Raw genomic sequence first — 72,089 nt, forward strand, 5'->3', positions numbered from 1 at the left:
CTCCGGCCCGCCGATACCCCCTAAAACATTCCTGAACCCTCCTCCATGTCTGCACCAGTCTCTTGAGCAGGTCTCTATTCATCCAATTATTAATTGAATCCCCCTCACATATGCAGACAGACATCCGTAGCTGAATCCCCATTCCCATAGACTTCTAACAGAAGTTTGCAACTTATTTCCTGACACAGCTCGGCCTGTACCAGTACGTGCAAATCAGAAGCTCTTTGATCACTTCAGGCCTACAACATTTCTCGCAGAGGTTTATTCTCTTCAAATCCCTTCATGAATCAAAATATCATATTAATACTCTACTTTATGATTATATAAACACATCTATAAAATATAAGCCTATTGAAAACAGAATTACTAAATAACATTAGTGCAATCCATGTCGTGCAAATGAATACCTTTCCCCACCCTTTCAACTCTAGCCCTGGGGCCTACTCTGTTCTGTGCTTTGCAGCACGACATTTTTACATTAGCAGCTACATGACATGGATCAGGATTTAATCACGTCTAATAAGGTTATACATGTTCACACATTTCTGCATTAGTTCCACTTCTATATGAAATCTCTAAATTAACTACACATTTCCAAAGTATAGGTGAATATATTTTCAGCACTCATAGCATTTCTCTTATGATTTGTGCGTACTACTTGCAACTTTGGTACACTCATACATTTCGTTCAGTTTGCGCTCTCTCACCTGTCTTAAGGAAAAAAAAACGTACTTTTCTGGTCCCTCAACTAGGAAAATTGACATTTTGGTTAGCTCGTGGGTATTTTGGCAACAAGGAGGATGTGATATGACTTAGCCATGCCGTAGTAACCTTCACTCTTGCTTCACCAACCGGCTCAGCTTTCGTATCAATGGCAATGGGAGCACAGACGTGCTACTTTTGTAAGTGCAAAGATACCAGCTGCAGCCTCACCGCACCAAGGGCTGGCCTGATGAAAGGAAGTGAGACAAGGAAGTCACTGTCCTGCATACTCCTTACTTTGAAAGAGATCTGTGCCCCCAAAAATATCCAGTCGCTATCCCCAGCCTGCCTCCAACCGCGACAGGTCCTAATCCAGCAGACATCACAAATGTTGCAACAGTACCGAATTATGAAACCGGATAGCGTCTTTAAGAGTAATAGGAAGCGAAACAAGCCCGCCCCCTGCACCGCTGTTCCCGCCAAGCATGTGTTTACTGAGATTTGGGCCAGTTCCAAACACTCAATGCCCTGTAAATTGAGTCCCTGGCCAGCTGCAGCCCTGGCCATGCTGCACGGTAGAATCAGAAACCAGCTGATGTCAAGGGAACAAGGGCACTTGTTGTTCCAGCCCGGGCGGGCTGGTCACGCCCCTCCCCAGCAGCTCAAAGAAGTTGGCTACACAAAGCTGGAAGTGTAGGTGTTATGTGACATGCTGGGATGCATCAGCTTTTTTAGAAAGGCTCAGAAATAGATCTATCACTTTTTTGTTATGAATGGTATGCTCCCTATTTGGCTCCGGCTCAAATGAACCTTCAGATGCTCCGCCAATTGTCTCAGAAGCCGATGTTCACAGGTTAGTAGGAAAGTGGTGCTGCAACACCTCCAGCTCTTATTCATGGGCTTACAAAGGCAGACAGTTGTCAATAGAGAAGCATTCTGGGTCAGAGGAGTTTAACATGAAGCTGTCTGTCATCTGGGAAGAGTGTTTCTCATCTGCTTCTTGCTTTCAGCTAACAGAGTGCAATCGGCCATAGGCTTCGCCTAATCTAAGCAGAGACGTTTTAAGGGCAAAGTGGGCTCTGGCCCAGGGCTTCTAGTCTTTCAGGGGTCCCCCTGATAGAGCCAGCTGTATTCTGCAAAGTCTTGCCCTCATGAGCTTGAATCATTCCTAAATAGATTGCTTTAAATACATTTTCTTTAATATATTTATAATGTGAGTGATGTGTGAGAGTCTATTACAGACATTTTGCAGAGAAATGTTGTGTTTATGTTTCATGCAACATCCATAAAAAAAGTTCCTCTTAGATCAAAGCAGGAACTCACATATGAGAAATGGGAGGGGGCGAGGGGGGGGGGGTCACAGAGATTATTTGCAGTAATATTAGTGAGCTGCTGCTGTATTACAATATTGAAACACACATCAATATACCTGAATATTAGATGTAAAAACATTTAGAATGTGAATGAGTGTGCCTGTGCGCTCAGTGACCTGGCCAAAGAGGGCATGACAGAGATACAATTGGATCATAAATGCAAAATTGTTCCCAACAAGGTCCCCCAAAATGCGTTTTGCCTAGGGAATCCAAAATCCTTAAAATGCCCGGATTCTAAGGGCAAAATGCAGTAATGTAGGTACTCTTTGAACTTAAATTTAAAACAACGAGCTAGCCACAAAGCATTCTGAACCATGTACGGTCCATTCATAGGGTAACGTAACAGTAGTTCTTTGTTAACAGCAGTACTAGAGTGTTTGTTTTCTTTTACAGTTACTGTCCTTTTTTTTGTCTCTACAGTTCAAAGGCATTTAGGCAATCTTTGCGGCAAGTGTTGGCCCTATTCTTGGAAGCACTAGAACAAGGTACGACTGTGATTTGACTAAAATGTCAGTAACTCATGTTTATACTTCGAATTTCTAGAGGAAGTGTACTTGGACACTCAAGGCAGTGGCTTATTGGTAAAAAACGTGCCGTGGCTCTCGTCAGGTGTCGGCTAGCATCAGCCCATTTCTCCTGTTAGCATCACCTAAAACAGTACCAACGAGTGGGGAGAGGATGTTGTGTAATGGCCAGAGCAGCCGATTTGGGAGAGGATGTTGTGTAATGGCCAGAGCTGCTGACTTCGGGGGTGGGGGGCCAGGTTCGAGTCTCAGTGTTGGGTTAACATCCTGTGATTCTGAGCAAATCACTTAATCTCCCTGTGCCTACCATGAATGAATGTGTCCTTAACTGGTACTCATGAGCAGTGTTGCTGATTAAGTGCTGGTGCTGAGCACTGGAAACCATAGCTCAAATTAAGCACTGTATGGTCTACTCTTGGAAGGGGGTTTGGGTTAGAACATATAATTTAACAGGATATGTATCACACACAATAAATATAATGTCCAAGCAATATTATTGTTTTAAAAAGCTAGATATGGCTTCACTATTAAGTTTATAAGCTCAGAAATTTAAAAAAGTGTTATCTCACAAATATTACTCTCAATGTGTATCTTCGGTAAACAATTGAACAATTCCATATACACTTGTGTCATTAGACCAAAGAGTTTAGAATGGGTTGGTTTCACCTACTCGTTACAATATCTGAAGCACTCTCTGTTGGTGTGTTACATGCATGTTTCTTGGCATGCAGGTCAGGACTGCACTATTTGGCAGCAGTCACACAGTTTAAAATGTGCTGGTCATGGGAGAAGTGGGCAATGCAGTTCAGGACCATGTAGGAAAATGAACACTGGTGGGGCTGGTACACAGACCCACGCATATGGCTTCTCGATGAAAGGGACGAAAATGTATTAAGGGCAAGTATGGGGTAAAGCTCAACTAGGCATTAATCGTAGAAGAAAACAGGGTGCAACAATGGTGCTTTGTCAAGCACCCGGGGTCACACGGCTATCAATAGGGCAGATTGAAATTTGCCTAATTTGCATATGCACAATTATTTGACATTTTGGGAAATTACATCAAATTGCATGTAATTACACAAAATACGAAACTAGCATTTTGCTCTTTATTTTAGCTCTAAATACATCCTCAATCCATTTTGTAAGCCAGGACGCCTTTTGATCAAAAAAATAAGCAAAAAGAGAAGCACCGCAAAGACCAGCTTTTCATAGTCATTCGCATTGTTCGTGTACTCTCATGCTAAATTTCGCTATAAATGGTGCTTAAAATGTGTATTTCGAAGTTACTTTAACTATAAAAGATAACACAAGTGTAGTGAAAATGTTGCCAGGGGCTAGTTACCAATCGCAGATGAACACTGGGTGCAACAGTAAGGCGGTGTCAGGTACAGTTGTCTTACACCTTGACTGATCAAAGACCAATGGTGTAGGCCAGCGGTCTTCAAACTTTTTGATGCCGGGACCCCCTTGTAAAACATTTTTAGGGGTAAGGACCCCCTTCCGACAAAAGTTTCTAGAAACTGGTACTCCTCATCATCTTTTGACAACCATAAATGCGCCTGTTAGACCTCATCACATCCATCCACCATTCATCCACCCACACTTTCACACATCCATCCATCCATCCATCCATCCATCCTTTCATCCTTCCATCCATCCATCCATCATCCATCATCCATCCACCCTTTCATCTTTCCATCCATCCTTTACCCATCCACCCTTCTATCCATCCACCCATCATTCATCCACCCACCTTTTCACACATCCATCCATCATTCACCCATGCAACCTTTTATCCATCCATACATCCATCCACCCTTTCATCCATCCATCCATCCTTTCACCCATCCATCCATCCATCCATCATTCATCCCCCACCTTTTCACACATCCATCCATCCATGCATCATTCATCCATGCAACCTTTTATCCATCCATCCATCCATCCTTCATCCGTCCCCCTTTTCATCCTTCCATCCATCCACCCTTTCATTCATCCATCCTTCATCCATCCTTTCATCTTTCCATCCATCCATCCTTTACCCATCCACCCTTCCATCCATCCACCCATCATTCATCCCCCACCTTTTCACACATCCATCCATGCATCATTCATCCATGCAACCTTTTATCCATCCATCCATACATCCTTCATCCGTCCACCTTTTCATCCTTCCATCCATCCACCCTTTCATCCATCCACCCTTTCATCCATCCATCCTTCATCCGTCCACCCTTTCATTCTTACATCCATACATCTATCCTTCATCCATCTATCCTTCATCCATCTATCCTTCACCCATCCACCCTTTCATCCTTACATCCATACATCTATCCATCATCCACCCACCCTTTCATCCATCCACCCACCCTTTCATCCATCCATCCACCCATCATTCATCCACCCACCTTTTCACACATCCATCCATCCTTCATCCTTACATCCATCCATCCACCCATCATTCATCCACCCACCTTTTCTGTGCCTCTCTCAGGGAGGGTGGTGGGGGGGGGGGGGTCAGTATCTCTCTCCGTCTTCCTTCTTTCCCGATCATGGGAGGGCATCTCTGTGCCTCCCTGATGGGGGTGAGGGACGTGTCAGGGGACCCACAGCTCCAGGCGCGCAATATCCATTGACCTCAAAGGGCTACACTACAGCCTGCTCCCCCAGACCCCCTCCGCCCCCCCCCCCACTTCCCCATCTCCCCCAGCTCAAAACGGCTTCAGGGACACACGCACACACAGCCACACCCGAGTACATGACAGGTCTTTAAAAGACCTTTTACTTGTTAATGAGGCTTTGATGTTTTTCACACCTCGGTGTGAATTAGGCCTCCACCGTGAGCATCCTCGATCAGCCCAAGCCAGGAACTACTCTGACAGAATCTGTGACCCCCTTCCAAGGACTTCACGACCCCCCTGGGGGTCGCGCCCCACAGATTGAAGACCTCTGGTGTAGGCGCATGCTGCTTATTTATTAATCCTGAAGCCGCTCATGGCATTGATGTAAGTCGTGCTGGGTACTAATTGCTAACTCCCAGTCAAATCACTCTGTAGCCTTATAGCCCACCATAGCGGGCTATGTTGGCCATTAAAGGCCTGCTCCTGTGTTAAAGGCCTGAGCCGAAGGCCAGGGCCATTAACAAGGGAGCGGGACATTAATGCTGGTATAGCCCAGCTACGGCGGGCTATAAGGCTATTAGAACGATCCGCCACTAGAGGTGCAGAATGTTCTAACAAATAAAACAAATGCCTACCTGAGCCCGAGGGGATTGAAATCCCCTCGGGCTCCATAAGGCCTTTGTTCACAGTGAACAACAACATTCAAATGTTGGAGCTACGTGCTTCTACCGGCCATTAGAAGCCCGGAGCACCCCATTGCTTTCAATGGAGCCCCGAACATTCTAATGTTCTAATTATGCTTCTTTGACCTTCTCCAGCAAAGGTCCCAAACGCCGACCTCCTGCTCCCACTGGCAAGGGAACCTTGTCTACATAGCAGCATGCCGCCTTGTCTCTTTCAAAAGCAACAACAGATTTTTATTCTCAACACTGGAGTCACAGCCCATTCCCATACACTGGAGGCAGCCAAGGATTCTGTTTCTGTTCTTCTCGTTCATCTGCACACTACTGTGCTTCTTTAAAGAACCAGCATTGGAAAAACCTATGGATCTCGCCTTTGGGACCTATTCCTTTCCCTGATGGTGTGCAGCATGGCTCAATGAGCAAAATCAAGGCCTATTGTGCCATTCTGTAGCCATACAAAATGACGTTGCCACCATTTTGTTTTCTTTTTATTTGCCAATCCAGCTCCGATCAGCACATAAAAAGAAAAAATGTGTGAAAGCATTTTTTTGGAAGGCGATAAACAACACAGGCAAAGGGAGCAACACAGGTTGGAAGTGAGTGGGGGGAGGGACACAGAGGTGTTGTGGTGGCTGAGCAAATACCTGGGGGCCCCAAAGTAACATGGAGGGTGTAGGTGTCAGGGAAGCAACACAGGGTAACCGGTGGGGAGCAAACAGGAGAGCAACGTGGAGCATGGAGTGTGGGGGAGAAATGCAAATGTGACAGAGAGAGAGAGAGAGAGAGAGAGTAACATAGAACTGGGATGGCAGTAAAGCCCATGGGTGAGAGAGCAACAGGGTGGGGGGAGCACATGAGGGCCAACGCATCACAGAAAGAGTGCTTGAGAACCAGACAGGAGAGTGAGAGTAGTGTGGAGAGGAGAAGGGAAGGGAAGCACACCAGGGGGGCAGTTCAAAGCACATGTACTCTCATGCAGTGCTTAAAAGAAAAATAAATAGCACCTGAAAACAGAAGCATGGTAATAACACAGTAATGCATCCATGCTCCAGAGGTGGGATGGACACCAGAAGAGGAAGCAAGGCCCACACATGCCAATGAATAGGAAGCAAGCAAATGAGAAAGACACTGAAGCCAACCGATGGCGAGCAATGGGCGGTCTGTAAGCCCACTATAAATTAAACAACATATCTTGCAACGGAAAGCTCGTGCTCTGTCTAGCTGGTGAGCCCTAACAAGTGAATATTGGATATGCTGCAGAGGTCAGATTTTGTTGAGTGTTCTGGAATGTGGGCCCCTGCAAAATCAAAACCAAATTTGAAATGATCCGCAAACTTTAGGAGAAGTCGATCCTGACAAAATGCAGGAGTGCGACTGCTACAAGGCAATGTGTCCCAGGGGGAATTACATTGTCAGTTTTTATGTTGTCCCCGACATCTCTTGTGACACAAAAAGCACATACTGTGAAAGTTTGGCAGATAGCCTATCTTCTTTGTACAATGTGTGCAGCTTGGCCCTGCTTTTGTGACAGTTCTTTGATCAGGTATTGCTCATGTCAGGCCAAATGCTGATCTGCTGGAACTAGCCTCGTATAGGCAGAGCGAGCAACAACAGTTCCTTCCTCTTCAAATTCAATGTATTGGTATCCAAACCAATAGACAAATGCACAAAGAATTACATAAGAAGGGGGGAATCAGAGGCGCAGTGCACGGGCGGAGAGTAATGAAGACAGCGGAATTGACAATTGCAACTCACTGTGAAGTACAAAACAATATTAGGGGCTACACAGATCTGGGGTGAGCCCAGCTCTGCAATTTCTCACCTTTCATGAATCTACACACTTTCATGTAAGCAACAGGCAATCAGGGGAAGAAGGAGGACAAGACACAACATCCAACGTGGATTTACCATGGCGAGCCAATAGGCACTCTTCCCACTGGGGCTCAAATAAACAGGCCCAAGCCCCTTAGTATAATCAGCTGTCACCAACCATTAGTAGTGTCAGGAACTGGTCAGGAGAGAGGGCAGCCATCCGTGCCAACAGGAGTACCATCTCGGTTCACCACTGTTGCCCAATAGAGTCTAGGACTCTGTCAATGAGCACCAGAGTAGAGTCATGCCAGGAGAATTGTGACTTAACAGCGCCTTGAGACCCTCACGGGTGAGTAGCGCGCTTTATAAACCCCCTGATTGATTGATTGATTGACTTATCAGGTCTAACTAAATGATAGATGAAGTGTAGGTGTTACATGAGCACATCCGAAGGGATTACTGATCCAGCATCCTTCCTGATGCATCAAATGGAGTGGTTGATCATTTATTAGAAGCATAGGTTCACACTTTCTTCAGAATCACGTGGCATAGGGGAAAGCCCAACTTACAGGCTGAGTGTCGATTGCAATGTCAGCTACGTAGGCCTCTGTCAAGGCTGGGTGGTGTACGGTCTGGGACTAGTGTCAGGGACAGGGTGTTCTTGCCTTTTCTATGTTCCTGATTAATTGAGAGTCATGATCACAAAAAGAAGGGTTACACGTTGGCTTGAACCTTTGCTATATCTGTGCTTAAAACATAAACCAATCCTTCTGTACAATCGCTTTACGTGAGGTGGGTGGATAAATCAAAGGGTGCAATGGGATGATGTAAATCACTTACAAATGGTAGCAGTGAGATGCAACCTGCATGCACTGTCGTACAACAGTGCTTCTGAGCGTACCTGAGGGTCTTCAGGTGTACTCTACTTGATTTTGTTTTTTAATCTTTTTATTCAGAGTTCACATGAATACATTATATCTCAGATAAAACAGTTAGCAAAATTCATTTCAGTAGCCTGATTACATATGACACTGCCTCAATTAACCCACTTCAGCACCCCCCTGTTCCTGGTTCAAGTGTCCCTGATTACAAGCATTCACAGAACATCGCATTTCACAATCCTGCCCATAGCTTCCTGAATTTTTTGTAAGATTCAAATCTTAAAGCATAGCACGTACTAAGCCCTTGATCTTTTCCATTTTCGCTCGTTCAAATGTTGGGGGAACCTCAGCCTTCCAATTTTGAAGGATTAGGGATCTGGCGATCAGTATGACCTGAAACAGCTTCTTTTCATCCGCCATCCGCATTCTGGGATTTGCACAAACCCCCAGTGTGATGGCAGGAGTATCATGGGCTAAATCAATGTTGAGCATGTGGATATAGTCTTCGTTAATGGAATGCCAGTATCCTGCTTTTTTTGGACAGTCGCATATAATATGCTACCAGTTTTCTTCGTTCACCATCAAACATCTAAAATATTTATCTTATATCTGGGAGTTAATTTTATGTAGAAGTTCAGATGTTCTGTATAGAAACCACTTTGTGAAGTATTGCATCTGGTGGAGGTTTGCACCTCTTATCACTGAGAAATTAAATATATTTGTCGTATTCTAAACCTCGGCTGAGATTGATAATACCCCAGAAATGACCATTTTTGTTTGAATTTATTAAATAGATCTTCTGGGCAATAATCATCCTGCAGGGCAGCCATCCAGTACTAAACAGGCCTAAAGTTATCTAATTCAAGCAAATCTGCAACAAGTGCAGAACTTCCTTTAATAATGGTCAGATCTAGTGCTTGGAGAAAGTGTCTAATATGAAAAAGGACCAGCGAAGGGGTATCCTCCCATGCCGAATGGTGGATCTTGTCCATCTGGTGAGCAGGGCCTCTATTTTCTTAATTTGAGGCAGATGATTATGCCCAAAAATCTTGTCCACCTTCTCCATGGTAGAGATGTTATGTTATGTTATATGACTTTAATATAGTGCAAATCACCTTCAGGTCTCTAAGCCCAGATGCCCGGATACATCTTCATCCACAATTAGATAAAAGGATCTCGGTTTTAAGCCTGTTGATGTTGTGTCCACCTACTGTGCAAAATTGCTGAAATATTTCGAACACTCTCTGTGGGTAGCCACATCTGGTTTTAAAAACAGAGCAACATCATCTGCGTATAGCTTACTTTTGCCGTCTTACCCATGGGAGGTTCTACACAGTTTGCATTTCTAATGGCAATCGTCAGAGGCGCAATAAAAAGCACAAATAAGATGGGCGACAGTGGGACCCCTGTCTTGTTCCCGGCTGTATTTTACAAATACTTATTTCCTCAGAATGAATGACTAACCGTGCAATAGCACCCTCGTAGATTCTCAAAATCACCTGGATAAAAGCAACGAAAACCCAAGCTTCTCGAGGATAAAGGTGACTGATAGGCAATATGAATTAAATGTTTCCAGGATTTTTGTCTTTTTTTTTAAAAGCTCACCACCATAGCCGTATTGAAGGAATGGGTGGATGTTCCCTACCCTCTAATATAAGGTTAGCGAGTTGTGTTATTTTAGATGCTAACAAAAGGAGACTTTTTTTTATAAAATTCGGCCAGTAGACCATCTTCCCCACAGGCCTGCACGTTGGGTAGGGACTTGATGACACCCACCTCCTCCTCTATAGTGAATACTGCCATCAACCCCGTGCTAAGGTTGATCTAAGCCTAGGGTTAAAGAGGTTTCCCAGGAAACATCTAAGATGTTCTACATCAATCTCATGTGTAATGCTATAAATCCATTTATAGTGTTCCACAAACTCAACCGGGATCGGTCCTGTGTCAATGATCTGGGTCTTAGACACCTCCATATAGAGCGATGTTATTGAATTCTGAGCCCTTTTCTCATGAGACTGCTAGGTCATAAATCTCCCCGGATAAGCACTCTTTTCATTGGTAGGCATTATTAGCAGTGTGGTCACTCTCATAGAAATACTCCTAAAGCAACAACTTTGTTTGCCGAAACTCCCGCTGTTTACCAATGTTATTTTGATGTCACGCCTTTGCACTGGCATTCCTTAGGCCCTGCTCCAACGTGATCCTCTTCCTTTCCAAGCTCTGCCTTTACACTACACTTTTTAAGGTTATCTGAGATCATATGGTCGCTTTAAAGGCATCGCATACCATTTCAAGACTGGCTGTATGCTGATTGACCTCAAAATAGTAGTGGATCTTGGTCTCAATCTCCTTAATCCAGCCCTCCTCCTCAAGCTTGACCCTGCTAAAAGTTCACTTGGCGGTAGATTTATCTGGCTGCATCCCTGAAACTGATATGATTAAAGAGTGATCTGAGGACCCACTTGGTGTATGTATATAATCCCTCACAAACCTGCCAGAGACTGCAAGAAACAAATCTAGCCTGTTTGGAAACACATGTAAATTTGCGCCTGGCTGGATATTTATCCCTCCAACAGTCAACCAGCTGCAGGGTGTTCATATAATCAAATAGAAGTTTGATGGACCATGGCTTATTCTGCTTTTGAGTGCTTGAGGATGAATTTAATAAGAGAGTGGCAAATGAGCAGCAAATTGAAATCACTGCCAACTATTAATTTACCCGGGATCACTAACAAAGCTTGGAAGAAATCAGATGTTGGAGCTGGGTCATCCGGAATTGGGGCATAGATAGTGGCGACTGTGACTCAAGCCCTATTCAAGGTACCACTTATCAGAGCCCACCTGCCCTCTCTGTCTGAGAGAAGTTTATAAGATAGTTCAGAAAATTATTAACGTATATGGCAACCCCGCTGTGTGCCGCTTTAGCATTATGGAAAACAACAAAGGAGTGGATAATATTGATTTAACAAACACAGAGAAATTCGTGTTTGTGCCATGAAAATGAATATAAAATACTCACAAAGAAGTGGGGTGTGTACCAAAGTGAAAAAAAACAAATAGTTTTTTAAGAAAACTCTCACTCACCCACCTAGTGGGTGACATGCTTCATCATCGGGTTCCACCGGGCGGGCCGAATGCCAACCCAGTGTGCTGCGACACCTGCGATTGCAGTGGAGCTGGTTTGGTGATGTGTCAAGGGAGTGAATTTAGTGACAAAAAGTGCTGATTAAAAAAGGGTGAACTTAAGCCAAAAAAGTTTAATCAAGGCCAAGTAAGCTCTTATTAAAACCAGTGGTGGACAATCAAATATGGCTTTTAATTTGAGCCAAAGATATCCAATTAGTAATCATAGGGTCGACATGTTTCTGCTCGTTAATTGCCAACTCGGCTGAGCCTTCTTCAGGACCAATAGAGTGAAAGGGACGGCACTCGGCGGTGTATACGCGCTAAGGTATACCCAAACCACAGTGCACTTGTGTGAAATATTGTAAAGAAACTCACAATTTTTTGTTCCGGACTCCCCTGGTATTTCCAGGTGTCCTTACCTGTAAGGAAAAAAGACATACAGACACAAATAACATTTAGATGTGTACATGTCCTTAGACAAACAGACAGTACTGCACTTTCGCCTATTGTTTATCCCATTAGCATTGTAGGTAATTACTTGCACCACATCCTTTTGTGTCGACATTTCACAGAATTCTTACATGGCGGAGGATCTTGCATTCCTTGAATGCCATAACTAGCAATCACCAAAGCATCTAAGCCTACCCGAAGAACCAACATCTTTATATAGCAGGATGAACAGTGCAAAGTGCAATGTGTCTTGTGAAAATGTACACCTGCATTTAAAAAGCTTAAAAACCATTCATTCCACCACATGGAGCCTTTCACATCAGAAACTAAAGTGCTCTTCGAGAAAAAGAGGAATTTGCTAAGTGCAATACGACAAAGTGCCCGAGATGGGTACTACCTAAAAATAAACATAGCCCCAAGATTAAAAAATAATGAAGTCCAACTACTCATGTTCTCTATATGCATCACCCCACCGTACAACCTCCATCTTATATTATGAGGATGAAACACCTCCCACCCCTCCCGAATGGACAAAGTGCAATATGCCTAAGTGCAAGTGTATTATAGAAACTAAACTGCTGATAAATCTGTGCCTAGAAAGCACCTTACATGCCTGAACCTATTTGACTAGTTCTACCCTAAATCTCTCCATGTGCTTAGTTTCCTCGTCATTTGAACTTTTATGGATCCTTGCCCCCTTCCACGTGCTCCCCACCACCCCCTACCTCCACCATGTGCTTAGCTTCTCGTCATTTGAACTTTTTTATTGATCCTTGCCCCCTTTCCTCGTGCTCCCCACCAACCTCTCCTTCCCCCCTCATAGTACCAATTAATATCCTCGTATACTTTGAAGCCTCCCCTGCATTTTCCCCAGAGCCCTGTGTGGCCCCATCCTACCTACCTTCCCTGCCCCACCTTACACCCCGGGGAAAGAATTTAGAAAAACATTTATTTATAAAGTTTTATTTAGCGCGAACATGATCCCGAAGGATATCAGAGCGCTTTACAATTGGAGGGAAGGGGAGGTAACAATTGCAGTACAGGTATCAGATAGGAATACTGAAACAGAACACTTATCAAATAGGATTACCAAACCAAAAGGTTACAGACAAAATGGGTCAGCAAAGAATAAGATAATAAACTGGTACATAGCGAGCTAGGATGGGAGCAGAAGATTCGTAAAAACAAGAATAGCAAATCTGTCAGTATTGACGCCATCAGGGTTGCTGCCATTATAAACACTCTGTAAGTTCTTTCAGGAGCTTTCATGCTTCTTCCAACATGGCACAAAGAATGAATCGGACTTTATGCAGAATTTTAATCATAGAAGGATGGATAAGGGTAGCCAGCACCCCTACTGTCCAAAAAGCTGAGAGAAGAACTTTTAATTCTTTTCACCTATGAGCTGATTCCACTGTCATATCAGAGAACATTTGCATTGTAAATTCATTGTTCATATCAGTGCCAGGGAATTCTGGGTTTGGATTTGCAGTGCTTGCGCAGGTGCTCTATGCGCCCTCGCAATTGTTCAATCCTGCAGAGATTCAGGAAGAACGAATTTCTTACTCAAATTAGTTGCATAAGTAATCACCCCTTCTGCATCCTCTTTATGTTCTGGAATGCCCACGAGCCTAAGGTTCGTCCAACGGGAGTGATTCTCCAATACTTCCTGTTTTATCTTTAGCAGCAACAGCTGCATCTCCATCTGCTGCGTAGTCTCTAACACCTGCGACAGCTTATCTTCGTAATCAGAGAGGCGTTGCTCCATTTGCTCAATTTTATCCAGAGCTTAGGTGATTTTCCCGTCAAGGCTGGCTAGTTGATTTTCCACCTGCTTGGCGATTATTTGTTGTGTGACCTTCATGAATTTTATTTCCTCTAGGGTCTCCGCCAGAATCCCTTTCAAGGGACCTGGAATCTCAGGCAAATTGGATGTTTCTACTAGGGTCAACTACTTCCTGATATTTGGAGAGGCTGGCCCTCAGCAGTCAGCATGCACTTACTACCCTGTAGGGGTTGTCGGGCAGATTCGGTTTGTCCAAGGGGCTTATCTGTGTTGGTAGGAAGTGAACAATTTCGGGCCCTGGGCAGAGGTACTGCCTGGGGTATTCATTTTGTTGTGCCAGAGCGAGAAGACCTCCATAGGCTTAATGACTGAAAATGGCTTTGCGCCCCAAGCAACAATGGTACACTCAAACCTTCACAGCAAGGTGCTTAATCACATGGGGTATTCTAATTTTAACTGCTGCCGCCAAGGGATAGCCCAGTCTCTGTACTTGTGCATTCCAATTCCACCCCATTACCCGCTCTTCCGACAGACTGCTGCATCTCCGTCGTCAATAGCGTCCTATATGCCGAGGCAAAGGGTCATCTGGTTTATCTTTTGCCTTGGCCTCCTGGGAGAGGGGGACTTGTCCCCTACCCCTGGGTCAAGGATACCATCTTGAGTCCTGGTCGGTCTACCAATGATCTTTCAGCCCTTTTTTCTGACATGTTTGCCTTGGTATTGGTTAACCTGAAGTTACTGGCATCTCTCAGGCACTACCAATCAATGTAGTGTGCTTCCCGCTAGGGCCCCCTGCTAGTCTTGGTGCCACCTCTTAGGGGTTTTCGCGGCATAGTGCCAGTCTCTGTCACCATCGCAGTAGTACCCCCCAGATGGCCCTGGGTGCTCTCTCCCCAACCAGTGCTGCATGTCTACCCCTGTGCGTGCTATTACAGCTTACTTTCTCTCTTTTCACTGTCTATATCCATGGGCAAGTAACAAATAGTATCAAAGGAGAGTATCTTACTTCCTTTGGTCACCGTCTACCATCTCTGATATCCACCCGGCTTCCACCCAGACATGCACCGACAAGTGTAGAATGTCCCACGGTGCTTGTGGGTTCTCGCGGACTGCTCTCTGCTAATTTAGATAATCAATGCGGCTTTTGAGAGACTGGAAATAATGCTCTGCGGTCTTGCTGTCAGAGAACCGCTTGTTATAATTCTCCAGTGGCTTCGGCGTGGAGGGTCGGGATAGAGAAATGTTGCGCGGTGTTACAAGGGCTGTCAGAGCGTCATCCTCGACCAGGTGTACGCTACTTGATTTTCGAATGCTATTATCTTAGAAATAGGCTAAGCCTTTAAATGTAGTCTAGCAATTAAGGAGAGGCACACAAAATGACAAATATGTAATGGCATGACGTCTAAACCTGTTTACTGCCCAATGTGTTCAGGATAGACACAAACAACTCCAAATATGCTACCTCAACATGACTACAAAGAAACCTATTCTCAGACTTAGTTGATAAAACTGCTATCTAAATGTGGGAAAGAAACACTGTGGACAGGACTGTGATCCTGCTGTTCTATCTGGGCACTAATGGTGTGTGGATCTTCTGTCTGGCTTTCCCCGAAGTCCATTGTATTAATAATATACTAGTTACCCTTACCTAATGATGCTTACTTAAAGCTACTGAGCCCCTTGCCATTTGTGGCCTTTACATTCAATCTCAAAGCAGGTCACTGGAGTAAAATTCATGCAGACGTTTTAGTGATTCAGTTACTAAGTCCAGTGGGCAAATTTACAATGGGCCAGTTGTTTCCACTTATTTGTGAAACACGACAGCTGTAGAATAGGTACCCCATTTCAAGGCCTTTAGGGAAATGTAGGAGAGGCAGAAAGAGCCATGTACGACATGGCAATCCTCCCTATCATAGAAAACAAGACAATACATTGTACTTGTTGGTGATAGCGCCAGAAATTTAATTATTCCCAAAAGTCGCAAACAATTGCCTATCTTTTCCCAAGCTTTCCTCAAAGCTTCGGTCCTCAATAAGCAAACGCCTAACAGGTGCTCTATACATATATAAAGGCTGTAATTGACCCAGGAAATAAAACTGACAGAGTAGCTGGGTTACTTAGAGTTTGGTAGAGGTGGACTTTAATGATAGTTTCCATTTAATGTTGTTCTTTGATTTAGTGACTGATTTACATTTGCTTTTTTTGGAGATAATGGGAATAGTGTATTGATTGTACGGCAACTTGGAGGATGTGCTGTCGCCAGTATCACATGTGTATTGATGCCACCGACACTCTAAGAGTGGATGGGACACCTGTCCCTTTTTGGTGCATGTCTCGATTTGCCAAACACTAAATAATGACCAATATAACTTATTCCAGTGCTTAATTTGAACTGGTGGTTACCGATACTTGGCACTGGCACTCAATTGTCAACACTGGCACTTATGAAAGCTGCCGCATGATGGCGCTGTTTGTATAATTTAGAGATGAGCAGGACAGCAATTGTTTAATCATTCAGTATACACTATAAACAACGAATACCAGTGGCCCAAGCCATATTTATAGCTTTGGGGGCCTGGAATAGTCTGAATTGTCACACTTTTAGCAGTGTGCTGGTTAGTAGTTGTGTAGGTACTGTCATCAGCAATGCTGGCAGTGGCAATGGGTGGTGCAAGCTGCAGAGGCCTTCTGTTGAGGGCCCTGGCACTTACTTTTTTACAAATTAAGCACTGATCAGATGAAGACTCAGCAGGGGAATGAATTTCAAATTATATCAGTGATAGTGCGCTTTTACAGTGTTGTAGAAAACAGATGCTGTCACTTAACATACTGAAACTCATGTTATTGACCTTGGAAGATGACATCCAATGAAACCTATTCAGACCAGTGATCTGCAGGTTAAACCTAAACTGTTGTTCTAGGCACTGCGCTACTGCCTGCTTTGGCTGGACCCCTCAGCCTGCAAGGTTGAGAAAAGAAAGGAAGCATTTGAGAAGCTGGAGCATAATGAATGGCAGCTTTCAGAGGCCATGGCACTAGGCTGCAGGCCCTTGTGTCTTCAGCACAGGTGTTACTTCAGATAGTTTCAGTTTGTATCTAATGCCAAGACAAAGAGCCTCGCTCCTCGCCTACCAGCTGAGTGGTCGCTCCCAGTGTCTCTCGCAGGCACCTGGTTTGCACGCGCTGCATTGAAGCTTTGTATTTAAATAAGCGCCTCTTCATTTGCCTGCATATCGCCTGCTGCATTAATTATTTATTTACTAGCGCTGCCTGTCTGAACTGCTTTGTGTCACTCCGCCTGCATTATTCACGATTCCGTAGCGCTGACTTGCCTGAGCTGCTCTTGCTGTGTAGTTTAATTTATCTGCTGGAGAATATTGCCGCTTTGACTAATTAGCGCTTCATTGTTCATTTCCACGGTGTTTTCATTCGTGTTGTTGCGCTAGACTGTAGCGCTGCGCTGTGCCCCCCCCTCCGCCTCCATTTTGTTTGTTGTTGTCCTCGTGTGCCCGCCCCGCCTCCCAGCTGTGACGCCCTCCCACAGTGTAGAAAGTGCGCTCCACTCCCTGCGTGCTTCGGGACTCGCTCCTCGCCTACCAGCTGAGTGGTCGCTCCCAGTGTCTCTCGCAGGCACCTGGTTTGCACGCGCTGCATTGAAGCTTTGTATTTAAATAAGCGCCTCTTCATTTGCCTGCATATCGCCTGCTGCATTAATTATTTATTTACTAGCGCTGCCTGTCTGAACTGCTTTGTGTCACTCCGCCTGCATTATTCACGATTCCGTAGCGCTGACTTGCCTGAGCTGCTCTTGCTGTGTAGTTTAATTTATCTGCTGGAGAATATTGCCGCTTTGACTAATTAGCGCTTCATTGTTCATTTCCACGGTGTTTTCATTCGTGTTGTTGCGCTAGACTGTAGCGCTGCGCTGTGCCCCCCCCTCCGCCTCCATTTTGTTTGTTGTTGTCCTCGTGTGCCCGCCCCGCCTCCCAGCTGTGACGCCCTCGCCCCTCCCCCTCCACTATCCATATATGACAGGAGTTCCCGCGCGCAGCGTTCACGCGCAGCGACCGCGCCCCATTCGCGCCGAAGGTGCGCCAAAGGTAAGCCCGTCTACGCCCGTCCGCGCCTGGACCGCGCCCAGTGCCAGACCCCCTGCCCCTCGCGCTCCCCAGCCCCCCCGCATTACCTACGATGCCGCCACCCTCCTAGCCCTTAACCCCGGTCGCGCCCCCAACTGCGTCCAAACCGCTCCTGGACGCACCCATGGACCGTTCTCCTGCTACTCCTGCAAATTCATCGGCACCGACAACATCTCCGCTACGACCACACCACAGATTCCCGACCCCAACCACCTAGAATGCATCCTTCTCAACACCCGCTCGGTCCACAGGCACGCCATTGACCTCTGGAACCTACTTGACACCATCTCTCCTGACGTCGCCTTCCTAACGGAAACATGGATGAACGCTTCCTCCGCCCCTGACATCGCCATCGCTATCCCTGAAGACTATAAGATCACACGCAAGGACCGCACCGACCACACAGGAGGTGGAATCGCTATCGTCCATAAGAAATCCATCCGCATCTCAACCAGCTCCGACACCAACCTCGCTAACTCCGAACACCTTCACTTCCAGATCCACATCGACCCCAAGACCACACTCAGAGGCACCCTCCTCTACAGACCACCAGGACCCCGCGCAAAATTCAGTGAAGACATCACGGACTTCGTCACTCCACACGCACTCCCCTCCAAAGACTACATGCTTCTGGGAGACCTCAACTTCCACCTTGAAAAGATCAACGACCGCAACACCGCCACCCTCTTAGACAACCTCGCCAACCTCGGACTTAAACAACTGGTCACTTCCCCCACCCACATCGCAGGTCACACTCTCGACCCCATCTTCACCTCCAGCAATCATGTCTCCTTCAGCCACACTACGGATCTCCTCTGGACTGACCACAGCTGCGTTCACTTCACCTACAACAAGCCGAAACCCATCATCCTCCTCCAACCAACTCTACAAAGAAACTGGAACAAAATCACCACAGAGCAGATCTCCACATCACTCCTTCAATCCTCCCCAGCCCTCTCTTCTAACGCCAACGAAGCCGCCTCCAACCTCACCCTTTGGTTATCCAACACTGCCGACACGTTAGCACCTCTGAAAAAACGTCAACACAAACTTGGCATCAAAAAGGCCTCATGGTTCAACGACGACCTCAAGAAATCCAAGAAACTGTGCCGCTCCCTTGAAAAGGCCTGGAAAAAAGACCCATCCACCAGCAACAAGGTCGCCTTCAAAAGCGCCATCCGTACTCACCACCAACTGATCCGAAAAGCCAAGAAAACAGCATTCAAAGATCGACTTGACAACAACGCCCACAACAGCAAGGAACTTTTCAACATCGTCAAGGAATTTTCCAACCCCTCAGCCAACTCCAACGACATCACCCCCTCTCAAACCCTCTGCGATTCCCTAGCCTCTTTTTTCCACAACAAGATTGCTGACATCCACAACAGCTTCGACAACCAACCCGGAAGCCAACCCACCCTACCATCAGCTGACCACCTTCCCCCTGTTAACACCCTTAACGCCTGGAACCCTATCTCCACTGAGGACACCATCCGCCTGATGAATTCCATCCACTCAGGATCCCCCACAGACCCATGTCCTCACCACATCTTCAACAAAGCAGACTCCGTCATAGCACCGCACCTCCGAGACGTCATCAACTGCTCCTTCAACTCCGCTACCTTCCCAGAAGATTGGAAACACGCTGAACTCACCGCCCTTCTGAAAAAACCAACAGCAGACCCCACCGAACTCAAAAACTACCGCCCCATCTCGCTTCTTCCATTCCCGGCCAAAGTCATCGAGAAAGCTGTCAACAACCAGCTCGCCGCCTTCCTCGAAGCCAACAAATCACTCGACCCTTCACAATCTGGCTTCCGAGCCAAACACAGCACTGAGACCGCCCTCATCGCAGCAACAGACGACATTCGAACTCTACTGGACAATGGAGACACAGTCGCCCTCATCCTCCTCGACCTCTCTGCAGCCTTCGACACAGTCTGCCACAGCACCCTTTTACAACGCCTCAGAAACATCGGAATCCAAGGAAAGGCACTGGAATGGATCACCTCGTTCCTCACCGGAAGAACCCAAAGAGTCCGCCTCCCACCATTCAAGTCCGAGGCCTCTGAAATCATCTGCGGCGTACCACAAGGATCATCACTCAGTCCCACCCTCTTCAACGTATACATGAGCCCCCTCGCGGCCATCGCCCGCCAACACAACCTCAACATCATCTCCTACGCGGATGACACTCAACTGATCCTTTCTCTCACCAATGACCCCAGTACCGCTAAAACTAACCTACACGAAGGAATGAAAGATGTCGCCGATTGGATGAAACAAAGCCGTCTGAAACTGAACTCAGACAAGACGGAAGTCCTCATCTTGGGTAAATCCCCCTCTGCCTGGGACGACTCCTGGTGGCCGGAAGCCCTCGGAAATGCACCCATCCCGACAGACCACGCACGGAACCTTGGCGTCATCCTGGACTCTTCACTCTCAATGAACAGACAAGTCAGCGCCGTATCCTCTTCCTGCTTTAACATTCTTCGCATGCTCAGAAAAACTTTTCGCTGGATCCCCTCCGAAACAAGGAAAACAGTCACCCACGCTCTAGTCACGAGCCGACTGGACTACGGAAACACCCTCTACGCTGGTACCACCGCTAAACTCCAGAAGAAACTCCAACGAATCCAAAACGCCTCAGCCAGGCTCATATTAGACATCCCACGCAACGAACACATCTCTGGTCACCTTAAAGACCTCCACTGGCTACCCGTCAATAAGAGGATCACTTTCCGACTCCTCACCCACGCACACAAATCACTCTACGACATCGGACCAGATTGCCTCAACTCTCGACTATCCTTCTACACCCCCTCCCGCCAACTTCGCTCTTCCAGCCAAGCCTTCGCCACTGTACCTCGCATCAACAAAACCACCATGGGAGGCAGATCCTTCTCATACCTGGCTGCCAAAACATGGAACTCACTTCCCGCCTACCTTCGCCTCACCCAGAATCACCTAGCGTTCAGAAAGCAGCTTAAAACGTGGATATTTGACAAATAATCCACCCCCCTTCCTAAGCGCCTTGAAACCCTCTGGGTATGTAGTGCGCTATATAAATGTTATGACTTGACTTGACTTGACTTGTGCTGAAGCAGACAAACAAAGTGAATGCCTACAGACCAGCCAGGGCAAACAAGTACTTGATACCATGCGAAGTGATCTAGCTGGCATGAAAAACCTTCAGTGAATTATTACATAAGAGGAAAATCTATGTAGCAGACACTCCCCCAGAGGGGTCCCTTTGCGTCATTTTAAAGATAAAATATGTGTATTGTAACCCTGCTCAATGGTTCTCATTTTATCAACCTCTGAAGGCTGAATAGAGCAGAGGACAAATGGATATCCAGAACTAGGGAACATTAGTTCATGAAGCGACCCGATCCAGTAGAGAAAACACCTTCACCGGAATGAGATCCTCATTGTTGTAGAGCATCTGCTGATCAGTTGAGGTCTATGGTTGGTTCAGACATTCCTATTCAACCTCCATCTTGTCCAAGTGGGCTTCAGCTGAGTTTGATCTGAGCGGTGCGGTGGCTGAATTTCACTTGACTTGGAATAGCACCCATAGTGTTAATTTTGGGTAGTCCCATGTGCAGCGGCTCCTAAATACTTTCCTGAAGTAAGAAAAAAAAGCCTGTTCAGCCTTTGAGCCAAAGTTCCTGGAACATAAATAACACTGATGGGCCCACCAGCTACCCAACTTACTCCTGTTACCAATAGGGTACTTTGCCTGATGCGCTAATTTACTTTCCTGTTGTTCAAGAACGTGGAGACCTGTGCGACTTGGACACTGTGGTCTTGAGCAGATCTGAAGTCAGCGACTGTATAAAAAAATCCTGTGACACTTACGAACTGAGTATGCCCTCATTCCTATGACTGGCTGCATTCAGGAGAGACTGATTGCCCTAAAAGATTCCTACCTATCTTGAGGGAACAATACCCAACTGCTATTTTCCTTGATGGGTATGCTGGACTGCTGAGTTGCTAAACTTAACCGCTAAAGAATTTGTAAAATGTATGACTTTCATAATAAGACTGGGGTGAAGTGCCTGCTATGATCCATAGCAGATGCAACCTTGTAAGTCTCTTCTTGCACTCTCCTACATCCTGAGCTTAGTCAGCAGTCACATCGCCCTCTACAGCGCGGCGTCTCCTCCATTGAGGACAAGGAGCGTCATCCCCCCAATACCGAGTGCAGCAGGTAGACACAAAATGAAACATAACTTTGACTGAGGGATGGAGGTGTGTTTATATACCTGGTCACATGTTTATTTCAATGGGTTAATGTAATTGCAATACTGTATTTTATTGTAATGCATTATTTATATAGTGCTAACTATCCCTGCTTGGGATGCTGAAGCACTTGCCTACATGGGTAGTACACTACACCATGTAGGGTGTTTGGTTGGAAGTGTGTTGTTTTTGTTTTGATCCGGTGTGGAAGTGTTTCCATGTTGTGTGCCAGGGCCATTGAGGTGAAGGTATTGTGTTATGGGATGCAGCATTTAGCAGTGGATGGATGAAGAAGTGTGAGGGATAGCAGAGTTCATGGTTTTAGGTAAGATGGCGACTTTGAGCAGCTCTGCAGGTCCCTTTATGGTATTTTTTATGTTCGTAGTCTACTTAGATGGCTACTTTCTCCATTCGGGGACATTTTGTTCAAAGTAATGTATAACTATATATATATAACTATATATATATATATATATATATATATATATATATATATATATATATATATATATATATATATATATATATATATATATATATATATATATATATTATAAAATATATATATATTTATATATTATATATATATATATTACTACTGGCGGTCGCCAGTAGGTATATATAGTTAGGATTTTTTCCCTATGGCATTTCTGAAAATTCTATGTCTAATAACTTTGGCGTTTGTGGACGGAATCGGCTAAAATTTTCAGGAAAATGGCACATTTTGTTTCTGAGCAGCTCCTGGAAATTTGGGGGGGGGTCGTCAAGGGGGGGCCGAGAAAAAAGGGGGGTCCCAAAACGCGTTTTTCCCATGTTAATTTCCATAGGGCGGTTGGACTCACTTTTAGCCCGAACGGCTGAATGGATTTTCACGAAACTTGGCAAAATTGTAGGGACTGTTAGCCCGATGTGCCTTTGCTAGGTCTCAATATATGTGCTTCAGTGGATTTTGAGAAATTAACGTTTAAATCAAGATATATATCTGTAACAGCGCTCCGGGCAGCGATCCGGTTAGCGAACTTTTCGCGTATCGGAACTTTGCGATGCGAAGCTGATTGGCCCTCCGGTGTCTGTCAACATTCTAAACAGTCTGGAGCGGCCGCCATCTTATCTCTCGGTAGGATCGAGAGAGAAGAAGAGGTGAAAAACGAAGGGGGAATTTAATGAAAGGGGGCAAGGTATACCCCTCTTGACCCCCTAGGATTGTTGTTGGGGTTATTAAAGGGTCCCGTGGGGAAAATAAAAAAAAAATGATTTTTCACGGTAGAAGCGCTTCACGGGCCGCGAACTGGGCCGCAAACTGGGAGCGAAACGGGAATTCGCCATTTTGTGCTTCGTTTTAATTGTTTAGAGACAAAAATTATCGCCGCACATTGGCCACAATGCATGAATATCGCTGAAAAGTCAGCGATATTCATGCATTATCCAGCAAATGCTCTTAGCCATGTTATCCACCTTCCATTGGATAACATGGCTAAAAACTGCTCTGTGCGTGAGCTTTTTTTTTTTTTTTTTGCTGCGTGACGTTTGTTAACGTTCGATTCGATGGAAATCAGGAAGTGTTGACCACCATTTTGTTACTGCGAGTAAATATTTTGTTATAAATGAATCCTTATTGATAAACATTGTCTGCGCCATCTTGCGTTTTTGTCCAATGCCACAATTTTGTCGTGCACGGCAGCCATTTTAGATGCCTTGACCAGGGCCACTCTCTGCACGCCGCCGATCCTCAGCATGGCTCCCCACCCTCGCAAGCATCTCCCCCACGCACTGGTCACCCCCGCTCTTTCTCTCATGCATGGGCCATATACTTCCCCCCATCTGCGCTGCTCTTCTCTGAGAATCACACCCTGTGCCCGCCCGACACCTCCCTTTCACCCTATTCACTACCGCACCCTCTGACACTCCTCTTCCTCTGTGTCCGATTGTCCAGGCCGGACCTAGGCTATCACCTAGCCCTGCGGATGTAGTTTATGGCCCCAGATGTAGAGTATCCAGACATGCCAACCTTCTCGATTCAGGCGTGAGACTACTGATTTCAGTGCTAGTCTCCCGCCTCCCGATTCCTGCAAGCAAAAACCCGGGGGCATATTACCAACAACTAGCGATAATTTTTGTCTCTAACTTGTTTAGAGACAAAAATTATCGCCGCACATCGGCGAATTTTATCACAAATAAACCTTGCTATTAGCAAGGTTTATCGCAAATGCGATAAAAAACGGCCGCAATGCATGAATATCGTTGAAAAGTCAGCGATATTCATGCATTATCCAGCAAATGCTCTTAGCCATGTTATCCACTTTCCATTGGATAACATGGCTAAAACTGATTTTTCACGGTAGAAGCGCTTCACGGGCCGCAAAACGGGAATTCGCCATTTTGTGCTTCGTTAATTAAATTACTAGGTATAAGGGGGTGCGGGAGACGTATCCTAATCCTCTATGTTTCCTGAGGGTGGCTGAGGAGGCTGATATATGTTGATACATGTCTTCCAGCGGCTGCGCCATCTTGCCTTTTTTCCAATGCCACAATTTTGTCGTGCACGGCAGCCATTTTAGATGCCAGGCTGGTCCCAGGCTATCACCTACCCCTGCGGATGTAGTTTATGGCCCCAGCTGTAGAGAATTCAGACATGCCAACCCTCCCGATTCAGGCGTGAGACTACTGATTTCAGTGCTAGTCTCCCGCCTCCCGATTTCTGCAAGCAAAAACCCGGGGGCATATTACGAACAACTAGCGATAATTTTTGTCTCTAACTTGTTTAGAGACAAAAATTATCGCCGCACATCGGCGATTTTTATCGCAGATAAACCTTGCTATTATCGCAGAAAAGTCAGCGATATTCATGTATTATCGAGAAAATGCTCTTAGCCCTGTTATCCACCTCCCATTGGATAACATGGCTAAGAACTGCTCAGGGCAGGTGTTAGATTTTGGAGATATTCGCGCTTAGCGCGAATATCTCCAAAAGTTGGTAATAGGAGATAGCGATGTTAGGGACTGTTTCCAGTCGCTAACATCTTGGCACGCCACTTTGCATGTCATTAGTGATAAGTATCACTGACATGCAAAGCGGGGCCCAAGATGGTCGCTATCTCCTTTTAGCTGTCACTAACTGGTGTTAGCGACAGCTTGGTAATAGGGAGATAATTTTATCTCCGCTTTCATGGCTTTTAAAGCCAAAAAAGCGGAGATAAACCCCCTTGATAATATGCCCCGCGATTCCTTGGGGGTTTCAGCTGACAGGGCTTGGTATTGTGTTACATGGTAATTTTTCCAGGAAACGTCAGAGGGTCGATGCAGGGGTTCTAGAAGAGGTGATAAACCATTTAAGCCTCATGAACAAGCGCATGGTCTTTTAAAGATTTGTGAAGTACTCGGGGCGGCGGTGTGTGTGTGCTCTCTTTCAGGAGCGGGCGGGGGGGCACTGCCAGCAACTTGCCAGGTCAGGTAGTGTTCAACACGTGCATCACCCTTTCTCTGCCTGCTATTGCGCTCCATGCTTCGGAAAGGTAAGAAAAAGAACGTGCATTTGAGTTTGAAATCTCCGATCCTGCAGCAGCACACTTCCAAAGCCCACACATGACAATAACCCGATTCAAGGCCCCATTCACCCGTTTTTAAAAAAATAGATAACACTCCAACAAAGTAAGATTATAAAACTTTATTAACTTTTAACTATAATGAACGGAACAAAAACTAAAAACATTTAAACATTTTTCAACCCAAAAAGCAACAATGGTTAGAAGCTGTCTTTTGTGCGAATAGTCTCAAGGCAGCACAACGTGCAGAGTTCTGGACGGCACCCAGGTGATGTCGCCTGGGTGCCGCACTGGTTTTGGGATCCTATAATGCAGCACAGAAAAACAGCGTGGGGCGTCCCGGGTGGTGCGGGGGGAGGCCTCGTCAGTAGCGGTCTGTTGTGCGAATAGTCCCAAGGCAGCAGAACGCGTTGAGATGTTGATGGCACTGTGTCCAGTGTCCCATGGCTGACACAACATGTACGACAGGCACCCAGGTGATGTCCAGTAAACTGCCGCACTGGTTTTGGTATCCTACAATGCTGCTCCGAAAATTGGCGTGCGGCGGCCCGGGGGGGGGGGGGGGGGAGGGGGTGTGGGGGAGGCGGCGTGAACGGGCCTCCCCAGGTGGCGGCCATCCAGCTGAGTTGCGCCCGCTCTTGCTGCTACAGCGTCTCGCTCACCATGTTGTTCAGTTGCTCCCACTCTTGCAGTGCAGCGATAGGCGGCTGCCACATGACTCTTAAAATGGCGGACGGCTCCTCGGTTTTGGGCCTGGTCCACTGAAATGGCCCTGGGACACCTTGGAACTCGGACGCTTGCCTGCTAGGGCTTGGGCTCCATTCTCGAAAAGCGTCCCCTCAGCCGTGAAGATTCTACAAAAGTCTTGGGGGCCCCCGACTCCCGCAGGCTTCCGGTGGGGAGCGGCTGCCATGATTGCTCGCGGAATGACCACGACGGAGCCACGAGATGGTGGTGCTCTCATGCTGACGCCAGCTTCAGTCTGAATGATCCAGAAACAAGGTGGGGCTTTCATCGTTTGGGAAAAAAAAATGTTCTAAACCAATGAAAAGTGTTATTTTTAGGTCATATGACCAAGCCTTCCATCTTTAGGAAACCAAAAGTAAAATGAACCAATGAAAAGTTTTATAAACAAGTCACATGACCTGTTATGCGGCATAGGGCTACAAAAAGCGTAGAAAATCCGTTGGCACGTGAGGCGGCGTCAGTAGCGGAACGATGTGCGAATAGGCCGAAGGCAGCACAACGCGCTGAGATCCGGATGGCACCGAGGTGGTGTCAAGCAAATTGCCGCACTGGTGTGGCCATCCTACAATGCTGCGCCGAAAGACGGCGTGTCCAGCTGAGTTCCGGTCACTCTTGCGGTACAGTGAGTCGAACGTGCCGAGATCCGGATGGCACCGAGGTGGTGTCCAGCAAATTGCCGCACTGGTGTGGCCATCCTACAATGCTGCGCCGAAAGACGGCGTGTTCAGCTGAGTTCCGGTCACTCTTCCGGCACAGTGACTCGAACGCGCCGAGATCCGGATGGCACCGAGGTGGTGTCCAGCAAGTTGCCGCACTGGTGTGGCCATCCTACAATGCTGCGCCGAAAGTCGGCGTGGGGTGCCCCGTTGGCTTATGAGGTGATGTCAGTAGTGGACCGATGTGTGAATAGGTCGGAACCAGCACAAGGCGCCAAGATCCGAATGGCAAGTCCTGGATGTTGAGTGCCTCAGTTGAGAGTTCTGAGCAGTGCTTGTAAGATTGTCTGAAGCTTATTTGCACCTGCTGCAGCTTCACTATTGCCCTGGTGTGGCCAAAGGTCGCACATGACATAGGCGGTCGGCTCCCGAGGTCCGGCGGAACTTTTTTCCTTTTCCTTTCTGCTTCTTTTCCTACAATCCGTTTCATCTGAAGACACGACCAGGTCCCTGAATGTGTGCAGGGGGACGCTATTGATTGAATGAAAATGGCGGCTTGACACAAAGCTGACTCAAGCGTTACTGTTGATGCTATACAGACAAAAATTGGTTTTCAGTTTGTACATTCTTCAGGTTTTTTTTTCCATCCAAGTCTGATTGAGAGTTTGTAGAAAAATGGCTTCAGATTTTCCACATACTACTCTTCAACATTCTTCCTAAATGTAACAATGTGAAACTCACTAGGAGAACGGCTGTTTCTGTTTCCTTTCAAAATGCTGCCAACAATATTTTCTGAATGGAAGACACCATCTTGTAGCATAAAGGGCCGAAAGGGGTTCTGGTCTGGCTGATGGTTGGTGGAGACATTTTGACTATATATTGTACCTGCCCGGTCTCGCCCAAAATGGCGCCGGTATAAATGGGACTCGTAACTCCTTGCCCGCAAATGTATATCTAGAAAATGTTATTGTAAGTGGCCCTGTTTTATTTTAATTACAAAATGTACGTCCACCGATTCCGCAACTGTTAGACACCTTTGTTCTTGCAACCTAATGGCCCGCTCGTTACGTTCTTCTACAGTGTAAATGTCTCCTCATCATATACGATTTCAGTTTGCTCCGTGGCCGGCCCACGTGGTTATAGGCCCGTATTTGTATACTGACATTTTCACAATAAAGGTTTTTAAAACAAAACACGGTAGTAGTATTTATATTGGTAAAGTTTTTACTTTTAGTCACTGTTTTCGAATCAGTAAAAGGCAAGTGAAATAAAGCAGTCCAATTACATGACGGATAAAAGGTATAATATGTAGGAACGCAGTAAAGATAAATGGTCAAGGGCAGTTGTGTTTTTCATGTCTGCAACATAAAGTGATCGATAAGAATCTGATAATCAGGCGTATCGGCGACTAAGACAGCAGGCGGAATCTCTTTTACTCAACGGCTCCGTCATGGAAGGAAGAAACGCCCTTTTTCTCGAAAAAGGAATATATTTTACTTGCAAGACAGTTGTAAATTTTCCGGGAAAGTACATTAGCCTGGAATATTATAACATATGTTTGAAAAAAAAATATTGTTCGAAAACAATAAAAAGCGTAATTTTTAGGTCATATGACCTAGCTTTTCATCATTAAATTAACAAAAGTAAAATGAACCAATGAAAAGTTTTATTAACAAGTCACATGACCTGTTATGCTTACGTTACGCGCTGCACGCCGCGCCTCGGATCACTTCCGGGTGCGCTAACGCGGCGTGTCATATAACGCATTACGCGACAACGTAGGTCAAGAATATAGTTAAAATGTCTCCACCAACCAGCGTTCGGAACACAACCCCTTTCAGCAGTCCAAAAAGTTCTGTTAAATGACAATAGAGGGGACAGGCAACAAGAACCATCAGTCAAAGAGGGGAGGGCAAGTTCTTCTCTTCCGGGTCATGTTGGGGCGCTACTGGAACTGATCGAATTGGTAGTCTACAGTGTTTCTGGATGTTTCAGACTAAAGCTGGCGTCAGCATGAGACCACTACCATCTCGTAGCTCCGTCGTGGCCATTCCACGAGCAATCGTGGCAGCCGCTCCCCACCAGAAGCCTGCAGGAGTCGGAGGCCCCCAAGACTTTTGTAGAATCTTCACGGCTGAGGGGACGCTTTTCGAGAATGGGACCCAAGCCCTATCAGGGAAGCGTCCGAGTTCAAAGGTGTCCCAGGGCCATTTTAGTGGACCAGGCCCAAAACCGAAGAGCCGGCCGCCATTTTGAGAGTCCTGTGGCAGCCGCCTATCGCTGCACCGCAAGAGCGGGAGCAACTCAACTACATGATGAGCGAGACGCTGTAGTCGCAAGAGCGGGCGGTAAACAGCTGAATGGCGGAAGAGGCACAGTGTAGCAAAAGCAGGCTGAATGGCAACTGAAACGGTAAAGGGGCGCCCCACTACAGCGTGTCTTCAGGTCAAACGGATTGTGGGACAAGGTTCAGAATTGAAGAGTCATCAAAAGGCAAAAAGTTCCGCCGGACCCCGGGAGCCGGTCGCCTATGTCGGGGGCGATCTCAGGCTACACCAGTGCTATAAGACTTGGGGAGGGTGTCGGAGCCAAGCGTCTTCTCCGAGTCCATGGCCATCACACCGCCCCTCAGGGGCCTCCGTCAAGCTGTTTAGGAAGGTAACATATCACATTGTTTTCTAATGCAGTCAGGTCCACAAACGACACTCACTTACTTTGAGAATAGTGAAGCTGCAGTAGGTGGAAATAAGCTTCAGACAGTGTTACAAGCACTGCTCAGAACTCTTAACTATGGCACCCAACATCCAGAACTTATGCCACTTGAGAATGGCAGTGACATCGAAGCAACTCAGGGACCAAAACCATTAACGTACTTTCACGTATGAAAATCTTACTTGGGGAGGGGGCAGGAGCGAAGCGCCCCCTCCCAGTCACGGCCACCACACCGTATGTTGAAAATTTGAAGCCATCGTTCTACAAAGTCAACCAAACTTGGATTGAAAAATCTAGAAAAATGTACAAACTGAAAACCAGTTTTGGTCTGCATAGCATCAGTAGCAACGCTTGAGTCAGCTTTGTGTCAAGCCGCCATTTTGATTCAACAAAGCACAGGCATTGAAAAAGGCTCAAACTCAGAACTCTGAACTATGGCACCCAACATCCAGGAGCTTGCCATCCGGATCTTGGAGCCTTGTGCTGCTTTCGACCTATTCACACATCGGTCCACTACTGACATCATCTTATAAACCAACGTTATATAAATAGTTTTTTAATAAAATGTTTTACCCTGTTTCTTTGCTGGTGTGTTGTCTATATTTTTAATATTTGCATAGGGTTTGTCGTTATTTTGTGCGGGATGGGTGATGGAGCCGAGCTGTCTTGCAGCCCTCATGGTGTGGAGCTCAGTTCATCTCACTATTTTCGTATTTCTCATGAAGGGTTGTTCCTAATATTTCTATTTTAGCGAGGTCAAAAAGAGATCCAATTAGTGGCCTACTGATTTCGCTCGATTACTTTTATTTTTTTACACGATTTTTCACTATCTGCAAAGACTAAACAGAGTATTGCGACTTTATGCTTGTTTGTAAATAGAGAATGATCCAAAGAGAACCAATTCTAAAACAGTAAATGCTTGGACAACAATCAATCAAATGGAGAGACAAGCAGGCACGACGGATTACAACGGGGGCAAAGGCTTGCGTTAACTACCGTTCACTATCTGCAAAGAGAGAGTACTACTAAGACAAAAGAGGGGAGGGGGGGGGGTGCAGCGTTCAAAGCACATCAGCGTGCATAAATACGAAAATGTTTTTATCTATCACGTACTTGACATTTTAAAGCTTTTCATATTTGCTATTAAAAAACCAATGAAATTCACAGAAAAAAACCATAGGTTATAGTGGATATATAGTTAGGAATTTGCATTTACAAAACCTAGAAAATTCAATGAAAAAACCATTGGTTTTAGGCCATATATAGTTAGGGATTTGCATTTACAAAACCTTATTTTACTCGCATAAAACCATTGAAATTCCATATATAGTTATAAGCGCTAACTATATATCGCGCACCCGCAATCCACTGCTGATGATGTCACATATTACATCATTCATGACATGGTTAGTGACATCACTGATGACATCACTGATGACATCTCAAATGACATCACTGATGACATCTCAAATGACATCACTGATGACAACATCCAGTGACTGTATGTTTCTGTAAAGTTAAAATATGTCTTACATATTGAAGAATGAGTGGATGTATAAGTGTCTGGATGAAGGATTTAGTAGGTGCATGACTGACTGTATGAGTGAGTGATTAAATGTGTCTCACTGAGTGCATGGGTTAGTGACTAAACTGTCTTAATTTGTGCATCATTATGTCTGTTGTTCTGTAAACTGTTGCATGTGTTGATAAGTAGCTATATGAGTAACCATATGGGTTATTGATTGGTTGCCCAAGTATTTGTATGGGAGACTGAGTGTGTGTGTGGGTGGCTGGGAGGTGTATGACTCTGTGCATAGATGTGTGAGCAGTTGATTCACTAGATGTATGGTTTCAAAAGTGCATGTGGAAACAGCTGTATGGGCGGTTGACTGTGTGCATGAGTGTATTGGTGAGTGAATGGATATCTCAGTGCTACATGTCAAAGTAAGTACATATGTAAAACACAGTACATGTGAGAGTTGACGTATATAAATAACTGTGCATAAGAGCCAGTGAATGTGTGAGTGGCTGTATGGATCATTGTGAACTTGTATCAGGGATTGTATAAGAGAGTAAATATGTGTTAGTATATGTTTGAATAAGTAAAGTTTGTATAACTGTATAGTTGAGGAAATGGAGGTGTGATTGATTCTTTGCATGACTGACTAGGTGTGTGAGTAACTCCATGGATGAGTGACAGTCTGTGAGTGTCTGTTTACACTGATTGTATCTAAGGTTATATTAGAGTCTGAAGAGGTTCATCGTATTATCACATGAATGATATCATCAGTGATGTGATCAGTAATGTCAAATGAGATGTCATCAGTGATGTCATCAGTGATGTCATTTGAGATGTCATCAGTGATGTCATCAGTGATGTCACTAACCATGTCATGAATGATGTAATATGTGACATCATCAGCAGTGGATTGCGGGTGCGCGATATATAGTTAGCGCTTATAACTATATATGGAATTTCAATGGTTTTATGCGAGTAAAATAAGGTTTTGTAAATGCAAATCCCTAACTATATATGGCCTAAAACCAATGGTTTTTTCATTGAATTTTCTAGGTTTTGTAAATGCAAATTCCTAACTATATATCCACTATAACCTATGGTTTTTTTCTGTGAATATATATATATATATATATATATATATATATATATATATATATATATATATATATATATATATATATATATATATATATATATATATATTCACTTAAAAAACCATAGGTTTCAGGCCTTATTATAGTTAGGAATTAGCATTTAAAAAACCTTGCAAATTCACTTAAAAAACCATAGGTTTCAGGCCTTATATAGTTAGGAATTAGCATTTTAAAAACCTTGCAAATTCACTTAAAAAACCATAGGTTTCAGGCCTTATATAGTTAGGAATTAGCATTTTAAAAACCTTGCAAATTCACTTTAAAAACCATAGGTTTCAGGCCTTATATAGTTAGGAATTAGCATTTAAAAAACCATTGAAATTGCTCCTATATAGTTAGTTGTACTAACTATATTTTGCGCACCGGCAATCCACTGCTGATGATGTCACATATTACATCATTCATGACATGGTCAGTGACATCACTGATGACATCACTGATGACATCTCAAATGACATCACTGGACATCACTGAATCACGGGGTACGCGCACGGTACGCGTACCGTACGCGTACGGTGCGCGTACCCCGCAATTTTTTTTTTTGCCCTTTCTTCGAAGGGCTAGAGGGTTGGGGAGTCTCTACCCTGCCCCCTTTTCGTGTTTTCCACTCTTGTTTTGGGCTCTCTTGTGCCTCAGTTCTCCTGAAAAACAAGATGGTGGCCAACACTTCCTGGTTTGGACAGTTTGGAATGTTGACAGTCGACTGCCAGCCAATCAGAAACTCGCTTGCGCACGTAAGGGTACGCGCACGTACGTGTACGGTATGCGTACGGTGCTCGTACGGTGAGCGCATATAGATATATAATTTGCTCAAATTCAAATTTCTCAACAACTACTGGAGGGATTTTCACCAAATATAGAAAAGGCACTACTGCATACCTGTCCCTACCATTTTGCCAAGTTTGGTGTAATTCCGTTCAGCCGTTCGGGCTGTAGCCGTGTCTAAAGGTCCCATAGAAAATGCCATTTGAAAAATTTCAAATTCAATTTTCTCAAGAACTACTGGAGGGATTTTCACCAAACATAGCAAAGGCACATCTGCATATCAGGCCCTACCATTTTGCCAAGTTTGGTGTAATTCCATTCAGCCGTTCAGCTGTAGCCGTGTCTAAAGGTCCCTATGGAAATTAACATGGGGAAAACACGTTTTGGGACCCCCTTTTTTCTCGGCCAAGTCCTTTGATCAACCCCTGCTGCACACTGCATGTTGTCTACCTGCTGGAAATTGGAAGCAGGACCTGACTGCAACACAAGCCAAGTGTCTAACCTCATCCCACGCACAAGCATAGGCCATGCATGGTATGAGGTTTGCTGTCGGTAGGGAGTTAGATGTAGACCTGGTGGCCAACCCCATACTGTGTGCGATTAAAGGCTGTGCACAGTATGAGGTTGTTTGCCTGCAGGGTTATGACCCCACTCCCATTATTGTTTTAAAAAAAAAAAAAAAAAACAGGACGTACCCGGGGGATGTGGTCCCGAGGGCCGAAATTGAGCCTGGGATGGGGGCCACTTGGGCCAAATCCCTCTAAGTTTTTAAAACATATTTTTTAAAAGACTGGGCCCAGGGGATCAGGTTCGGGGGGCCGTAATTGGCCGGGGAGGGGCCATGCAGCCCCCTTTCCCCATTCAAATAGGCCTGACCCCCAGGGGATGTGGACCTTCGGGCCAAAAGTGGCCCAGGGAAGGGGGGTCACGCGGCTCCCCTCCCTGAATATATAAAACTGCAAAATACATTAAAAAAAGATGGCAAGTTGATAGAGTCCCTGCCCCCTTTCTTCAGCACTCTGTGAATGAACCTCCTGATGCACTGTTGGTTGGAGGTGAATTCCCCTTCGATGGTCAGGGTCTTTGGGGGCAAACATGCCTCCCTGTTACCTCCAGTAAGTCCCAAACAACCTGAATGCTAAGAGGACTTCATAGACCACGCCCCCTTTCTCCATCACTCTGCAAACGTGCCTCCTGGCGCACTGTTGGTTCGGGAATAAAGTTCCCTTGGCTTGAAATGATCCTTGGGGGCCAACAAGACCTCTTGTTACCTCCAGTAACTCCCACAATGCAGGACTGCTGAGAGGTCTTCAGAGGCCACGCCCCTTTTCTTCACCACTCTGCAAACCCAGAGGGCGATTGCTGAGAGGGCTTTGGAGACCACGCCCCCTTTTTCCACCCCTCTGCAAACACACCTCCTGGTGTACTGCTGGTTAGGGGATGACGTCCCCTTGGCTCAAGAGTGCCCTTGGGGGCCAACAAGCCCTCCTCATACCTTCAGTAAGTCCCATACAGCGGATTTGCGGAGAGGTGTTCAGAGGCCACGCCCCCTATACCCATCACTCTGCCAACACGCCTCCTGACACACTGCTGGTTGGGGGATGCAGTCCTCTTGGATGCTGACTGTCCTAGGGGGCTCAGAAGCCCTCCTGTTACCTTCAGCAAGTCCAACACAGCAGAATTTCTGAGAGCTGCTCAGAGGCCCCACCCCTTTTCTCCACCACTCTGCAAACGTGACTACTCGTATAAAAAACATAGAAATTCACTTAAAAAAACAAAGGTTAGAAGGGGATTGTAGTTAGGAAATAGATTTTTTTTTTAGTTTACAGGGGTGGTATAGTTAGGCTCAGATTGCACTGATGAGATCATCCACAGAAATAATCACACCAATATACAATCCCTCAAACACACACCATACACTCACACATACACACCCCATTGCACACCCATATAAGTACTCATACAATCACTCACTGATTCATAGAGCCACTCACACACTCACTCACTCATATAGATACTCACACAACCACTCACTCGCCATACAGTTTCTTCTACTCCCACTCATTCATCTTTACTCACTCTATTGAACCCACTCATTCATCCATAAAGTTGTTGATACATCCAATGATAGACCCATACAATTAGTCACACTTGCACTCAGCCACCCATACAGATATTCACACGCACAGTCACATAAGCACACAGCCACTAACTAACCCAATCACTCATACATATAGGCACTTACACAATCATGCACAATGAAACCAGCTAGTCATACACCCAGTCACTCACTCATAAGAATAGCGAGAAACCACTGGGGCGACCCATAGTTTCGTCCATAGGGAGCTTGTATGAAATTACTTCTAAATACATTGACTACTTTCTAAGACCCTATGTCAAATCCCTACCCTCTTATGTGCGTGATACAGGGCATTTTTTGAGACTTATTGATAATATTGTGTGGGAAGATGTAATGCTGTTGATAACATTGGATGTAAAAGTTTGTACACGTGCATACCCCATTCATTAGGCATTGAGGCCAGTCGACATTTCTACAAATGAGAAAGTTGTCCTACTTTAAACACACGGCCATGTTGCTGGACATGATGAAGGCATGTTTAAGCAGCAACTTTTTCCTATTCAATCATGTGATCTATCGCCAAACCCAGGGGATGGCAATGGGAACCGGCTTCGTCCCAAGTTACGCAGGTTTATACCTGGGCTGGTGGGAGGAGCAGGTGGCGAGTAAGATCAACGCCTTTCCCCAAAATGTCGTCTTCTGGGCCAGATACATCGATGATGTTTTCTGTATTTGGCGAGGTTCTGAACTACAAGCATTGGAATTCATTCAAACTCTGAACAATAATGAGTTGAACCTGAAGTTCACGAGTACTATTGATAAAAAAAGAATTGAATTACTAGATGTAGAGCTAGCAGTGAAAGATGAGAAATTGGAAAGTAGGTAGTTTAGAAAGAAGACATCAGGTAACAGCCTACTTCACTCTGATAGCTGTCACCCAAGAAACCTGGTCAACAGCATCCCTTATGGGGAGCTGTTACGTGCAAAACGGAACTGTAGCACTGAAATGGGTTTTTGGGGGGAAATGAAAACTATGGGGCATATTATCAAGGGGGTTTATCTCCGCTTTTTTGGCTTTAAAAGCCAAGAAAGCGGAGATAAAATTATCTCCCTATTACCAAGCTGTCGCTAACACCAGTTAGCGACAGCTAGTAGGAGATAGCGACCATCTTGGGCCCCACTTTGCATGTCAGTGATATTTATCACTAATGAGATGCAAAGTGGGCGTGCCAAGATGTTAGAGACTGAAAACAGTCGCTAACATCGCTATCTCCTATTACCAACTTTTGGAGATATTCGCGCTAAGCGGGAATATCTCCAAAAGCTAACACCTGCCCTGAGCAGTTCTTAGCCATGTTATCCAATGGGAGGTGGATAACATGGCTAAGAGCATTTGCTCGATAATGCATGAATATCGCTGACTTTTCAGCGATATTCATGCATTTCGGCCGTTTTTTATCGCATTTGCGATAAACCTTGTTAATAGCAAGGTTTATCTGCGATAAAAATCGCCGATGTGCGGCGATAATTTTTGTCTCTAAACAAGTTAGAGACAAAAATTATCGCTAGTTGTTGGTAATATGCCCCTTTGTCTTTGCGCTTTAAAAGCAGAGGGTATTCTGAAAAGATCATAAAACAGGCATGTGACAAAATCCAACTAATAGATAGAAAGCATCTGTTAGTAAATCAAGATGATGACATTAAATCCAGTATTCCAGCATGCATGTTTTATTACAACGTTTAATATCCAGGCGTGGGAAGTACGATGTTGTTTAAAGAAGTTTTGGAATGTCTTAAGAACCGACAGTACCCTGAAAAAGTATGTAGGTGAGAATCCGAAAACCACTTATAGTAAATGCACAGCTCTAGGAGATATGCTATGTAGCAGTGAGCTGGGGGACACAAGTGAGAAACAATTGGTAAAGGGATTCTTAACCTGTAGGGATTGTAAAGCTGGTAAAAATAGCAATAACATGAAACAAATTGATTTATGTGTATATCAGAAACCATTCATAATTGATACAAGATTGGGGGCCACGGGCTCTGTAGTTCACAGAGCCACTATGTGGGACATCTGCTTGGGATATTGAATGGCACCCACATGCGGAGGCCCATTTGTGGGCTCGGAACTTTTTGGCAACAGCAATATTTACGTGTACCCATTAGGGTAGAGTTCGCTGATCCAGACTACAACACCCACAAGTCAATACGCTCAACAGAGCAGCCCATCGAAGGGTGACATTTTTCCTTGTGTGTGTATGGGTCAGAACAGCACGAAAGACTGTCGAAGCCTCTGATGAAGTGCGGCAGCACAGAAACGCGTCAGGCATGCATAACTCGACACGAAAGCTGTTATTTGCATCGGCATGCCGGTTCCGTTCTTACCCTTTAAAAGCCTGGTGCTAGCAGATGTCTGAGTGTGTCTTTGTTCCGGTGGGGAACTTATATATATATATACATACATACATATGTATATATATATCAAATTCAATTAACTCAGCAGCCGCCGAGCTCTGCTCTGCTTAAGCCTCTAGACGAAGGCGGTTCGCGTGTAGGTTGCGAGCCTATAAATCAATTAGAATCTTGACCTTTCATTCCGAGTCAAGGAACACACGAACACTTCTTGCTGGAAAAATAGCCTTTAATGCAGTATAAAGGCAACCAAAACTCTACTCGTTTCAGGAGCTCACCTCCCTTGCTCACAAGTCGTGTGTTCGTGTGACCTTGAAAGGTCAAGATTCGAATTGATGTATATATATATATATATATATATATATATATATATATATATATATATATATATATATATATATATATATATATATATATATATATATGAGAGAGAGATAAAATAGTTGATTTAGTTAAAAGCTCATTGCTGACAGCTGTTGTGATCTGCAGGTCACAGGTTTAAATTGAAGACCTCTCAATACAGGCTTATATCCTTCTGAATATCAGTATTAAACGTGGCAATCATTACATCTCGTATTTACAGCGCTTAGAAAAGCCAGCAGTGAGTTGTGAAGTGCTCTATAAAACAAGTCAATATTCTATGGCACATTTTTCCAAACATATTGACAAAACAATGGAGTAACAGAATAAATATTTCAATACTGTAAAATATGCTTTTTTCCCTTGGAGCATTATTCGCAGCAAATTATTTAAGCGCCTAGAATAAAATAGAGTTCCGCACCCTTTGCACTGGATTAGTGGCTGGGTGAGATGAGGAACCTTCCGCGCAAGGAGCCCTGAATGACGCACACTGCTCTCCAGCATCAGTGGTTTTATCCATGCGCCTGGTCCATCAGCCCCGACTGCTTCAAGATCTTTCGTGGCTTGCGTCATCATTAATGATTCCTGGGGAATCCCAAAAAATGTTTTCCCATCTGGAAAAGTGTCGAGTGGACGAGGTTATTCCCTGTGGGTTGCATACACGGTACAGACGGATGGCTCCCTCCCTGCTCCGAGAAGGTGATCCGAGGCCTCCCTCAGAGGCCTTCCCTCTCTCCTTTCCCATTCAATATTTGCCACAGCTCGCTGGCATCCATCACACGGGTCCGTGACCCGTCCTCGTGCCTAGGCTGATGACAACCAGCTGTGGCGCATGCCCCTTCAGGATGCTCATATGTCTTGGCTGACCCTGTCTGTGGTGTGTTGACGGGTGTGCGCGACTCTGCACATGATGGATACCCTGCTTCCGCCGAACAGAAACAAAGGGAACGAGCTTGAATTATTTAAACCATTACTTTAATAAATAGATGAACCAGAGGTCTGAAAGCACCACATGCTGCTTCGGCATGTGTGATGGAGCAATGGTACCTCCAGAAGGCACAAATATGCTTTCAAGGATGCTTAACGTATCCTGCTAAAAATATTGACACACTGGAACCTCTCCAACCGCAGACTTTACCACAGGGGTCACCTGTACATTGTGAGACATCTGTGGTTCGTTTTAGCATTTCACTTTTCTTTTTTTCATTTTAGTATTTTGGGCATCATTCTATTAAATTAAAATATGTAGTAAACGATCTTATTCTTAACAGTACTTTTTCGACCATGGAAGAGGGGTTTGTTCAATAATTAAAGGGTGCAGCAAAATGTTTAGTTTGCAATTTCTTTGAAAAGGACATGGGGCCATAGTATACGTGTTTGTGAGCTGCAGGGTAAGAGCGCCAACTAGGTCTAGTTTTCACAGACCATTTTTGGGATCAAAGATAGACCTTCGAATTGCTTCCAAAGGCTGAGCACCATGCTTTCCCTTCACAAAGGCACAAGTGTGATGAAACGCCAGATGTGATGATTATTTTGGGACAGTGGTGGATAGAGTAGTAGAGGGAAACGTTTTTGATAGAAGCCAACCATTGGCCCTAAAGAAGGGAGTTGCACACCCTATCGCATTTCTTGGCCTCCGCGAACGACCACACTGCAGCGTACACTGGTGTAAGAATGGCTTGCTGACCACATGTATGCAAGCCTACTCTTCACCAGGAGAAACTCAAGGCAGTGTTCCAAGAGTCGCTTGTTTTATGCAAATGTAATTCCCCAGCTCTAGTTCCTGTTCCATCTTATTGACCAACAAATGTTTCTGATGGCTGTTTTGCTCACTCCACTGCAAGGCCAAAATGCTACCACAGCACAGCTGCTTGCATCATTTCTTGCACTTCCTACTCCCATTGCCATTTGATAGAAAAGCGTCGAAGACTTGCTGTATTGTTTGCTGGCTACTGGTTATTTCTCAAAATAAGACTGGTGTGAACATTGCTTCTTTGGGTGTATTAGAGAAAGCGATGTGGTATCTTTCTGAAGAATGTCTAGTTCTTTTTACCATTAGCCTGACTACCTTTTCAAGATGGCCTCCAATTAGGCAACGTTCTTCTCTTTGTTTTGTTCTAAAGCCCTCTCCTCTTTCCCTTAAATATGCTGTTGTCCTCAACCAAGATGGCGTTTCCACCTTTCCAGCCCAATGAGGTTTGCCCACAGTCATGCCTGGGGCTCTGGCCCGTTTCTCATTCTACTCTTCTTACTTTGACCTGTGTGGCACTCTCTGTGTTGAAAACGATATAGATGTTTTACTTCTCTTTCTTCAACCCTTTAAACCAACACAAGGCTGGATAACAACACTAGGAGTTCTCTTCTACTCCATACTAAGCCAGCTTACCCCACATCGTCTTTGCTCCACCATACTCGGCCACTAGTACGAGCCACTACTTGCCATGTTGCTTGCCTTTTCAAAGTCAAAATTTAATCATAAAGATCTGGGCTGCAATCTAGGTTGCGGTGTGGTAGGGGTTCATCATAACATTTATTTATCCACCTACACGTTTCCTTATTCCACCCATTTACCCACTCATAGTCCCTTGTTTATTCATCACCCACTCATCTACTAACTCACAGATCCACTTAGACCTCCACCTATTAGCTCACTCATGTATCCACTAATTCTTCCATCAATTCGCTCACCCACACATGTCTATCAACTAACCCTTCCAGCGCATGCGCGTGCACACACTCAACCGCGCACAGACAAACACACACACACAAAAATCAAATGAGGATATATTTTTCAAACAGGACATTGAATATTTCAAAGCTTTGATCTTCCAAGACTTGTCACCAGCCCATGATATGTTGAACCATGAGACTTTGCTAAATCACCTGGACACCGCGTGTGGTAGTGTGAAGCCACATCACACTTCCTTGTTGCTGTTGGTGCCTCTGTGGTTTATTTGAGCTGTTTGTGTACTATGGCTGCCACGTTCAGATAAAATGAGTTGATATGTAAAATCCGTGAGAGATGCCAATTTTTGTCTCATCCAGTTGGATGGAACAGTACTTTAAGATGTGTAATACGACTAATGTTGCAGAACGAATATTCCAAGCAAGGACAGTGAAGATGTTTCCAGCATCCTTACTTCTAGTGCCTGGAGGAGCCCAGGTAAGAACAGCTTTATTTACATATTCCAACCCCTGCTTGCGTCTGAAGCTGTTGCCTCCAGCTGCACGGCTTCTGGTGCTGAGGCATTCATCAGTTTAGGTGTTTATTTTACTTCTGTGATCTTCACAGGCTTGGTGTAGGGATGTGTGGGCTGTGTCTGTAATTCTTCTGGAATGATAGCTTCATGTTAGAACCCAATCAAAGTGCAGTATTTTGATATTGTGCAGCTGCCTGATTTTCAACTTAAATTAGTGTACACAGTCAATATTTGTCATAAGGCTGTGCAGGTTGTATGTGTGTGCTTCGTTCTTATATATAAAACCCTAAACTACAGACCAAAAGAAGGGTAGTTTGGGCTATTGTCTTGGGACATTCACTATTTCACAACCAGGGGGGAGGCAGTAAAGCATGAAGCAGTTTGGCTTATAAACAATAAATATGACCTCACTATATACCTCACTGTATAGGATTTGCATATGAGGTCGGGTTGCTCTGTTGTGTTATCACTGAACCTCTGTACCCGATTGGTTACACTAGCATTGCACACACTGATGTTGTATATTCAGGAGCCACTTTGAGAATACTTGTGCTTTTATTACAGCTTTGTAATCGCGAGGCAAAGTCATCCCAGTGTACTCCCTGCATTACAAATGGCTGAGGAAGCACCTGTTTCCATTCATCAGGGATACCTGTCATGTTCTTCACGTTTCCTCCCTACCGTGGGCGCATCCTGAGACGTTAATTTATGGCGGTGACATCCCAAACTGCAGCCGGCTGCAGATATTGGTCCCGTGAATTACAGCGTCTGATGAAGGACTTCTGCACAGATTACATAGGAATATATGGATGTTTACATTCCATTCTCCGTTGCCCTCGAATGATGTCCGATAATTAGAGTTATCAAGATTCCTTCACAGTCTCTGTAAATTACGGTCCACGCACATTTCACTAGTAAGTAAGGGAGATGTTATTCTAACACGAAAAATGCAGGAGTACCTGTTAGTTAAGCTGATGGGTTTGCGGGGAATGAGATTTTGATATCAATTTATGATTATGATCAATTTAATAACTTATCTCATTCGTCAATTTCGGATCGAGTTTTATCTGTCATTGAGGAAAGGACCACCCCCGCATAGGTTAGACAAACCCCATTAACTGACGCCACTCTGAAGAACCACTTACAACTGATAAAGTTTAAGAGTTTTATATGAAGTAATTTTGAATGCAATACAATCCTTACAGAATAAATCTCAAAGTATACAAAATACAAAATCAATCTCTAGATCCACAATCAAAGCTTCAGTGTGAAGTGGTTCCTTCTGCGTCATCTGCAGTAAGATAAAATAATCAAGTTAAACTGTCCCTACTCTATGCTACGTGACATCCCTACTTCGCAAGTTTCTTCCCTAAAAAGGTGTCAGCAGTTTGACTTCCAAAGAAGTTCAAACTCTCTTAGCCTCTAAAGGAATCTTAAGTTCTCAGAAGCAGTACCCTCTCTGCCTACCCATCCGCTCTCTAAGGGTCCTCGGCCTACTGCTCCCTTGCGCTCTGATCTCTCAGCGCATCTGCTCAAGGCATCTACCCTTGTCTTCGCTCTCGCCTTAGCCTAATGCTAATTGCTCTGCCTCCTCCCCGGGGTGCTGTCCCTAAAATACACAATCACAGTGTGGGTGGAACGCCCCTTGACGCCCACCACGGACTTTCCCCGATGACGTCAGCTTCCTGCTTCTTCCATTGGTCCACTCCTTGCGTCGTTCGTTAAGTTGACCTTTCTCCTTAGATGTCATCTTCATCATCTCATTGGCGACTTTTACTGACTCTTTCGGATCAAATGTCATATGAACTTAGGCACGTCTTTAACTCATACCTGCAACTCTTTAACCTTCTAGATCCTGTGAATGCTCTTGTCAAAACATAGTTCACATTCAAAAGTGTCTCTCCTCACGTTCGAGCAATAAGCTCCGTCCGGCATTGTCACCTTAAATCTAACAAGTGCTAGACTTCTTGGCTCTCACGTCCACATCAAGCTATTTACGACTTTTACAAGCCCTCTAAATTACATACATTTGACTATGCTCCTTCGAACTCTTGGTCAGTCAGGTTACAATCACAAATGACCTAACTCTTCTAGCATTCCTAAAAACCCCTCTACACAGTATAACCTTTGGCATACATTTATATATTCGTATTTTAGCAAAAAGTCTTAGTTATACTTGAATACATTTTTACATAGAATATATAATACATAGAATACGACTGCGTAGAGTATAACTTATGCATTCTCCATGGTTACGTCGTTATGTAAGTTCTCTTATACATTTATCCACGTTACATTTCTCTACGTCTTTCCATATAAAGTTACACACGTACACGAATTCTACTGTGCACGTTCTACATTCCTTAAGCATTTCTACACATTTCTATGTTTACTCATTATGTATACGAGCCTTCTAAATCTAATGCATGTTTAACACGTGAATATATTTACATTCTCTATACCATGTTATCACGTTAGTTGGCCTTTATGCTATAATCATCAATTTTACATTACGGTATGCGTTTCATTCTTGCGTTTATAACATATGCGTCTAGATATGGCTACGATATACTTTATATTCAAATTGCGCTCTCTCAGTTCCCCCCTTTGATGACTTTTAGGAGTCATCACTAAAAGCAATTTGAATACATCTTTTATACAGAATTAGTTACATCAGTTCCTCTTTTTATCGATTCAAGTGCTCTCAGACTTTTATACTGTTGATCTTGTAGAACAGCTAGTCTCCTTTCCTGGTCTCTCATCGATCTTTGTAACTGGTTCGACCTATACCACTTATACAATTTTACTAATCCTACTAATGTAATTATGCAAATTAATACTATTAATACAGGCTTTAAAATATACCAAACTATACTTTTGCCAAGATTAGCAAACCAACTTCCAACCTTTCCCACTCCATTTCCTACTTTTTCCCAAACATTTATTTTTGATAAATCTTCAATTTCTTGATGAATCTGTGTAATGTTCCGTATGACTTTCTCAAGTGGTTTTGAATTATCAGGAATATAAGTACAACATTCCTGAACTTTCAAAGCTTTACAAACTCCGCCTTCCTTTGCTAATATCACATCTAAAGCAAGTCTGTTCTGTAAAACCATTGCTCTGATCGACTGCATCTCACCTTCTACTAGCATTAATGACCTTGCAGTACTGGCAGACAATCTATCCACGACTGTCGCTAACCTTCTAATTTTAACATCGTTGAGGATCAAGCCTAACAATGGAAACATCGCTCCAAATACATCTCCTACTACCTCTGCATCTCCTACTTCCCTTTTCGTTCTCGTCGAAGCCTTTCCTTCTATTATCGCCAAATCCTTTGCATGATATATTTTGGGGAAGACAATTGCCAAGTAACACGAACCATACCAATTATCAGGTAGTTTTACATAGGCATTTCTCCCACATACAAAATACACATTCGGAATAGCTTGCATCCCTTTCATAAAATCTTTCGTGTAGTACTCCAGTTTAAAAGAGTGCTCGCAACTAACTTCACCTACAAATTCGCTCTCATAATATGTCTTGCTTCGAGTTAAACATAACTTTCCTCTCTGAGTTCTATCCAATGCTATTGGACCATTGCTACCTTTCCTTTTATGTGCCTTCTCTTCTTCTGTCCAGTCTATTTTCCATTGTCCTGACATTTTTAGAATCTTCTGCCTTCTGTATCGGTCATCTACTTGTGCTATAAACCTTTTCTCTACCTCTGACACTTTGCAAGTCAGATTATTTCTACGTGCATATGATGTATCTAGTGTATCCCAAGGAAGAAAGAATTTAGCCAATCTATCCTCCTTTTTGTAATAGTCCCACTTATTCATCTGCTTATAATTCGGAATTTCAGGTAGTACCGAATCATAATTTGAAAAGTAGTACTCAAATCCTTCTCTACCATAAAATATACTAAGCAGTAAACTACATGTTATCCCATAAGTCAATGGGAGATGGTGATATCTAATGCCTTCGTCTACAGAAGCCGGCAATTGCATACAAACGTAGCAATCTTTGGCCTCCATGGCATCGATATACTCATATAACAGTTTAGCATATGCGTTTGACCTAAAGTTTCCCTGTGACTCATCTACATGTAATCTACGAGCTTCATCTGCAAGTAACGCCTTTTCACGTATAACAGTGCTCTCCTCCTTCTTTCCCACAAGAGCAGGTTTCAAAGTCGTTACAGTTTTTACATTCGCTATTTCTTTATCTTTCTCATGTCCTATTATGTAAGATATCGTCACTACTGTAATTATGAGAAATATCACTACTGCTATAAGTGTACCTACTATACATCTAGCTTTTCTGTTTGGGTTGCCGTTCTCCATGTTATCAAACAGCGTACCTCGTTCTCTAGCAAATGGTTTCCTTTCCAGTCTTTGGTTGCTTTCTCAGTCTTTAAAGTGCTTTTTATCAACAAAGTCTCTTCTTTCACAAAAATGTCATTTCTCTTTTTAGCAGCAGACAACCCTAGCCCTTCTCCGTCCTCTAAATGTAATCCCTAATTTTATTCTTCTTTCCACTCGGCGCTAGGTTATCTTCTTCTTTATAACATACATACAAAAGTCCTTTTTATGCATCAACAATGATTTTCGGACCTGCAGCTTTCACAACAATTATCAATAATTCAAAGCGAATAACCTTTTCTTCTTCTTCTGACATTTGCTGACCAACTGTTGGAAATTGTAATCTTTTTAGTACTAGATCTTGAATCTGACTCAAACGTGGGGGTATGGGAAGTGTGAAAGTCAGTAACCCCTCAGTCTCGAGTCCAGGCGCCAACATCCATATCTCCACTGCCACAAATGGATCGAGATCGATTACTTTCACGCTCTTCACTCTCCCAGATTTCTGTCCCCAATACATCTGCTAGATAAGTCCACTCTGGGGTGGCGTACCTTCTGCAGGGCACACGTACCCTTCTCGATCTTCGTGGACTCTCCGTTCCTGAGTCTGTCGTTTCTTCCTCCTGATCCGATTCTTCAGCGATCGGAACAAGTGTTCTTGCTTTCTTTTCTTCCGAACTTGGCTTTTTCCTTCTCTCCGGCCAACTGGCTTCGTTACTCCTTGTTCTAGGACCTGTCTCTTGGTCACTCTCAGTCTGCTCGATATCTGTGTCGGACTCCCAATTACTTTCTTCTCCTGAGGCGACTTCGGTCCCACTAGTGTCCTGACCTTCGTCGTCCTGTTCCAACACAGTTTCAGTTTCTTCGATCACCTCCACAGCTTGGCTTTCCCCCTCTATGGCTTCTCCGCTTCCCGCCGGATTCTCATCCGAGAGAGGAGCTGTTTCTTCTGGAGGTGTTGGCACTCTTCGGGTGTGTGAGGCATGTATCCAGTTTGGCAGTCCTCCACACTTCACTGCGGTATTCGTTACAAGTATGACTTGAAACGGTCCTCGCCAACGCACGTCTAAGCAGTTCTTCCTGACGTGCTTCTTCACCAGGACCCAGTCTCCTGGACTCAGGTCATGACACAAGTCCTGTACTGATGGAACCTCTGCAGCCTGGACCTGGAGGGACACAGAATTAACGGCATCAGATAGTCCCTTGCAGTAGTCCAAGATCAAATCGTCTGTGACGTTCACTAGCGCTGCAGTCGGAACCGATGGCAACCTCATAGCTCTCCCCATTAGCACTTCGTGTGGAGAGAGGCCTGTCCTTCTATCAGGTGTGCTACGTATGCTCATAAGAACCACTGGAAGTGCGTCTGGCCAACTCAGGGATGTCGATGAACAAACTTTAGCCAGTCTGGACTTGATGGTACTGTTAATTTGTTCTACAATCCCTGAAGCTTCTGGTCGATAGCTGCAGTGTAACTTCTGATCGATATTCAAAGCTGAACACAGCATCTTCACCACTTCGCTATTAAAATGAGTTCCTCTATCCGATTCCAAAGAGGATGGCACCCCAAACCTCGGTATCAACTCTCTAAGTAACAATTTTGCTACTGTAAGTGTATCGCACCTACGTGTAGGGTAAGCCTCAACCCATCTAGAAAATATGCAGACAATCACTAAAACGTATCTGAGTCTGTTGCACGGAGGCATTTCTATAAAGTCAATCTGCATCCTATTGAAAGGCCCCCCAGACCTCCCAATGTGACTCAATGTAACTGGTGTTCTCTTTCCCACATTTAGTTGCTGACAGATCGCACATCGCTGACACACTGCTTCTGCCGCTACTCTAAACTTAGGATTGAACCACGTCTGTCTGAATACTCTCACCATGGCATCTCTTCCTATGTGTGCTGATCCATGCAATTTCCTTGCCATTGGACTAACAAGTTCATTTGGTAATACTGCCCTTCCGTCGGCAGAAACCCAAAAATTCATCTCACTTTTTCCGCAACCTGCTGTTTCCCAGCTCCTTTTCTCTTCATCTGGTGCATTTTCTTGTACTGCTCTTAATTCATCCCATGTATCTACAGTATCTAGTAACATTGTCAATTCAGTTCTTTCCTGGATTCCCCCCACTTTTACATCAGTGTGAGAATATCCCTGCTCTGCACAATAACGCGCTACTTCATCAGCATATCTGTTTCCTAATGATACAAAATCAACATTTTTTGTATGCGCAACACATTTGACCACAGCTATGGCCATAGGTTTTTGCAAAGCCTCTAACAGAAGTCTCACGAATTCTCCATTCCTAATAGGAGAACCCGAGGAGGTCATGTAACCTCTTTGAGACCATAACTGCCCGTAATCATGAACTACCCCGAAACCATACTGGCTATCGGTGTATATAGTGACTCGAAGTTTGTCGCCTGCTAAGCAGGCACGAGTCAAAGCGACAATTTCAGCTACCTGTGCGGAGTGTACTCCTTCCAGGCAAGCGGCTTCTATAACTCTGGTAATCGTGCATACTGCATAAGCTGCTCTCAGCTGACCGACATCGTTTCTTACGCATGAACCATCAACGAAGAAAATTTTGTCTGGATCTGTCAATGGCTCATCTACGATATCCGGTCTTGGTTTGGTACATAGTTCAGTCACATCGAGGCAGTCATGATCTGTACAATTTTCATCGTCCACTTCATTCGGAAGTGGCATCAAAGTTGCAGGATTCAAGACAGAGCATCTCTTTAGGGTCACATTCTCGGCAGCCAGTATGACTTGCTCGTAGCGTGTGAGCCTGCTATTCGTCAGATGCTGAGTCTTCGTCCTGGTCATTAACAATTCCACAGAATGCGGCACATACACCACTAACTGGTGTCCCATTACTACACTCTCCGATCTCTCAATGCTGACACCCGTTGCAGCTACGGATTTGAGACATCCGGGCAACGCTGCGGCTACTGGATCTAATGTAGCCGAAAAATACGCCACTGGCCTGCGCGCATCTCCGTGGATCTGAGCTAATACCGCTAAAGCGCATCCCTCTCTCTCGCAGCAGTAAAGCAAAAAAGGTTTGGTGTAATCTGGCATTCCCAAAGCCGGGGCGCGACATAAGTCCTCCCTCAGCTGCAAAAATGCCATCAAACAATCTTTGTCCCATGGTACCGGATCACTTACTCCTTTGTGCGTCAGTTGCAATAACGGTTTAGCCTTCAGTGAAAAGTTTGCTATCCACTGTCGACAATAACCAACCATGCCTAGGAACATCCTGACTTCTCTTTGGGTCGTAGGCGCGTTCATTTTCATAATCGCCTCTATTCTGTCCGGAGACACCTTTCGCTTTCCCTTTTCAATCCTATGGCCCAAGTATTGCACCTCAGTTTTACAATATTGCAACTTACTTGGAGACACCTTGTGTCCGTTCTCGGCCAAGTGATTTAGCAAGGTTATGGTGTCTTCTCTGCAAGCTTCCTCAGTTTCTGACGCAACTAGGAGGTCGTCTATGTACTGAACCAGAACTGAATTCTTGGGCAGTACTAGACTTTCAAGATTTCGTTTCAATAACTGGTTAAAGATCGACGGGCTTTCTGTATACCCCTGAGGGATACGACACCATGTTAAGACGCGATCTTCCAGTTTGAAAGCGAAAAGATACTGGCTCTCTTCATCCAACGGTATCGAAAAGAAAGCCTGGCACAAATCTATCACGGTAAACCATTCAGCTTGGAACGGTATCTGAAATAATATCACTGATGGATTCGGTACCACTGGACAACATGAGACAACAATGTTATTAATCTTCCGAAGATCCTGCACTATTCTGTATTTTCCACTAGGTTTCTGCAAACCCATGATCGGGGAGTTACATGGACTACCCACGATCTCCTTCAGTATTCCTTGTTTGACCATGGATTCGATCACAGGCTTTATTCCTGCAATCGTTTCTGGCGTTAGCTTATACTGTGGTGTTCTCGGATACTCAGCGTGGGGTCTTACCAAGATCTTTACCGGTTCCACTCCCTTGATCAATCCTATTTCTTCTCCAGTAAAATCCCATACCTCAGCTGAGACTTTCTCCCTCAAGTCCTGTGGAAGCTCCTCCACTGTTATGGTAGGATATAGTTCCACACACTCTTTTGAGTTTACGACTTTAAAATCAGCATCCTCGTCATTGGTCTGCACTTCTACTCCTTCTGGTGTGCAATGTATCGTGCAATTTAGTTTACACAGCAAATCTCTCCCTAGTAAGCACACAGGACTAGAGTCGCAGATCACGAACTGATGTTCGTCACTGTAATTCCCTATCCTTACTGACACTGGTTCGGTCAGGGGATTCGTCATCCTTTTGTTCGCGACTCCTACCACCTGAACCATTTCTCCTGATATTGGCAGACCTGGGACCACCGCAGACCTCAACGTGGATCGAGTGGCCCCCGTATCCACCAAAAAGGTTGTAGGACATCCCGCTATTTCAGCCTCTACGTATGGTCCTCTCTGATCTACTTCCAAGGCGGCTCCTAGAGTACAATCTTCCTCCCTATTCGCCCGCTGCCCTGTAAGTGGATCAACATAGTAGCATTCCTCTCCTCCTACAAACAATGGCATCTGTCTGTAGGTTTTCCCTCCGTTTGAGATGCGAGGTGGTTGAGGAAACGGGGCTCGAGGAGTCTGAGTCCCCCCTTTGACAAACTTGCCCTTCGGGACTGTGGCTCCCTTAACCACGTTGTTCTGAACCTCTTCCTCCTCCTGCTCTAATTCCCCTGACTCAACATTGTAAGGACACTCGCGTCGCCAGTGTCCCACCTCATTACACTGATGGCATCTCGTCGTCTTTTTCAGTGTCGCGATATCCATTCTCGGTCTCGGTCTTTCCTCCTCATCTCTGCTCTGATTATTCTGTTTCTTCGCCTGCGTTCCTGTTCCCTGCTGCCGCGGTTTATCCTTTCCAGCAGCTTGCATTTGCACTAGCATTAACTTTTCTTTAAGCTTCTTTGCCTTAGAGTCTATCTCATCACTGCAGTACCTTGCATACCTCAGAATTTCATCTAAAGGTTTGTTCTGCCAACAGATCAGATGCTGTTGGATCATTAGGCATATTTCTGGTCTCAATCCGAGGACAAACTTCGAAACAAACTGTCCAATGTCCTTAGGATCCATTACATCTAACCCACTGTACTGCTTGAATGCTTTCAGTAATCTCTCATAGAACTCATGAACTGTCTCTTTCGGTTCCTGAGTAGTTCGATCTATCTTAACCCAGTCTATGTCTTGCACCGGCACTTTCTCTTTTAGCCATGTTATTACTCTCTCATATTTTTCCATGACTCTAACTGATGGACCATTCGTCCGGGTATCTCTCGGAGGCTCACAATTAGGCCATTCGACACTAAGCTTGCAAGCCGTCCACAAATCTCCGGGTACTACGATATCGAACAGTGTGTTCAAATCGATCCACAGTACCTTCGAGATCTTCACGAATCTTTCTACTTGTTTGTACCACTCGACGGGATTATCCCTAAGCTTTGGGAAGGAATTGGTAAATGCCGCCAAATCTCCCCTACTCCAGGGCACGTGAACGTAGCTTCCATTCGCGATTTCTCGCAAAGGGAAGGCTTCCATTCGCATCAAATCTGCGTCCTGGGACTTCCCAAGCACACTCCGTCTAACGGAGCCCTTCTTGGACCATCTTTCTTCCCATCTATCCAGATCTTTCCATATTCTGATACTTAATATCAACTCCCTTATGTGTACCTTCAGCGCGATCGTTCTACGCTCATCCAGATCCCGATCTGTGCAAGTTAGCCTATGGTTACTCTGTAAAGCCTTAGTTCGCGACAGGTCTACCATGTACCTGTTTGCCAAATTAGATAGGTTCTCATGAGCTGACCTCGCTCTACGAGTAATATCCTTGGATAAGAACAATATTTCGTCTGGTGTATACAAATCTAATCTCTCTAGTGCCACTGTGCCATCAATCATTTCATCCAAGTCTGACTTCAAACTCATTACGTCAAGTCGTTTTGCTTTTATTTCAGCTTTCAGCATTTCAGTTCTGTGTTGTTCTCTCATATCCCTCTCACCTCCACTATGCGCCCAACGCCTGAGCACAGGTGAGTTATGAGGAGTCTTCCTTCCTTCTCTTCGTTCCCACCCCTCTAGATCCCAAGCCTTTCCATCTTCACGTGGGGTATGGTGGAATAATGCTCCGTCCCCCAACCCTACGTTCCGACTTTTCGGCTCAGTTTCTCCAGATGTGAGGTAGGATCCACCGTTCTGTTCTAACCCACCGTAACTCGCTTGTTGTCTTGTGTCGCTTAATAAACGATAAGGTCCTTCACGGCCCTCCATGTTCCCGTGATCTCTTTCGCGATCACCGGATGGATGGCGAGACGTTTCGCGACTCCCTATGTTCTCCTGACTCCATCCACTATCGCCGGATGCATGTCGAGACGCTTCGCGACTCTCCATGTTTCCGTGACTCCAGTGTCTCACATCTTCACCTGGGGTATGGTGTGTGCACCTAAAGGTATTCCGGTACTCCTGTGTCCTACGTTCCTCTTCACTGAAGGTGACGCGAGGCACTTCGCCACACCCTGCACTTCTGTCTTCGGACATTGGCCTATTGCCGCTATTGGTAGGACAAGTATCTCTTCTGCTCTCTTGACTTCCTCTCTCCCACTCGGGGCTGCTTTCGCCAGCTCCACAATGGGAGAGAATCCTGTTGTCCTCTTCTCTCCACTCAGGTCCCGTTTCTAAACTCCTACCCCGAGCCTCTTCGACAGTTTCCCATTCTTTCAAATATTCCCTTAACTCCTTAAAAGACTTCGGTTTAGGACCTCTCAAATCCATTGGCCCTCTTTGACCTCCCTGTTCTATCCTGGGACCCGTTACAGAATCTAATGGTGTACTCCGACTTATTGGTGCTCGTATTTGCCTGTGGGGATTCATTGTGGCATTCCTATTCTCCACTTCTGCTCTTTCACTGTCCCATCGTGCCTGTTCATCCTGCTGGACCCCTTCTGGGTTGTAGATTGACACAATAGGGCCTATGGTAACCGGAACTTGCAAGGCATCCGGCATTTGGTACGACCTAGCGCATTGCGTCTCTGGCACCTTCTGGACCACAAATCTTCCCACTACTCTCTGTTCAGAACTAGTTTGGGGTATTTCCTCAGTCTTGTTAGCGTCCCACTCTGTTACTGGGATCGATCTATATTCCCCCCACCTAGCTCCGTCTGCTCGCTGTAATATGGGACTCGCAAGTTCCCCGCTGTATGGAGGTGGTCTATCTGTTAATAACCTCTCTATTAGATCCTCCTCCGACTCGCTTTCCTCATCTTCTTGTTCTAGAGGTTTCCTTTCTCCCGTAGCCTCTATCATGGTGAACAGTTTGTCCGCTTCTATCTTTTGTACTCTCCATTTCTTAGCTTCTTCATCCCACTTAGCATCCTGTACTGCCTTTACTGATCGTCTCACTCTCTCTTGGCGCCTCTTTACGCCCCTTTCGTGTGCTGTTCTAAACCACACACCAAGAGCTTCAAATTGTGTTGGCCTCGGTAAAGGTCTCATCGAAAGCATTGTCGCTTTCAGCTGGTTCAACACATCTAGTTTAAATGTTCCAAATCTCGGAAACGCCAGTTCTTTATGCCCTTCAGTTAGCCTGTGCCACTCGGAAATCCACAATATCGAATGTAAGTCTACATTGACTGCCATATGATATGCTGGTGTGCCTTCTGGTGGAGCTTCTTCTCCGGCATATAAATTTCTCCTTTTTCTTTTAAAGATTTTTCCTAAACCCTTAAAACACTTCATTTTGATAACGTACGATATTTCTTCCTTATTTACGTCCCTGTGCGACTCTCGCTTAACCGCCTATCCCAGCACGGTTCTATGCTGACCAACCAATCGCAGCGCGGCTCTACGCTGACGTCACTTGTCTCTTCTTCAGCAGCTTCCCTCGTTTCTCAACTCGTCTCACGATCTCACATGCGTTTTCATTCATACACTGAAAAATGACTACTTCCGTCCAAGCGATCACTTTTCTCTGACTGTACGGCCACAGTCTAACTGTAATTGCTACCTCAACTGGCACAGCGTCTTTCCTCTTACGGTCGGACACTTGCCTCAACTGATAGGTTACTTACACACAGTAAACGTACGACCAGCGTCCGTTACTCATTCACTCACACATACGCTCCCCCTATCATCGGTCTGTGGGGAAATCAATGGTACCTCATGACCCCCTTTCAATGGTAGACAAATTACTCTGGGTGTTCGATACACCCGAACCACTTAAGTCCTCTGGACATAAGATTTCATCCGGTTGCGCGCGCTCACAACCTTCCCCCAATCACACTACAGGCATTCAACTTCGCTTGACATCACAACACCGGAACAACATGAAACACCGCAATCTTACAACGCATGACCCTTATACTCACTCTCGACCGACTCTGCTGCTTTTCTCTTGGCGCACCGTCAGCACCGTCTTCGGCTGCAATTCTTCTTCTGGTCGACGATGACTAGGGACCTTGGGGTAAACTAACCTGGCCTAGGTCGTCTTCCTCAAGAAGATAACCATCATACTCTGCTACCAACTGCGGGGAATGAGATTTTGATATCAATTTATGATTATGATCAATTTAATAACTTATCTCATTCGTCAATTTCGGATCGAGTTTTATCTGTCATTGAGGAAAGGACCACCCCCGCATAGGTTAGACAAACCCCATTAACTGACGCCACTCTGAAGAACCACTTACAACTGATAAAGTTTAAGAGTTTTATATGAAGTAATTTTGAATGCAATACAATCCTTACAGAATAAATCTCAAAGTATACAAAATACAAAATCAATCTCTAGATCCACAATCAAAGCTTCAGTGTGAAGTGGTTCCTTCTGCGTCATCTGCAGTAAGATAAAATAATCAAGTTAAACTGTCCGTACTCTATGCTACGTGACATCCCTACTTCGCAAGTTTCTTCCCTAAAAAGGTGTCAGCAGTTTGACTTCCAAAGAAGTTCAAACTCTCTTAGCCTCTAAAGGAATCTTAAGTTCTCAGAAGCAGTACCCTCTCTGCCTACCCATCCGCTCTCTAAGGGTCCTCGGCCTACTGCTCCCTTGCGCTCTGATCTCTCAGCGCATCTGCTCAAGGCATCTACCCTTGTCTTCGCTCTCGCCTTAGCCTAATGCTAATTGCTCTGCCTCCTCCCCGGGGTGCTGTCCCTAAAATACACAATCACAGTGTGGGTGGAACGCCCCTTGACGCCCACCACGGACTTTCCCCGATGACGTCAGCTTCCTGCTTCTTCCATTGGTCCACTCCTTGCGTCGTTCGTTAAGTTGACCTTTCTCCTTAGATGTCATCTTCATCATCTCATTGGCGACTTTTACTGACTCTTTCGGATCAAATGTCATATGAACTTAGGCACGTCTTTAACTCATACCTGCAACTCTTTAACCTTCTAGATCCTGTGAATGCTCTTGTCAAAACATAGTTCACATTCAAAAGTGTCTCTCCTCACGTTCGAGCAATAAGCTCCGTCCGGCATTGTCACCTTAAATCTAACAAGTGCTAGACTTCTTGGCTCTCACGTCCACATCAAGCTATTTACGACTTTTACAAGCCCTCTAAATTACATACATTTGACTATGCTCCTTCGAACTCTTGGTCAGTCAGGTTACAATCACAAATGACCTAACTCTTCTAGCATTCCTAAAAACCCCTCTACACAGTATAACCTTTGGCATACATTTATATATTCGTATTTTAGCAAAAAGTCTTAGTTATACTTGAATACATTTTTACATAGAATATATAATACATAGAATACGACTGCGTAGAGTATAACTTATGCATTCTCCATGGTTACGTCGTTATGTAAGTTCTCTTATACATTTATCCACGTTACATTTCTCTACGTCTTTCCATATAAAGTTACACACGTACACGAATTCTACTGTGCACGTTCTACATTCCTTAAGCATTTCTACACATTTCTATGTTTACTCATTATGTATACGAGCCTTCTAAATCTAATGCATGTTTAACACGTGAATATATTTACATTCTCTATACCATGTTATCACGTTAGTTGGCCTTTATGCTATAATCATCAATTTTACATTACGGTATGCATTTCATTCTTGCGTTTATAACATATGCGTCTAGATATGGCTACGATATACTTTATATTCAAATTGCGCTCTCTCAGGTTTTTAACAGACAGTACCAGCTTTACACTGTCACCTCTTTTCTTCAAATATGTACTCTTACCTCACAGTTTCTGCAATGTTCCGCTCTATATTGAATAATTCATCATGTTTTACAATGTGATCTTCACTCATCCTTGTGAAGAGTGCCAAAGTTGCTTGGCTGGAATCAAAGCCTCACATGACTGTGTACAAGCCCCGCCCCTCCCCTCCCTCTGACTTGTCTCTTACCCTCCTGTGCTCCATCTTGGAATGGGCTATGTGACCCATTCCGTTCCTCTTCCTCTAGGGTGCCTGTTGTAATCACGACAACATAATAAGTTAGAGTTGGTAAAATTAGGGTTTATTCACAAGATGAAATCAGAATATTAAAACCCACAAGAAGAGACAATAGAAAGAGATGCTGTCGTGTCCAGTAATCAGAACATAATGACACAACAGCACGCATCAGTAATAGAATACAGGACACTAAGTATGTCAGGGAAGAACGGCAAAGTAATTAAAGTAACAGCTACAACAGTGCCCAACCCCGGTAATAAAGAATGGTCATGGACATCTTCCCTAGGAAGTCTATCCTTGGTATCTTCCATGTGACGTTTTACCTGTTTGGACCAGTTACGGCCAGAACTCCACTTCTAGACCAAATCAGCTGAATTCATCAAAACTGTGGGTTGTTTCTAGTTTGCATAAGGGCATTTACCCTGCCAATGGGGCCGCCAAATATGAAATCAGCCTGCCACCTGTGCTTAATTTGTGAAACAAGTGCAGGTGGCCTAAAGTGTTTCTTAAGAGCCTATCACTGGAGCTGCTCAATGCCATGCTTGCAGAATCTCAAGGCCAAATAGCAAGGCTGCCTAGTCTTTATTACAATGTCTTCCTCTTTCTCCCATTGCCCTGCATTTCCCGTCTCTTTACCACATTCTTGCAAGTGCATTTTTCATCACTGCTTTCTCTCTATGTCAATGAATTCCAATCGGATGTATGACGTTACAACGCATGCTTTTACCATGCATGCCGTTACAATGCAGTTTTTACAACGCATAGCGCTTTGGGGTGCTGGATAGTGAATAGTTTAATTTACTATTCCAACTCCAGTCCCCGTGGATAGTAGGGAAGGTGTTGGATAGTAAATTAAATCTATTCCCTATCCTAGAGCGCCCCCCAGCGCAATGCGTTGTAATGGTTTGCGTTGTAATGGTTGCGTCGTAATGGTAGTACTTTGTAAAAGTTTCGTTGTAAAGGCTGTTTACCATTCCAATCTTTCTCTTTCTACCTTTTTCTTCTGGAGCAGCGTAATTAGGCTTCCACCGATTTACATCCATACTAATATAATAAAGAGAGAGACCAAACCTTTGAGGCGGGTAAACTCCGGAACCACAGCGCCAACCGGAACACCGCATACAGCATTGGAAAGGTGAGGCAAAGCAAATAGACATAAGCTATACACCAGCACAAAATGTAGTTTGGAAGGGACAAAGCCCGTTGTGGGACAAAGTAGTCCGGTGGATGTAGCACCAGCACAGCGTCGTAAAGCGTGAGAATAGCGTCCAACAGGCGTCTGAGTACGCAGTCGGAGTGTGAGAATAGCGTCCAACACGTAGAAAATGTGTGGCGTCTGAGTACGCAGTCGGATGACGTCGACGCGGCTTGTGGCATCTCAGTGCACCACGCCGTGTTGTTGAAGTCTGTGGAAGTACGAAGATGTGCACAGCAGGATGGCTGTGCCGCAATAGCAGACTGTGAGGCCAGACAGCAGGCCCACATGCTGAACGTTGGCGCCGTAATCAGCGGATGCAGAGCCACATATCGCTGGGGCGCTTTCTGAAAGTGGCTGGACACATTAGAAGCACGCACACACAGTAAACAGCATGCTGCAGACATTCATTTTGATACCCGGACAATGTCGGGACGGGCCGCTAGTCATATATATAAATACATTTACGCACTTGTATACAACATATATTTTCAATGTGAAGTTTAACTTCATTAACAAGTATGTTACATTTAAATGAATTTATAGTGTGTAACCATTTCGACCACTAAAAATTCACACTTAAGTGCATTTGATTGCTTAGTAGACTGATGTAATTATATTTGCTACGTTTAACGATGATTGTTTGCCTTCCATTGACTTATAATACTGTAATGTGCATCCATTTTGATTCTCGAATTAACTCAGCTTGACATTACGCCTGAACTGAAAATGTCTGCTTTAACGTTGCCAATATGTTGTTTTCTTTTCTCTGCAGGTGCGATATTGCGCTTATCGTTAGCCAGAGAAACGTTTACTGATATATATTAGACGGCTGATAGTGAGGTCTGGGACAAGAAAATTGGCAACAAACGTGGAGCCATAATGGTGAAGGAAAACCTCCTGTTCATGGTTTACCAGGAGGGTGTAACATCTTAGGCCAACAGTCTCATTGTACGGTAATGGCAACTTAGGGAGCATGTCAACTCCCTTCAAATGCAGCGAGTGGATTGGCTCTCAGTGGTAGGAATGGGATATGGATGTTCTAGAAACTTTTGACTGTATATTTTAATAGGTGTTTCATAGCTGGTTAGGCAGACTTCATCCTAACTTCGAGAGGAAAAAAAGGATCTCTCTGCTGGGCTTCCATGAATGTGAAGCTTCAAGCTGAGCACTCCTTCTCAGAACTTCCACTGAGGTTCGACCCAATGCTGACACCTTCTATACTCCCCTGTAGACATTCCCTTTTGAGTTTTTCCTCCTAGCACAGGCTGAGGCTATGAAGGGGAAACGTTTCTTTATCAAACACCTGATTGCATCTGTCTGTTTCCTGTGCATTGTGGTTGTTCTCCTTTGCCTCTCATTTTATTACAACTTAACTTACTGGCACATTGTGGTCTCCAGACTGTATTGTAATACCTTTTAAATCTGTTTCTCTTTTGAATATACACTGGCTGGATTCATGTTTGAAAATAAAACGTGATGGTTAAATAATTGATTCTTAGTCTTCATTTTGGAGTTGTATTGGCTTCACAGAAATGGAAATATATTTCTGTTAGCTCACTTACAACAATTCAAGTCGACTAACAAAGGTCCATACGACCAATGGGGAAATGTGTTTGATGATTTCACTGAGGTTCAGATATCCACTCTCCACCACTTCCTTTTCTGGTTTTCTCACTATTGCTCAGGGTTGAAGTAATGTAAATGTAATGGACATTTCTACCGCGCTACTTCCACTCCAAGGAGTATCTTGGCGCTTACACAACTCAGATGGAAAGTTGGAAAAGGAAAAAGATGTCCTAATCTCTTCACACACATTACACCAGAGTCCGGCACACGGCATCAGGCAGAGAGAAAATCCAGGTTTTCAATGCCTTCCTGAAGGGGGCTTCTTGAGAGAAAGACCGCAGGGAAAGGGGGAGTTTATTCCAGGCCTTAGTTCCCAGAACGAAGATGGATTTGCCACCTTTAGTGGTCAGTTTGAAATGGGGTGTAGAGAGTAGGTTCTGGTTTGTGGATCTCAAGCAACGCGCTGGGTGGTATCTTTTGAACCCCTTTTGTAGGTAGGTTGGTCCACGTTGGTGGAAAGCCCTGAAAGTGATTAGGAGAAGTTTGAATACGATTCTCTTCCCAATTGGCAGCCAATGCGAAGTATTCAGGGCTGTTGAGGCTGACGATCTACGGGGCAGACGCAGTACAAGGCGGGCTGCCGCATTTTGGACCATCTGCAATTTGTGGAAAACGATCTTATTTGCTCCAACATAAAGTCCATTGCAATAGTCTAGCCTAGAGTTAATTAAGGCCACTGCAACTGTTTTCCTGGCCGAGAGAGGCAGAAGGTCAAAGAACTTCCTGAGTGCTTTAATGATTTGAAAGCACATGCCTGCTACTGCTATAGCCTGGGGTTTAAAGGATAATTTGTTATCAAATTTTATACCCAGGTTCCGGGCGGATACAATTGTATTAGGTGGCACTTCAGCATCTAATGGCCAGCATGCTATAGGGGAAAAAGGGTTGTTTGTCCCTACAGGTAGAATTTCCGTTTTACCGGCGTTGCACTTTAAATGGTTGTTGTTCATCCATTTAAATGTTGCTGCAAGACAGTCCCTAAGGTCTTCCTCGGCACCTGGCCGTTCCCTGTCCAGCACCAAAATCAGTTGGGTGTCGTCAGCGTATGAAATAGAACTGATCCTAAATGACGCGATCAAGTTCATCAGGGGTGCCATATATAGATTGAAAAGAACTGGGCTCAAACTGGAGCCCTGTGGCACCCCTGAGCTGACGTTTTTAGCCTCACATTGATATGGGCCTAGCACTGTTATTTGGCGTCTGTCAGTGAGGAAATTCCTACACCAAGCCAACACCTGTCCTCCTACCCCTGCGGCAGCCAACCGGTCCAATAAGATGTTGTGGGACACGGTATCAAAGGCTGCCGACAGGTCAAGTAGGATCAGGACAGCCTGTTTTCCTTGGTCCATTGCTGCTCTTAAAGTTTCAGCAGTGTATAATAGAGCTGATTCGGTAGAGTGTTCTGACCGAAATCCTGACTGATTGGGATGGAGAACGTTATTCTTCTCCAAAAAGTTAGTCAGTTGACTATTGACAAACTTTTCAGTCAGCTTAAATAAGATGGGCAACAAGGAAATTGGGCGTAGGTTGGAAAGGGTGGTGGGATCGGCAAGGGCCTTTTTTTGGAGTGGCTTAACAGCTGCCAATTTCCAGTCATTGGGGATATTTGCTGTTGCTAGAGAGGAATTGATGATTTTGTTAATGATAGGATTGACCATCTCTATTAAGTAATGCAACACCGGGGGGGGGGGCAGGGGTCGAAGGGGGAACCCGATTTGCTGGCTAAAGTAGCTTTGGCAGTTTCTTCTAGAGACACTGGGGTAAACTCATCAAGACGGAAGGAGGAAGTTGTCTTCACCATCTCTTGATCATCCATTATCGTAGTGTTTTCCAAAGGAAAAGTCTTGGTAATGGTCAGGACTTTATTGTCGAAGTAATCAGATATCGCATTACAGAGTTCTTGGGATGGAGGGATCTCTTGCGATAGAGCTGACGGATTCAAAAAATCCTTAACAATCCTAAAGATTGCTTTTTGTTCTTGACCTGCTAAGGAAATGGCTTGTAGATAGTGAGATTTTTTTGCTAGTTTTATTTCTGCGTGATATTTCCGTCTTGCTGCAATATAGACGTAACGAGCAGCGGTGTCGTAGTTACGAGGCCACCTTCGTTCTAGTGTCTTTACTTCACCTAGTTCAGACTTAAGAGCTGGTGAGAACCAGGGGGCATTTTTCTTATTCCTAGGTTTAGAGTTCTCCTTATTAGATGGTTTAAGCAACATGCCCACGCCAGCAATCCAATCACAAAAGATCTGATAGTCTGAGGAGGTGCAGTCAGCAGGGACTGGTAGCCTATCTTTAAGTTTTTCGGCAATATCAGCTCTCATGGCTAGCGATTTCCAGTCCGGGGTGGATTTCGTGTGGGATTTATCCTTACAATTTGAGGAGTTTATTGTGGGTTTCCGGGTCCCAGCTATAGAAAAGGGAATAAAAAAGTGATCTGTCCAAACCTGAGGACAAGGGGATTTAGTTGTCAACGTGGGGAGAATAGAACAGATACAGTCCAGTAGATGTCCTGCCTGGTGGGTGGGTTCACAATTCACAAGCGTAAGGCCCAACACTTCAATTGTGTCCAAGAAGCAACTAACTCCAGGATCATTTAGGGTTTCGAGGTGCAGGTTAAGATCACCTAACACCGTAAAGTTAGAGGACCTGAGAGTTAGATCACTGAGCACGTCACTGACAGAGTCCAGAAATTTAGAAGAAGGGCCGGGAGGACGATAGATAAGGGCTCCAGAGAATACAAGGGAATCATGGATTGCTAGAGAGAAAGCCAGTGCTTCTGAATCTTTTATTTCAGTCAATTCTTCGATAGAGCATTTAAAAGTGTTTCGATAAATGATTGCAAGTCCCCCTCCTCGTTGTTCATGTCTGTCCAGACGTTGGATGTGGAAGTCAGTTGGTAGTGCTATAGCTAAGGCAGGGTTGCACCACGGCTTCAACCACGTTTCTGTGATGAAAAGACAGTCCAGTTGAGATTCAGTAATTAGATCATAAACGTTCTGGGCGTTTTTTACTAAAGAGCGTGCATTAATTAGCCCGCCTCGAAGTAGAATAGAGTTTGTGGGTGTCACAATGGGTAAGTCGTGAATTAAAGTCTGGTGACAGTGGGCACAACAAAACGGACCATGCCAGGTGTGTGGGGCCAAGGAGTGATGACAGGGGGCTTGAGGACCGCGAAATGATAATAAGAACTCACGTGACATACCTGAATCAGGAGGTCACGTGAAGCGGCCGGGGAAGTGATCGGAGTCTCCCACCTCTCGCGCCTCCTTAGCGCTGACGGGCGCAGACGGGCAGACTCTGGCTTGACTCAGGCGAGAGTCAGGCGCTTCCGCTGCGCGTCTCCGCTGCGCGGGGGGGGTGTGAGCTTTAAATACAGGCTCACCTGGTGTCCAAAGCTGAGCACTAGAGCGCTCAGAGAAGTGGCACAATCGAATTGTGAGACTGCCCCAAGATGGCGGCCGGCGTCTCGAGTGACAGCTAAAATACCGGAGTAGTCCGCTCTACAAGCGGTGAAAGCACAATTTGAGGTGCAAGTATGTGGGCATTAGGATGATTTTAAAAACAGGGGTTAAGAAAGTAAGAAAACACAATTCACAAAATTCGGTAAATTTTAAAAGATAATTATTGCACTGCGCGTCTACACACACGCTAGTCTGAATGCGCGTTTTTAAAATAAGGCACACCTTTCCTAAGGTCGAAACTACTCCAGGTGCTCGCCTTAAATACAGGCTCACCTGGTGTCCAAAGCTGAGCACTAGAGCGCTCAGAGAAGTGGCACAATCGAATTGTGAGACTGCCCCAAGATGGCGGCCGGCGTCTCGAGTGACAGCTAAAATACCGGAGTAGTCCGCTCTACAAGCGGTGAAAGCACAATTTGAGGTGCAAGTATGTGGGCATTAGGATGATTTTAAAAACAGGGGTTAAGAAAGTAAGAAAACACAATTCACAAAATTCGGTAAATTTTAAAAGATAATTATTGCACTGCGCGTCTACACACACGCTAGTCCGAATGCGCGTTTTTAAAATGAGGCACACCTTTCCTAAGGTCGAAACTACTCCAGGTGCTCGCCTTAAATACAGGCTCACCTGGTGTCCAAAGCTGAGCACTAGAGCGCTCAGAGAAGTGGCACAATCGAATTGTGAGACTGCCCCAAGATGGCGGCCGGCGTCTCGAGTGACAGCTAAAATACCGGAGTAGTCCGCTCTACAAGTGGTGAAAGCACAATTTGAGGTGCAAGTATGTGGGCATTAGGATGATTTTAAAAACAGGGGTTAAGAAAGTAAGAAAACACAATTCACAAAATTCGGTAAATTTTAAAAGATAATTATTGCACTGCGCGTCTACACACACGCTAGTCCGAATGCGCGTTTTTAAAATGAGGCACACCTTTCCTAAGGTCGAAACTACTCCAGGTGCTCGCCTTAAATACAGGCTCACCTGGTGTCCAAAGCTGAGCACTAGAGCGCTCAGAGAAGTGGCACAATCGAATTGTGAGACTGCCCCAAGATGGCGGCCGGCGTCTCGAGTGACAGCTAAAATACCGGAGTAGTCCGCTCTACAAGCGGTGAAAGCACAATTTGAGGTGCAAGTATGTGGGCATTAGGATGATTTTAAAAACAGGGGTTAAGAAAGTAAGAAAACACAATTCACAAAATTCGGTAAATTTTAAAAGATAATTATTGCACTGCGCGTCTACACACACGCTAGTCCGAATGCGCGTTTTTAAAATGAGGCACACCTTTCCCAAGTGTGATGATGTAAAATAATTCTTGATCCCCAAAAAGGAGTGCAAATGCCCATGACCGGAAATCAACAGCACAAATTAAGAGCTGCCTGCATTGACAATTTGGCTATGATTTGCCCAATAGTGAGATGTAGGGTCTGGGCATCAGGTCACAACCTCCTTGAGTTCCGACTTATTAACTTTTTACTTCTTCCTTTGCGGGTTTTCTTGTTTCATTTTTGTATTGACATCACACAACATGACCTTGGGTCCTGGCTGTCTGTTACCAGAGCATGCTTGGTGATTGTGTGCCTCAGAAGTCCCTAAAAAGCTTTTACTATGGGTGCATTTCTCTTGGCTAGACACTTTGGTCGCATTCCTGATAGTTGGTCAACTGTCAAACCTTCGATGGACCTTATAGAGTCTGTAAACAGTGTGGATTGCTTACTTCTCCTTCCTGGTAGGACCCTAAAGCCCTTGTACTGTGGCTACCTTGAACCAGTACATGCCTGTGGGATGCTTACCTGTTGCTCCTGGGACAACAATACAGATCATTTGCTATGGCAGGCTATATCTAATGTGTGCTGTGGGCTGCGTCCCTTTCACTCTTAGGTGGGCTCTAGAGAGATCTCATCAGACACAACAATACATTCATGCAAAGCATCTGCGCTCTGTCACTGACTCCTTATGTATCTATTTACTCTATGCTTAGGCGCAGTAACCATGGTCAGTGCAAGAGCACCCCTCTGGTTAATCGCGCAGAGCACCAAAATGATTCCTACTAATGCTATAGTGCAATTCAATCCTCTTCCATCCAAGCCTTCCTCCAGGGTGTAGCATGTTATCTATCTGCTAATTCACTTTGGAACTTCCACAAAGGTATAACGTGCAACATAAATGCAAATTCAAAACAATATTAGATAATGCATTCTAAAGTGTAGGAGATATAAAAATCAATGAGGCTGAGTTCATCAAAGCAGCCAGATTCATTTCCTGGAGAAGAGATTGGTCGGTGACAGACCAACCTTTGCTGCTCTGCCTTTGATCAACTGTATTCTAAGAAACAAAAGACAGGTATGAGGACTTTTCGGTCTAAACTCACCTCTCTGAGGCAGGCTTCCGTCTTACTTAAGACTTGTGACTAACAACCTCCCATTTAGAAAGCAGTTCAAAGTTTTTTTTCCTAGCTGCTAAAAATACAAAGACTCTCGTTTTGGGTGGCCGGGGTTCCACAGTACCATCGTAAATGGTAATATTGGTGCTGGTATTACTTATGCCAGGGTATTGCTAATTCTGGCTCTAAGCATTACAGAGGCATCTCAACTTTATCCACCACACCCCTACTGAATGGGATATAGCAGGCATAAACCGGTGCCACTGCACCTGCATGGTAACCACCACACAGAGTCATGCTACATGCAGTGCAAGAATTCTTTGTTGCACTTTACAGGTCCACTCCACACATTCGTTACTTCTTTGGGTGCCAGTCTCTACCCATCCAATCCACTACTCTCCCCCTTACTTCCTGTCCTCTTCCCCGCCTCCGCCTCTCCCTGTCTAGAGCTTGTCCAGATGTGATGCCCGTTGTGGCTACAGGGCCCTCTTACTCTGTCACTAAAGATCACTAGTGAGATCATGGCTATGAATCTCACCATAACTAGTGAATTTTAAAGTTTTTTTAGGGTAAGGTTTGTAACCATAACGCACTTTCAAATTAAGATTTTTTTCTGGTAATTTTGTTTATTTAGTAATCTTGGTTAGTAATTGGCATTAGTAGTACATATCTGTAATGTGTTCTTTTTTTCTGTGCGCACGTGAATGCGGATTTCCTCATGGAACTAAACTCTTTTCCGGTCTATATGTGATTTTGTGTTAAATTATGGAAGCAACCTTCCTGTATTCAAAGATTGGAGTCATTATATTGTAACAATAAGTAAGTGCGGGTGCACACGTGCATACAGCCACAACACACATTGGTCCGAATTAGGATTACTTTCCTCATTATTAATGATTTTATTTCTCCAGGGAAGCAGATGTCTCTTTTCTTTACCTAACAGGTCAATCAAAAAAAGAAACTATTTGAAAGGAGGGCTTGTCTATTTATTTTGTCTAGTCAGCACGCCCAGGAAGAGGCCTGCTGACCGGCAGTGGAGCCGAGGAGAGGCCCTTTTGAAGTATGAAACCCAGCAACAGGAGTACAGTCGCCCGGGCCACTGCAAAGCATGCATAACTGAATGAATTCACGCGGAGTGGAAACTGACCCTCTGAATAGGCAATTGTCCAAACCATATGCGCATCTCAGCTGCTGCTAAGAACTGTCCTCCATTAGTTCTTGACGACTAAACTTAATTTCAGCTTATCTGAGCTTTCACCTTGTCCACTGTAGTTCATTCAGACTTCACCGACCAGCTCACACAAATTGAACCCAAGTGGTAGCACTTTCTGAGTTTTCCACAACTTTTACTTATGAGCTCTGTTGCCGTGGAGAGCCTCCTCCCACCCTAGATGGGTTGCAGCCAAGGTGCCTTTTTGAGTTGGTGTGGGACTAGGGGGCTGCTCTACCTGTGGCCAACCCCCTCTGTCCATCTGCCCACTTCACTGATGCAGGGTACAGAAGCAAAATATTTGCTTGCAACATAATATTCGTCCCTAAGAGAGCTGACCCCCCCCCCAAAAAAAAAGTAGTATAAATGCGTATGGGCTGATGGTGAGTCCTTGGATCTTCTGTGATACCCACTAAGTGAGCGTAAGTTAGCGAGCGACAAGGATGTAATGCGGCGACCAGAGGCGCCCAAGGAGGTAGGAAGGTAAAGGTGTGCAGGACGAGACTGCAAGTTCACAACTTGTGTGCAGGGACTCGCCCCATGACAGAGAGTGAGTCCAAGATTATTGGAGCAAAAGAGCCATCAGCTTTCTCCCATCTTGCTTGGGTCTGCGGAGACTGGACATGGGTGAGAGAAGGCTGGCAAACAGTAAAGAGTCCATCGCCATTCTACTGCCTGGAATACCAGGGGGAGAAACAGACAGTGCTGCCAGAGAATTAGCTCAAGAGCTCAGTTTTTCACAACTCTTACTTCAGATTAGTGAAAACAAAAAACAACATTTCACTGGACACTGGATTCAAATCCAGTGTTTGGAGTATTGACCTCAAAAGGAACCCATGTACAACAAGTATTTCAAGGGTTTGGGAATTTATATCCAGCAAGAGTTGTAGAAATATATTATGCACTGTCTCTAATTGGCACAATAAACTTACGAAATCAAAAATACAAACAAGTAAATGTCTATGCAAGTGTGCAACTATTGCTAGTTGGAAAAAAACACAATATTTTAATAGTGCCTGTATCGTGTGTCAAAAGTAAATACACCCATTTCACCCCCTTGTGCTGCAGCTATTATTCATCCATTGCTTCTTATTCAGGAATTGAGCTGCAATTACATAAAATAGAGGTGAAATATATCACAGTTTGTGAGTATAATGAGGTCGTTGTTCACCATGTTCAATAGCCAAGAAGCCCCTATTTTAACAACCGGTGCCTCTGTTGCAGGAAAAAAAGGTGATCAGCGAAGATGATCCATGGATAGTGAAAAGACCTCACACATCATTTAGAGTAATCAATTTTTCAATGCAAAGTGGATAGTGCTTTTCTGAATCCTACGCACTTTGAGATCAAAACAAATGAAGGCTGCCAATCTTTAATCATCCCATGGTGCTCACCATGGTTGGTCATTTCAGACAGGAAGATGTATCCGTTCACAATGTTCATGATTGCGGTAAGAAACGGATTGACATGATGATAGTACCAGCATGTTTAATCATTTAATCAGATTAAGGAGGAGTATCTAGGCCAGCAGGACCAGACGTATCGAAAGATAATGAAATTATAACTCATTGTCCGCGACAGCCATAAGTAACCACTTTTCAATGAAGAGTTACGACAGCACAGTGGTGTCTCCTGGCTACTTCACACTGTCATTTTGCTGTGACTAACAGAGTGTGGAGTTCAATAGCCAAAGGGACGGCTTATGTATTTTAGTCAAACCACAAGTAAAATAAATTCACTTTTTAACCCCTGTAGGGCTTCTTCTAATTTTGAAATAATATTGTGAGTTTTGACAGTGACAAAGCCATAGATTTACAGTTCTCCCACCTGTATAATTTATGAAGGTAGAACTTCCTCCTGGTATCCAATTCCACATGAGCAAATAATACGGGAAAGGGTATTTCTAGTGTTTTCTTCTTTTTTCTTGTTTGTCTTTGATGAGAAGATATTTTCCCTCATTATAAAAAACGTTTCCCAGACAACAGATGATGCAAGAGTGAGGAGAATGTCAGAGCTGGCCCAATGGAGAGGACAGAGTCCTTGCATCCTCTATCTAACAGTTCTATGGGCACAGGCGGAACTGCGCTTGACCTTCCTCTTGCACGCGGCAAGCACTGGGCATGTCCACGGTGCGAATCAGCCGCCATTTTACGGCCACTGAGGAGTAGCAAATAATGGGAAGGGAAGTTGATGAAAAGGGGAAGGGATGGCAAGGGATTGGGCTAAGCAAGGAAGGCAGCGTCCACACCGACCTGCAGGCGAACGAGGAGGGACAAAATAGTATACCTCAAAATAACTATCAACACTAACATAATTAATTAATAAAGGCGTGAAAAGGAGTATATAAAAGAAGAGAGCAGTCAAAAATGCGCTCCCATTAGTAAATTAATTTGACAGTTCATAAATTATGTAATACTTGTTGGACTTTACCACTCAATGCTGTATTGTTCAACTATGACTTATATGAATGTCCTCCTGTACCTCTTGTAAACTTTATCTCGTAACACGTAAAGCGCTCTTATACCATCGGGCCTAGCCAGTGCTTTATAAAACTAAAAAAGAAAAATATATCAATACAAGGATTGGTAGCATGGCTGTAGAGATTGAGAGTATCCCTGTGTAACACGGTCGGTAACATGCAATGCTAATTGTGTCTACATGCTAACTGTGCTTTTATGAGGCGCCGAGCATCAGGGGGCAGTTAATTCCACATTGTGCAGCATAAATGCCGACTATACTTGCTGGCTGCCCTTCCTGCCAGTGCGGGGCGTGGACCCCATGGCCGCGGGTGGGGGGGAAACTGGTTTGAACGTTATTACGTACCATGTAAAGCGCTCTGATACCTTCGGGTCTGGCCAGCGCTAAAAATATAATAATAATAAATTGACCATAGTATTGGAGTATGGCTGTTTGAAAAAGCACTTTGCTGGCATAAAACTCAGAAGGAAACTTTTGCTTTGCAATGTCGATTCATTATACTTCAACGCCACTCAAGTAAACTGAATGTGTCCTTATGTACCCTTTGTTTTCTCAATCAGAAACGGCTTCATGCTGAACAAATACAAAAACAAACCGAATTCCTAGTGTGCTGCAAAGGGAATGTCCGCTTGTCTAGGGACCATTCATGCTCAACGGACTGTCACAATATTTTAATATCTGTATCTGCCATTGTCTGTTCTTATTACCCGTATGAATAGGAAAAGAAACCAGCCGCGGTCCGGCGGGGAACGCTTGGACAAAACTATTCAAAACTGAATGGTGTGAGTCCAAGAAAGAACAGAGTGTCCTGCAAACACTATCAAAACATTTCTAGAGGACTGAGTTCACTCTAGCGCAAATCATTGATAATTGCATGTTTTGATTTCTTGTTCTGTATAGTGCTCGGATTGCCGCTGCCCACGTCCCACGCAGGGGGACATCAGCAGGGCAGCCCTCCTAGTGGCCATTAGTCGTAGCCCCTACTCCCCTTTCTGGGCTAAGAGGGGAGGCCCTGGGAGCCTCGCCAGCCCCTCCCCCGAGGGACACCACTGACGCTCTTCCGGGGAAGGGCGCTCCTGTGGGGGCGTTCTGGGTACTTATGCCCCGGCCGCCCCCAGATCAGCCTCTGTTGCTGTTCTCTGCCCGCCTATCGCGCTGCACCCTCCCTGCCCTCGTACCCAGCAGCTGGGCAGGCGGCGCGCATTTGGAATGTTTTAATGAATTTTCTTGTGTTGCAGGCGGAGTTACAGGGAGATCTGGAGGCAGACTGGTACAGTAAGGGTACGTCTGCGGCAGACTGGTACAGTAAGGGTACCTCTGCCTGGCACAGTAAGGGTGCCTGAGCCAAAGACCTGGAGCTGCAGGAGGTTCCGGGACAACCGCGACGGCGCCCCGTTAGTCCTTCGGGCGGTTGGGGGGCTTACCAACCAGGGGTGGGAGTATAGACACGATCACGTGATCCGGAAAGGGATCTACAAAGGTGCTGTACTGTCCGGGCGTCGACCCACCGTGCTGGCTGGCTCATGAGGCGGGCGGGCAGCAAGGGGCTGCCTGCCCTGGATAGCCCGTAAGATAACCCACAAACGTCATACTTTTGTTGTATGAAAATAAACCTGCAGCAGTTCTTTACCCATAAACAATGTGTCCAGTGCAATCATTATATGGGTAAAATGTGTAATATGTTGGGTGGGAGCGGATGACGGTGTGGGCACTATGCCTCACTGCGGCTTCTGGGAGAGTTGCATGAAACAGAGGACGGGAGCTGTGGCCGCACGCCGTCAAACAGCTGAAAGAGAGTGGAAGAAATGAGACAGAGTTCAGTCTGTATGCATGAAAGAGGAGGACCTTTGAGGCTGCACAATTCTTCCATCCAATATGGATCTGCGTATCAAACCCTGGTCTGACTTTAGGAATCAGGACATTGCACCTACAAAAGTGTGTGAAAACCCATAGGTGACATCCTGACTAGGCCCGGGTGGAGTTCACAAAGTTCCACTATGCGGAGCTCCTTTAAGTGACCCAAAAACTTTGCTGCGCTACATGGAGTTCCAAAAGTAGCGGAGTACATTATGTTGCTCCATTCAGCTGATTTTTGTGCCAGGTGTTTGTCCTGCGCTGTAAATTCAGCGCGAACCGCACCACGCGCAGCGCATGAGGGTGCTGCTTCTTTCTGCCACTCGAGTAGGATGCTCTACCCCATGTGAACTGAAGGTTTCCCGAATGCCAGAAGTAGCGACCATCCTCGACTGCCCGCGCTGAGAAATCTTGCTTGGAGGTGGCCTGGAGTAAGATTTTCCTCGTTAACCCCCATCAACTTATTGTTAGTGAGCGAGGAAAAAAAAACACTCGGCTGAGTTTTTCAGAACTCCACGCGCTATGGGGAGTGGAAAAAACTCTGCAAACTTAGCAAGTGGAGCCGAATTTCACGCCCAGGCCTAATCATGACCCCCAAATGGGCTCTGCTTGTAGCCACACAAATGTGGCACACAGTCGTTGACTGAGAGCTCAGACACTGGTCTCATTTTCCGACTACGCTATAAGGTAATATTACGTTCTTTTAATGCGTACATTAAGACTTTGGGGTAACGTGGTGCTGAACAACATGTTTCTCATTACCCAACTCAAACGTAACCAGTCAGATTACGAACCTGTGACCATGAGATCAAGCATAGAGTTATGGAGTAGATGCTTTAGTCTTTGAGCCTTTAAACCTGAACCTATGTTTAGTGGCAAACCTCATCGAATAAATTATAAAAAACTTGATTATAAGCATTCTGTGGTTGAGGACTAGGCACTTCACTATTGTCACTTCACTATTGTTTGTAACATCACACAAGGACTTGAGGATATATGAGCTCTTGTGAATATGGCCAACACAACAAAGGAGACATCAATGCACTGGGCTCTGCTGCATAAGAGTGAGATGGCTCCTGAGCAGATCGCTGCCGCTCAGTAAGAAGAGGTTCCTCATCACAAGTATTTGGGCACAAAGGACAAGTTCAAGATCATTACAAAGCACTGGAGTACCCAGTTCATTAAGCAAATCTTGAGATGAGACACCTAAGGGGGTGTGCGACAGATGTGTACTTGTAAGTTTGGGAAAATATTGTGAAACTGTGTGTAATTACGCAAAGTGCAAATCCATCATTTAGAGCTATATTTTAGTGCAAAATGCGTTTTCAAGGCAATGTTTGATGCAGGGACGCATTTTGCAGTATAAATCTAGTGCAAAACACACAAGTAGCATGAGCGTGGTCGTTTGAGCTATTTTCGAGTGCTCACAGTAAACTTTTGCCATGAATGGCATGACGTGGAGTAATTGCATAATTTCAGAAATTTTGCACAATAAGCGTAATGCAAAATTCTCAAAATATTCAAATTATACCAGGACAATTT

At 44.8% G+C, this 72,089-nt stretch overlaps 1 long non-coding RNA gene across 1 annotated transcript; it reads left to right on the plus strand.

Annotated features, from left to right (window-relative positions):
- The first annotated feature begins 1,220 nt into the window (after positions 1-1,220).
- Positions 1,221-59,021, plus strand: LOC147689689 (uncharacterized). The gene is made up of 4 exons (XR_015299760.1): positions 1,221-1,555; positions 2,496-2,560; positions 41,382-41,452; positions 58,312-59,021. It is a non-coding gene; the product is annotated as an uncharacterized LOC147689689 (long non-coding RNA).
- Positions 59,022-72,089: the final 13,068 nt, after the last annotated feature.

The sequence above is a fragment of the Lissotriton vulgaris genome, chromosome 9 (genome assembly GCF_964263255.1).
Source record: "Lissotriton vulgaris chromosome 9, aLisVul1.2, whole genome shotgun sequence".
Lineage (NCBI taxonomy): Eukaryota > Metazoa > Chordata > Amphibia > Caudata > Salamandridae > Lissotriton > Lissotriton vulgaris.